This window comes from Eubalaena glacialis, chromosome 10 (genome assembly GCF_028564815.1).
Source record: "Eubalaena glacialis isolate mEubGla1 chromosome 10, mEubGla1.1.hap2.+ XY, whole genome shotgun sequence".
Taxonomy (NCBI): Eukaryota; Metazoa; Chordata; class Mammalia; order Artiodactyla; family Balaenidae; genus Eubalaena; species Eubalaena glacialis.
In genome coordinates, this window is record NC_083725.1 from 39,281,728 (window position 1) to 39,353,816 (window position 72,089).

Below are 72,089 nucleotides of genomic sequence, written 5' to 3' on the forward strand. Positions count from 1 at the left end.
AGAAAAAAATGCAGTTTGAAAAGACTTAAATTAGGCATGAGGTGTGTATTTTGAGATAAAGAGCATATTCTGACATTAGGTGTCATTTCTAAGAGGTAGGGTAGCAGTGACAGGGAATTAGAATGTCCAAGGGCTTGGTTCCATCAATCCTAGGAGCACCCTTCATTCCAAGAATTTTTTGGCTCATTGTGCAAAGCATTTTTTGAGAATGCATAAGAGGTATGTATCAGCCAGAACCTCTTTTTATTTTTAGGTACAAAAATCATTTGAAAAACCAAATGTTAAAGCCCAGATGCCCACCATTGAACGACTCTCCATGACAAGATATTTCTACCTCTTTCCTGGCAATTGAAAATAGTAAGTATCAAGAGTTTTTGTTGGCAAGCAAAATAAGTGGGACAGTGATATTAGTAGTGAGGTCCAATGACCAATGGCAGCCTGTTGCTTTAGTGGTCAAATTAGTAAATTAGTATTCCTTGTTGATGTAGTTTGTTGATTAGTTGCTAATTTTTACTTTATTTATATGCATCTGGATCCACCCCTACATCTCTACAATCATCAATCAATAAATCAATCAACCAAGAAGGTAAGCCAAACCAAGACAGAAAGTAATAAACAATGAAGGACACAGGTAACAATTATTAGCATAGACATGTACTCATCCTTCCATTATTACTTATATTCATGTCTCTCTCTCTTTCTTTCTCTCTCTCTCTCTGACACACACACATACACACATTATTAGTTACCAAATATTGCCTCAGATTAAAACAAACAAACAAACAAACAGAAAAAAGAGGTGACTGTAGAGAAAGCAGGACTGTGGTCCTCTGAGTGCAGGTGTCATATTACTGATACTGAACTACCATTTCCTTACAGTATAAAATGCACCCTGGAAAAGTTTGTGTCAATGAAGACTCTGCTTCTCTGACTGTTCTCACAGTGTAGATCACAGACCATTCAGAGTCAGTTCTCAGATTCTTAATTACTGCTCAGAAACCCCTTCAATCACCCATATTAACACTTAAACAAAAATTTTTTGGTCAAATTATTTTAGAATGGGTTTATTGAGTTTAGACCCAACAATTATTTACTCACTCATAACAGCTTTATATCACACTGTATTATAAGCATATTATTAATCTCCCTCTCAGAAACATAATTAAGATTATATTTTATAGTAAATTTTATCTCAATTCTTGAAATATTTACCCACCATCTTCTACCCCTGGTTTCTGACACCCTGGCTACATAAATGCATAGATACTTCAGCAGAATAGCTTCTACTGCCTAATTAGTCCAATAGAACCACATTTGGGGATTGAATTATTTATTTGACTAATATTTATCAAGCACTTACTATGTTCCAAGTTCTGTTCTAGATGCTTGGAATGTACCAGTGAACAAAATAAATAGAGTCCTTGCTCTCAGAAAGCTCATACTCTAGTGAGTGGAGATAGATAGACTCTAAATACACAAGCAAGTAAATATATGTTAGAGAGTGGTAAGAGCTAAGAAGAAAAAATAAAAAGGGCTAAAGAACACAAAAAGATGGATACTGTACTGTTATAAATAGATTACTCAGGAAAGGCTGCTTTGAAGTAATGAAATGATTTGAAATCAGAACAAAGAATGGATAGAGTAAGGGAGTGAACCTTATGCTTCTAGTGGGAAATGCATCCCAACACCAGAAATAGGAAGTACGGATGCCCTGAGGCAGATGTGTGCTTAAGACGTTTAAAGTACTGCAAGAAGGCAGCTGGCTAGAGAATAAGAGTGGGAAAAATGGCAGAGTAAAATTCAGAAAAATGGTGAGAAGCTTGATCACATGGGCCTTGGTGATCACATGGTAAATGTTTTAAAATATTTTATCCTAAGTGAGATAGGAAGCCCTTCAAGAGCTTTTGAAGAGAGAAATGATATAATCTAACTTAGATTTTGCAAAGATCACTCTGAGTACTTTTTGATGAATAAACTACAAAGGTCACAGATAGAAGCCAAGGGAAATGGCAAAAGCATATGGAAGAAAATCAAAGAAGAATCACAGTAAGGGTTGGATTGAAGGCTTCCAGGGATTACTATCTTAACCTTCTGTTCCTTTTCTCTTCTTCAGAAAATTACAGGAAGTTCAGCTGTTTCAACTTCAAGAAGCACTTTTACCAGTACAGAACACATGTTTAACCTTTTGTCTTTCAATGAAAATGAAAACAAATGAACTGGGTTTTTTGGGGTCTTCTAATAGAGAATAGACTTTCAGTTAAAATGGTGGATGGATGGAAATGAAGTGGAAGAAGCAAACTGGGTTTTCTAGTTTTATTGCATATAATATCTGCACTTCATTGAGTGAAGGGAACTGGTCATGACTTGCCCTCAGCAATAGGGTGAAAGGAGATGGTGCTCATCTGGAGACAAGAGCTGTAAATTGGTCAGCTCCTCCTTTATACGCTCATCAAACCCCAGGCCTAGGATTGTGCAGAAGAAGTTTTCTAATATATTATTCAACCAACATCATAGCTTGAGTACATTTTTTCTTCAGTAAGTTATGATTTTAGCAAATTACACCTATGCATCTTTCTTCCTATCTATAAGTTAATTTGCTTTCTTGTTGATTATTTTCTTTCCAGATTTCTGCATATTTCCAAGCTTCAGGAAAATTTTATTATTTAGCAAACATTTGGTTATTGTCTAAAATAAATTGGGCTTTTGATTCAAGATTGTGTAACTGAGTATGTTTGTATGGAAAGACAAATATTAGATAAAGAACAGCAAAGAGAGTGGAGAGTGTCAGCAATGGAAGAGGAGAATGTTAAAATTTCTGGAAGGGTGAATCTTGGTAGAAGAATTTTGGCAACATGGTCATCTGAGCTACTAAGTAAGGAGATGTACCACTTCTGTTACATACACACAAAATGCTGAATAAATATTTTAGTACATGATGAACTGCATTAAAAAAATAAAAGGATTCTCTAGATGTCAAATACAACCATAATAGGTGATATTTATTATTGTATGTCAGGATTATTTTAAGGATTTTGATTGTTATAAGGGATTTTGTGTATGTAAGTAGCTACTTTAACCCTCATAACAGCCCTATAAAGTAATCACTATCAATATTCCCATTTTACAGGTAAGGAAACAAAAGAAAATAGAGCTTAAATGATGTGCCCAAAGTCACACAGTTAGTAGGTGGCTGCACCAGGATTTGAAGGCAATCTGGCTCTCTCTGGAATCTGAATTATTAACCACTGTACCACCTTACATCTCCAAAGCAAGGAGAGACTGAAATTGTATGGGTTTGAATTGTAATTCAAACTTCAATTTAACTGAAGTTTGAATTGTAAGGTTAACTAACACTACAAAGATTCATGATGTTTAGGTTTCTGGACTTCACTTGTCCATGTGGAGACATGAGACACATCACAAAGTTTCAAAAATATACAGGGAGAGACTTCATTCTCTGCCTACTGCATGATAATATTAGAAACCTAATAACATAAAGACTGCCACACATTTCCACATAGTTGGAAATAAAAACACACACAGATAGTATATACATATACAAACATAAATTATGAAATATACATAAACACATATAAAAAGAAGAAAGGAAAAAAGTATAAACTAAGCATTCAACTTGAGAAGTCAGAAAAATACTGAACCATTTAGAAAATAGAAGAGAGCAAATAATAAAGATTAAAAAGAAAAAAATTAATGAGATGGTAACAAAACAAAAAATTGAACAGATCACTTAAAAAAAAACCTGGTCCTTTAAAAAAGACTGGTGAGCTAGCAGACGTTCAGCAAGATTGAGTATGAAAAAATAGAATTAGCACAAAGACAATATTAGAGATAAAAAGGTACAATAAATAGAGATAAACATAAATTAAAAAAACCATAAGAGAATATAATACATAACATAGATGGAATTCTAGAAAAAGTGAATTAACAAGATTAATATATAAAGAAATGAAAAGCCAAATGGATCAATAAACATTAAATTAATAAGTATTTTTGTCATATCTACTGCAAAAATAATTAACAGACCCAAGTGATTGTAGACAAATGTCTTACAAATCGTTTAAGAAATTGATAAACTCAATTTTACATAAATGCTTCCATAAAATGAAAAGAGAAGTAAACTCCAATTCTTTTACAGATCTAGTACAAAACTGATATGAAACCAGAGAAGTAGAAGCAAAGTTAGAAAACTACAGGCTGATTTTTCAGGAACATTGATGTAAACATTCTAAATAACATGTTAGCAAAGCAATTCCAGCCATATATGAAACATTACTAATATTTTTTAACCAGCTAGTATTTATTCTGGGAACACAGTTATAGTTTAATAATAAAAATAGTTGTGACAGCATTCCTCAAAATAAGAGATTAAAGGGAAAATTGTGATATTTTAAGAAGTTTAGAAGGCATTCAATAGTATTCAGAATTTGTTCATAATAAAAAAGAAAAACAGAGAGAAAAGCAATCCCCTAATCTAAGAGCATGTATCTAATAAAAGCTTATCAGGAAAATAGGAACAGAGGACTAACACTTAATTTGAGAAAATCTATAGCTTTCTTGTACAGAAATATTAAAATATTATCTTTAGATAAAATAATATTTTTTAAAAATTCAATTTTACACTAGAATTCCAAGACAATAAAAACAAAAGTAAAAATATTTGGAAGCCAAGAAACAAAACCATCACTATTCCAGAAAAATATGGCATTATTTATTAAAAATTTCTTAGAATTAATAATATAGTCCCCACATTTTCAAGAATTGAGTCAATATACAACATTTAATAGCATTCGTATATTCAAAAGACAACCAACTAGGAAGTACTTCTTGCTTTTTTAAAGTCTCTCTTTGCAAAAGTAACAAATATAACATACTTATAGAAAATTCTAAACAAATAGTTGTAAAGTATATGTGGAAAAATATTTTTTAAAAACATTGAGTGATATAAAAGAAGATTGACTAGAATGAGGGATAGATCACCATCGTTGATAAGACAAATAAATGTAAAATTTTCAATTTTCTACACAAATTAATCTATAAACCTAACAGAATCCCATAGAAAATCTAACAGAGTATTTTCTTGAACTTGACAGATTGTTTATACTGTTTGTTTGGAAGGTGAGATAGCAAGAATAGATAAGAGTAGAAGTGGCGGTCATGAGCAAAATTCATGTTTTGAAAGTAAAGCCTACAGATTGGATAAAGTTTTGAGAAAGAAAAAAAGAATTACGTGTTCCACTCTGAATAACTGGAACAATGATATTGGCTTGAATAACTGTAAGAATAAAATGGAAAACACTCTCAGAGGAGGTAGATGGGAGGTGGGGGTTGAAATGTCAAGATTGAGATATCTATCAGACATTCAAATAGATGCCCATTGACATTGGCTATATGAATATGGTATTCAGGGAACAGGCATAGGCTGAATGTTAAAATGTTGGGTGCCTTCCTATATATAAACAGTATTGAAAACCAAGATACTGGATGAGGCTGCTAAATAAGTGAGGAAAAACAGAGCAGAGACCAAAGATATGAATTAACTGGCAAGCGTTACTAGAAGAAGCAGCCAGCTGAAGTAGCAGGAGGATCAACACAGGGTTGTTATTTGGAAGGCAAATGAATGAAGGGTTTCAGAAAGAGGTGAAAATATCACTGTGAAATGCTTCTATAGGTCAAAAAGGCTATTGGGGATTAAATACTTAGTTTGACAATGTGGAAGTCACTTGTTACATTAACAAGAGTCATTTTGGTAGGGGGCTAGAGACAAAAGGGTGATTGGAGCTGGTTCAAGACAGAATAAAAAACATTTGGAGACAGCAAGGATAGACAATGATTTTGAGGAGTTATGGGGAAGTGGGGTCAAGAGAGGGTTTTTTAATATGGGGTATTATAATGTATTTTTATGGTTATAGTGTTGATATGAGTAAGTGGGAAAATCAATGATGTAAGAGAGCAATGTGACTATTGTTAAACAATGTCCTTGAGTAGGTGAGAGTGAATGAAGAAAGTGATGGCTTGGCCTTAGATAGAATTACAGGAGTGAAGGCCAGGTATAGGAGACCAGGTAATTGTGAGTTAGTAGATCTTGAGACTAGAAATATTCTTTGGGATAAAATTATTTGGGAAATTGGGCCCAAAGAGAAGGAAATATATTCCCAACATATCACTTTTCCAGACAGATTGCAATATGTACATAGTCAAAAATAATATAAATGTTCTTCATTGGTTCTTTAACATTTAGTTATTATAACAGACCAAGCACAGAAGGCTTGGTTGTGGATACACAAGTGAATGAAAATCTTAATAAGTTGACAATGTAAAATAAAAATATAGGTTAAAAATATTGGTATAATTGGAGGTGAGAAAAGACGGAGGAGATTGTATGAGGGCAAAAATCTTCAATTTACATAGAAGAAAAGTAAGCTACTGAGCAACACTGATGGAAGAGGAAATGAGGGTTAAATATATTATTTAATATTTAAAAATTGTGATATCAAATATTAAGTAGAATAGGATGTAAATGAGGTGGTGTAAATGAACTGCATCTCATTTTTCAAGGTAAACAATGGCATTGCTTGTATTTGATATATAAGAAAATAGAGGGATAAAATAGGCAAGTTATTGAGAATTCTGAAGATTACCACCAGAAAATAAAAATAGAAATAATTTAGGGAAGTGACATGTAGGATACGGGATCGAAGATGGGGAGAGATACTGGAGAATATGGTTTTTATTAAACACTTTGCTGTACTACTGGATTAGTTGCCTTAAATGGGCATAATTTGACAAAATATCTTAAAATTATAATCTATCAACACTTTAATACTGTATAGTCATCAAAAATGAGATAGTTCTTAATGTGTTGACTTTTTTAGAGGTTTGTCATACATTGTCAAATTTTTAAAAAGCAAATTATTGATAATATGGGAAAGAAGTTATAGGTAAATATGTGTTTGTCAGTTATCTATTGCTGAGTAACAAACTACCCCAAACTGCAGTGGCTTAAAACAATAAACATTTACTATTGTTCACAAGTTGACCAGTTCACTGAGTGGCTCTTGTATTTGGAATTATTCATGTGTCTGAGATCACCTGCATGTAGGGTAAGCATCTATACTGACATTGTTGGGACCTCCTATATTTTTGGAAAGCATCTGGCTTTGGAAAGTGTAAATACAGAGTGAAGTAAGTCAGAAAGAGAAAAACAAATATCATATATTAATGCATATATGTGGAATCTAGAAAAATGTTACAGACAAACCGGTTTGCAAGGCAGAAATAGAGACACAGATGTAGAGAACAAACGTATGGACACCAAGGGGGGAAAGTTAGGGGGGATGAATTGGGAGATTGGGATTGACATATATACACTAATATGTATAAAATAGATAACTAATAAGAACCTGCTGTATAGCACAGGGAGCTCTACTTCACTGTACAGTAAAAATTAATGCAACATTGTAAAACAATTATACCCCTATTAAAAAAAAAAAAAAGCTGGTCTAGCATGACCTTGGCTGAGACAACTGGGCTTTCCTCTACGCGATGTCTCTTATTCTCTAGTAAACTAGGCCAGGCTTATTCACATGGAGGTTCAGGTGTCCAAGAGGGTGAAGTGCACAATGCTTCTGAAGATCTGTGCTCAGAACTACACAATGTCCCTCTACTGTATCATGTTGGCCAAAACCAAGTTACAAGGCCAGTCTGTAGTCGAGCAAAGAGCATGGATACAAGTAGGCCAATGATTGTGGCCATCAATAAAATCAGTATTGTATTATGCATTTTTTATAAGCACAGAAAAAGATTCACAAAGATGCAAGCTAAACATATAATTGCATTATATATGTGTTGTACGTTTGTAATGTGAAATTAAAGAAGCTGGATGATCTTACTCTGTTTCACAAAATTTTCTATTGTTTCATTTTCATGGAAAACATCTATGTATTATTTTAAGAAATTTTTAAGAGTTCCTTGTGCATTTAACAGATAAAAATATACACATGAATCTCATGGATAAACAATACCCAGAATTGACAAAATAGCAGATGAAGAGAGAAATAAAGAGATCATTTATCTGGGTTTTAAAAACTGTTTGGCAGTTCTCAGTCAATTTCTCGCTCCCCTTCCCCCAAGGCTTCTAAGTTCACACTTCATTTCCGGGGTTGAGGAGACATCAGTCAAGTGAGGCACCCCTACTATTTAGTGGCTAAGGGGTGGCACAGAGACAAATAAGGGTCAATTTGACTTATTAACTGTGTTAAAAATAGTCTGGAAAACAACATAGAAACTTATGTTTGTGACCCTGTGTGTGTGTGTGTGAGTGTGTGTGTATGTATTTCATTCTGGTGACTTTGTTACAGTAAGGAGAAAAGTCAGTATTCACTTCCTGTGTTCTAAAAGAGAGAAGCTACATATCAGAGGAGGAGTCAAATTCTATCCTGTCAAAGAATGAGAGAATTTGAGAAGCTGCAGTTTCCCTTTTAGGTAATGCTGGTCCACTGAGAGCAAAGAAAGAAAACTGCTTTCATTTTCACCGCTTTTCCTGCCCAGGGAGCTGGAGCAGCAATGGCTGGTGAGTCGCTCCAGGTTTTCTGTTGTTTATGGCTATGTTTTGTGGGGAGAAACAGCTCAGAACGAAGGAACGGGTGAGAGGAGAAGGAGCAATGAAGGGGGCACATACGAGACACAACTATTTTACTCTGAGACTGTAAGGGATGGAAACTTGGGGCACAGTAATGAGTATGCTAACAAAGTGTTTTAGACAATACATTACAACTTCTTGGAAAAATGGAAAATTTAGAAAATCTGGACCTATGTTTTTAAAACTTTCTTGTTGATTTTAGGCCTTTCTTTGGACTTCTGGACTTGACCCAGAGTTCTCACCCAGGTGTTACCTTGTCACAGTGAAAGGCCATGCAGTAAAAATGCAGAGTAACTTGAGTTTCCTACATATTTCTGCTCTCTGTGTGAATTTTATTTTGTAACAGTGAGCAAACCAGATACAGTTTGTGCTCTCAATCTCTGCACAGAGAGTCACCCTGTCAGCCCTGCCCATGGAAACAAAAAGGCATTCTTTTACAGGTGTAATATGTTTTACTGCTATACATATTGAATATAATGTGTTTTTAAATTAGGTATTGATAAAAATGACAGGAAGTGAAGGCATCATGGGTGATACAAAGACTAAACTGAGTCAGTCAACTCTCACTGACTTACACTGAAGTTGCTTCACTTCTCTGGACCTCAGTTTCCCCATCCAAAAAAAAAAAGTTAGAGAATTGAACATCCATAAGTATTAGTCTAAGTGTGGTCCTCAGGCTAGCAGCTTTGGCACCACCTCAGAAATTGTTAGAAATGTAAATTCATGGGCTCCACCCTGATCTATCAAAAAAGAATTTCTGGGAATGGAATACAAAAAGCTCTGCTTATCAAGCTTTTTCAGGAGATTATTTAAAATTGAGAACCACTGGCCTAGAATCAGATATCTAAGCTCCTCTCCGTATCTAAAATCCTATCATTCTCACAGAGAAAAGACCACCAAAAGAAGATCTGGTCAACATGGTGAAGTTAATGGCCAGGAACGTGCTTGATGGCATTTTTGATGATTTGATGGAAAATAAAGTGTTAACTAGGGGTGAGTTACAAAGATTAGGGGAAGAAGTGGACCACATTGTGAACAGGACTGGAGACCTAGTTGATGATCTCACTGAGAAAACGCAAATGGCAGGCAAAATATTTAAGGACCGTTTCTTCAACCCCAAGAAACAACTGAGTTTAAGTGAGTATCTCAGTAAAGGGCTAGTAACTTGTTCTTTATCTACTATCCTTATGCAGTTTTTGTCTTCTTATTTCTTTTTGCAAGTGGATAATATACTATTCACATTTCTAGCACCTTCTTTGCCTGTCTATCTTATTTAATGCCACAAAATGCCCTGATCTACCCAGTCCCTGTTCCATCATCCCCAGTCTGACACAGATTAGATGTTGAGTAAATATTTGTTAAAGGAATAAATGGTGTTGGTGCTGTATTAAATTAAATGATAGTCTTTACCTAATCTGTGCTACTCTGGCCATATACTGTGGCCTTTAGAGTCATTCCCAGATATAGAATGATCAGTAGAACAAAATCCACCATCTTCTTCTTAGCTGTGGATTACCCAAGGAACAAATCTCTGAGAACCTGTATTTCTCCTTGTTAAAGGAAGACATAGGGAAATTGAAAGTTTGAGGAACATAGATGTGTCCTTCTCTCTAGAGCATGTGTCGGCACACTTTTTCTATAATGAGCCAGAGAGTAAATATTTCAAGCTTTTCGGACCATATGGTTTCTGTAATAATTACTCACGTCTGCTGTTGTAGTATAGAATCAGCGATAGAAAGTAAGTACAAAATAAGTGTGGATGTGTTCCAATAAAACTTTATTTACAAAAACAGGTGTCAGGCTGAATTTAGACAGTGGGCCATAGTTTACTGACCCCTAGTTCAGGGTAAAATTATACATGAGTATATCCCCAATTCTTGGAACACCCTCTGGGACTATTTTGTTATTGTTGAAAGACTAACTTTTGTACAACAATGTATTTTTCTTCCTCATAATGAAAAGTGCTATTTCAGAAAACCTTGATTAATGAATTTGAATATTCCTTGAATTACAGAAGAGGAAGATAATGAGTTCTTCTTTGTTTCAGAGAAAATCTGCCTCCTCTTTCACTTGGCACAAAGTTACAGTTTTCTAAAACAAACCTGGAACTTAGAGAATGGGGCAAATCTCCATGCTTCATAGAGTAGTCAGTCCCATGCTGAGCATAGTCGTTTCCTAGTCAGTGCAAGGGAAAGAGTTTGAAGTGTATAGGTTCTATAAACTTAGTTCTGCTAACAAATTTTATTTTACTATTAGTTCAGGATCTCATCTGGAAAATGAGAATGATGAATCTGAGAGCACTGAGTCATCTTCTTCTTTGACAGGTAACTACCTCCAAATCACACATCCCAAGTGAATACTCTTAGACCCCTAGTGCTGTTAGAAGGTATTTCCTTAAAAACCTAGAAATTCTATGTTCTCAGTCAGTTCTCATCTTTGGAAATGACCTTCAGAATAGAGCATTGATCCTTAAATTTTTTCATTCCACCTCAGAATCTGAAGATGAAAGTGAAAAAAGTAGAGATGAGGAAAAAGTTGAATCAGCCCAGGCATTGGCTCTCCCTCCAACAGGTAACTGCCCCCAAACCCAGTGGCTCATGGGAACCCTCATTCATTACTTGGGGTAAGGCAGCTGTACAACGTCCCTACATTATAGTGGAAAGACCACTGAACTGAGGCTCAGAAAACCTGGCTTATTTCTCTCCTCTGCACCTAACAAAGTCCCTTAAAAGTAAGGTTAGCATTTACATCCCTGATATTCAATTCTCCTAAGAATGTGGAAGTTGAAAGTGAAGATTATGAAACTGAGAAGAATGCTAGATTGTCCCAGGTATCTGTTCTAACTATGATAGGTAATATCATGGACACATAATGACATTATTAGAGCAAAGACAGATAAAGAAACTCCTTATGGTGTAGTGGAAAGAGAACTGAAGTAAAACCCAAGAAATCTGTAACACTGAGCCCATCACTGTCTCTGATTAACCATATTTGCTGGTATAACCAACATTTCTGAGACTCACATTTTTAAATGGAGTTGATAACATCTCTGAAAGGATTCATAAAACATCAAAGATATAGGCAACTACCAACTGCACAAAACAGAATAAGGATGTGATTAAGAAAAACACATTAAAAAAAACAGCATGAGTCACACATACTATGTGGTCACCAAAGAATCTGATGAATTATTGGGCCACATTAAAGAACCATAGCATCCAGAAAAAGGGTAATGATAGTATTGTCTTCTGAGTACTATATTTTCAAAAGTTACAGAAAAACTTACAAAAGGAATAAAAACTTTGTCATCTTTATTCATTGTTATATCCATTCATACATTATATATTCATATACTAATTGAAAATCTACAGTATGCTATTTTAATTACTGTGTTTATAGCAGTGAGCAAGATAAAGTTACTTCTTTTATACAGTGTAGTGAGGGCAGATATATAGTAAACTCTCAAAAAATAAACAGTATAATTTCAGGGGATGTACACAAGAAAGTGGATTAGGCCATAGAAAGTGATATTGTTGTTGAGGGGAGGGGTACACATGAGTCAGGGTGAACAGTTATGAGAACTCTTTTGAGATTATATTTCAGTATATACCTGAACAATAGGGAGGGAATTGTGCCAAAATTTAAGGCAAAAACATTCCATGGAAAGAGGAAACAAGAACAAGGGCTGTGAGTCAGGAATGGTCTTGTCATGTAAAAGGGTAATAGAGAAAGCTGGTCTGGCTGGGGAGTAGGAAATGAGGGGGATATGGGTGCAGGAGCTGTCAGACAGACTGGGACGGCCATCGCATGTGGGGCCTCTGAGAGAATGCAAAACAATTCGGATTTTATTTGCAATATAAAGCCTTTAGAAGTTTTTGAGCAGAGGAGTGATAAACATAGAATAGAAAATCTACTTGTAAGCTATTTAAGTGTTTCAGTTGAGAGATAATAGCTTTTAGGCTGGGGTTGCAGTAATAGAGATGATAACAAGTGGTTATATTTGGGATCTATTTTGGAGATAGAGTCAACAGAAACTACAGATGGATTGGATATGGGCTAACGAAAGAGATGAAGGATTTGTAGAGACATGAATAGAACTAGAGGCTGTCATACAGAGTGAAGTAAGTCAGAAAGAGAAAAGCAAATATGGTATATTAATGCATATATGTGGAATCTAGAAAAATGGTACAGATGAACCTGTTTGCAAAGCAGAAATAAGAGACAGATGTAGAGAAAAAACGTATGGACACCAAGTGGGGAAAGAGGGAGGTGGGATGAATTGGGAAATTGGGATTGACATATATACACTAATCTGTATGTATTTTATACTAATATGTATAAAATAGATAACTAATGAAAACCTGCTGTATAGCATAGGGAACGCTACTCAATGCTCTGTGGTGACCTAAATGGGAAGGAAATCCAAAAAAGAGGAGATATATATATATACATATAGCTGATTCACTTCACTGTACAGCAGAAACCAGCACAACATTGTAAAGCAACTATACCCCAATTAAAACAATAGAAAAAAAAATGATTCTAAGTTTTGGGCTCAGCAACTGGGTGAAAGATATCAATTCCTGAGAGAGAGAAAACTTGTGGTTGAGAGAAAACTTGGGAGAAACCTATCTGTAGAAGAAGACGGTATCAGAAGTCCTTCTTTGTAAGTTTAGTTTAAAACATGTTACATCCAAGAGAAAATGTTGAACAAACAGGTGATGTACAACTGAGGAATTCACAGAGAGATGTTGGTACCACCTAGAAGAGGCCACCTAGGGAGAGATGTTGATAGAGAATAACAGAGACTCTAATATAGAATAATCCCACTTTTGGAAGTTTGGCAGATGAGGAAAATTTAGCAATGAACACAGACAGATTTCGAAAGAGTAGCTGGAAAATGCAGGGTCACAGAAGCCTAGAGAGCATTTTTCAAGAAAGATGTGTTCAACCATGCTAAATGCTAAGAAAGCAACAAATAGTCAGTGGTAACCTTGATAACAGGTATTTTGCTTAAGTTGTGAGGATAATAGCCATTTTATGCATACAAGAAAAAAAATCAGAGTTGAAAACATGAAAATAGTGAAAATAGACAATGCCTTTAACGGCTGTGCTGAGAAGTGGAGCAGAGAAATGGGACAATAGATGGAGGGGAAACAGAGTCAAGGAAATGTGTTTTTAAAAGATAAATTAAGATTCTAATATGCCAACGGGGATAGCATAGAAGGGAGAGAGGTAGAAATTGATGCTATAGAAGATACGGCTGAATAAATGCTTGAGTAAACTTCCTGTGTGTGAGAGGGAAAGGGACTCATAAGGAGTGGTATCACGCTTAGATCAGAGGAAGAACATATCTTTCTTTTTAGTAGGAGGGAAAGAACAGAAGGTGGGTAGAGATATAGGTAATTTCATGAACTTGTTGATTAAAAGGATGAAATTGTTCCTTTTTTTGATGCAATAATGTTATTTATTTATTTTAAAATATATATCTATTCTTTTTCAAATTCTTTTCTTATTTATGTTGTTAAATAATACTGAGCAGAGTTCCCTGTGCTATACAGTAGGTCCTTGTTGGTTATCCATTTTAAATATAGCAGTATGTACATGTCAGTCCCAAACTCCTAACTATCCCTCTCCCCCACCCTTCCCCCAGTAACCAAAATATTGTTCTATTATTTATTTATTTATTTATTTATTTATTTATTTATTTATTTATTTATTCTTACTTTTCTTATTGGAGTATAGTTGATTTAAAATGTTGTGTTAGTTTTACTGTCAGAAACTAACAAAGTGAGTCAGTTATACATACACATATACCCACTCTTTTTTAGTTTCTATTCCCATATAAGTCATTACAGACTATTGAGTACAGTTCCCTGTGCTATACAGTAGGTTCTTATTAGTTATCTAGTCTATATATAGTAGTGTGTACATGTCAATCCCAAACTCAATTTATCACTCCCCACTCCTTTCTACCCTGGTAACCACAAGTTTGTTTTCTACATCTGTGACTCAAGTTCTGCTTTGTAAATAGGTTCATTTGTACCATTTCTTTGGATTCCACATATAAGCAATATCATATGATATTTGTCTTTCTCTGTCTGACTTATTTCACTCAGTATAACAATATCTAGGTCCATCCATGTTGCTCAAAATGGCATTAATTCATTATTTTTTATGTGTGAGTAAAACAGTGCAGCAATGAACACTGGGGTGCATGTATCCTTTCCAGTTATGGTTTTCTCCAGATATATGCCCAGGAGTGGGATTGCTGGATCATATGGTAGCTCTCTTTTCAGTTTTTTAAGGAATCTCCAGACTGTTCTCCATAGTGGCTGTACCAATTTACATTCCCGCCAAGAGTGTAGGAGGGTTCCTTTTTCTCCACAATCTCTCTAGCATTTATTGTTTGTCGATTCTTTAACGATGGCCATTCTAACTGGTGTGAGGTGATACCTCATTATAGTTTTGATTTGCATTTCTCTAATAATTAGTGATGTTGACCATCTTTTCATGTATCTCTTGGCCATCTGTATGTCTTCTTGGGAGAAATATCTATTTAGATCTTCTGCCCATTTTTTTATTGTGTTTTTTTGTTTTTTGATACTGAGCTGCATGATCTGTTTGTATATTTTGGAGATAATCCCTTGTCAGTTGCTTCGTTTGCAAATATTTTCTCCCATTCCATGGGTTTTCTTTTCCTTCTGTTGATGGTTTCCTTTGATATGCAAAAGATTTTAAATTTTATTAGATCCCATTTGTTTATTTTTGTTTTTATTTTCATTACTCTAGGAGGTGGATCAAAAAACATCTTGCTGCAATTTATGTCAGAAACTGTTCTGCCTATGTTTTCCTCTAAGAGTTTTATAGTGTCTGGTGTTACATTTAGGTCTTTAATCCATTTTGAGTGTATTTTTGTGTATGGTGTTAGAGAATGTTCTAATTTCTTTCTTTTACATGTACCTGTCCAGTTTTCCCAGCACCACTTATTGAAGAGACTGTCTTTTCTCCATTGTATATTCTTGCCTCCTTTGTCATAGATTAGGTGACCATAGATGCCTGGGTTTACCTCTGGACTTTCTATACTCCTCCATTGATCTATATTTCTGTTTTTGTGCCAGTAACATACTGTTTTGTTGACTGTAGCTTTGTAGTATTATCTGAAGTCAGGCGCCTGATTCCTCCTGCTCAGTTTTTTTTTTTCTCAAGATTGCCTTGGCTATTCGGGATCTTTCATGTTTCCCTACCAACTGTAAATTTTTTTGTTCTAATTCTGTGAAAAATGCTATTGGTAATTTGATAGGGATTGCATCGAATCAGTGGATTACTTTGGGTAGTACAGTCATTTTCACAACAGTGATTCTTTCAATCTAAGAACATGGTATATCTCTCCATCTGTTTGTGTCATCTTTGATTTCTTTCATCAGAATCTTATAGTTTTCTGAGTACAGTTCTCTTGTTTCCTTAAGTATGTTTATTCTTCGGTATTTTATTCTTTTTGATTCAATGGTAAATGGGATTGTTTCCTTAATTTCCTTTTCTGATCTTTTGTTGTTAGTGTATAGGAATGCAAGTGATTTCTGCATATTAATTTTGTATCCTGAAACTTTACCAAATTCATTGATGAGCTCTAGTAGTTTTCTGGTAGTATATTTAGGATTTTCTATGTATAGTATCATGTCATTTGCAAACAGTGACAGTTTTACTTCCTCTTTTCCAATTTGGATTCCTTTTATTCCTTTTTCTTTTCTGATTGCTGTGGCTAGGACTTCCAAAAATATGTTGAATAGTAATGGCAAGGGTGGACATCCTTGTCTTGTTCTTGATCTTAGAGGAAATGCTTTTGGTTTTTCACCATTAGGAATGATGTTTGCTGTGGGTTTCTGGTATACGGCCTTTATTATGTTGAGTTAGGTTCCCTCTATGCCCACTTTCTGGAGAGTTTTTATCATAAGTGGGTGTTGAATATTGTCAAAAGCTTTTCCTGCATCTATTGAGATGATCTTATGGTTTTTATTCTTCAGTTTGTTAATGTGGTGTATCACACTGATTGATTTACATATGTTGAAGAATCCTTGCATCCCTGCGATAAATTCCACTCGAACATGGTGTATGATTCTTTTAATGTGTTGTTGGATTCAGTTTGCTAATGTTTCGTTGGGGATTTTTGCATCTATGTTCATGAGTGATATTGGCCTATAATTTTCTTTTTTTGTGATATGTTTGGCTGGTTTTGGAATCACGATGATGATGGCCTTGGAGAATGAGCTTGAGAATGTTCCTTCCTCTGTGATTTTTTTTGGAATAGTTTAAAGAGGATAGGTATTAACTCTTCTGTAAATGTTTGATACAATTCACCTGTGAAGCCATCTAGTCCTGGACATTTGTTTGTTGGAAGTTCTTTAATCACAGTTTTAATTTCAGTACTTGTGATTGGTCTGTTCATATTTTCTATTTTTTTCTGGTTCAGTCTTGTATCTTTCTAAGAATTTGCCCATTTCTTCGAGTCTATCCATTTATTGGTATAAGGTTGCTTTGAGTAGTCTCATATGATCCTTTGTATTTCTCTGGTGTCCATTGTAACTTCTTTTTCATTTCTACTTTTATTGATTTGAGTTCTCTCCATTTTTTTCTTGATAAGTCAGGCTAAAAGTCTATCAATTTTGTTAAAAATTGAACCAGATTTTGGTTTCATTGATCTTTGCTATTGTATTATTCATCTCTATTTCATTTATTTCTGCTCTGATATTTATGATTTATTTCCTACTAACTTTAGGTTTTGTTTGTTCTTCTTTCTCTAGTTGCTTTCGGTGTAGGGTTGAGTTGTTTACTTAAGATTTTTCTTGTTTCCACAGGTAAGATTGTATTCCTATAAATTTCCCTCTTAAAACTGCTTTTCTGTGTCCAATAGGTTTCGGATCATCATTTTTTTTGTTGTTGTCATTTGCCTCTAGTTATTTTTAAATTTCCTCTTCGATTTCTTCAGTGATTCATTGGTTGTTTAGTAACATACTGTTTAGGCTCCATGTGTTTGGGTTTTTTACAGTTTTTTTTTACGTAATTGATTTCTGTTGTGTTCAGAAAAGATGCTTGATATGATTTCAATTTTCTTAAATTTACTGAGGCTTGATTTGTGGCCCAAGATGTGATCTATCGTGGGGAATGTTCCATGTGCACTTGAGACAAAAGTATATTCTGCTGCTTTCAGATGGAATTACCTATAGATATCAGTTAAGTTTATCTGGTCTAATGTGTCATTTAAGTCTGTGTTTCCTTACTAATTTTCTGTCTGGAAGATCTGTCCTTTGGTGTAATTGGGGTATTAAAGTCACCCACTATTACTGTATTACTGTCATTTTCCCCTTTCATGGCTGTTAGCATTTATCTTACATACTGAGGTGCTCCTCTGTTGGGTGCATATATATTTGCAATTGTTATAATTTCTTCATGGATTGATCCCTTGATCATTATGTAGTGTCCTCTTTGTCTTTTGTGAGAGTCTTTATTTTAAAGTCTATTTTGTCTGATATACATATTGCTACCCCAACTTTTTTTTAATTTCCATTTAAGTGGAATGCCTTTTTCCATACCCTTACTTTCAATCTGTATGTGTCACTAGGTGTGAAGTGGAGTCTCTTGTAGACAGTGTATATATATATACACTGGGTCTTATTATATGGGTCTCTTATATGGGTCTTGTTTTTATATTCATTCAGCCAGTCTATGTCTTTCAGATGGAACATTTAATCCATTTACATTTAAGGTAATTATTGATATGTATGTTCCTATTGCCATTTTCTTAATTGTTTTGGGTTTGTTTTTGTAGGTCTTTTTTTTTTTCCCTTCCTCTTATGTTCTCTTCTCTTGTGGTTTGATGACCATCTTTAGTGTTGTGTTTGTGTTGATTTTTCTTTTTTATGTGTATATCTATTGTAGTTTTGGAGTTTGTTGTTCCCTTGAGGTTTTGATTTAGTAGTCTATATATGTACAAGATTGTTTTAAGTTGCTGGTCTCTTTCTTGCCTAGAGAAGTTCCTTTAGCATCTGTTGTAAAGCTCACTTCATAGTGCTGAATTCTTTTAGCTTTTGCTTGTCTGTAAAGCTTTTGATTTCTCCAACGAATCTGAATGAGAGACCCACTGGTTAGAATATTCTTGGTTGTAGGTTTTTCCCTTTCATTGATTGAAATATATCATGTCACTCCTTTCTGGCCTGCAGAGTTTCTGCTGAAAAATCAGCTGGTAACCTTATGGGGATTCCCTTGTATATTATTTGTTGCTTTTCCCTTGTTGCTTTTAATATTTTTTGTTTCTCTTTAATTTTTATCAGTTTGATTAATATATGTCTTGCTGTGTTCCTCCTTGGATTTATCCTGTATGGGATTCTCTGCACTTCCTGGACTTCAGTGAGTGTTTCCTTTCTCATGTTAGGGACGTTTTCGTCTATAATCTCTTCAAATATTTTCTCAGACCCTTTCTCTTTTTCTTCTCCTTTGAGACCCCTATAATGCAAATGTTGGTGAATTTAATATTGTCCCAGAGGTCTCTGAGACTGTCCTCATTTCTTTTCATTCTGTTCATTTTATTCTGTTCTTGGCAGTGATTTCCACCACTCTGTCTTCCAGCTCACTTATTCATTCTTCTGCCTAAGTTATTCTGCTCTTTATTCCTTCTAGCGTATTTTTCATTTCATGTATTGTATTGTTCATCTCTGTTCTTTAAATCTACTAGTTCTTTGTTAAATATTTCTTGTATCTTCTCAATCCATGCCTCAACTCTTTTTCTGAGATTTTGGATCATCTTTACTATCATTACTCTGAATTCTTTTTCAGGTAGATTGCCTATCTTCTTTTCATTTAGTTGTTCTTGTGGGGTTTTATCTTGTTTCTTTATCTGGGACATACTTCTCTGTCATCTCATTTTGTCTAACTTTCTGTGTTTACAGTCTCCTTTCCACAAGCTGCAGGATCTTAGTTCCTCTTGTTTCTGAAGTCTGCTCCCTAGTGGGTGAGGTTGGTCCAGGGGCTTGTGTAGGCCTCCTTGTGGAAGGGACTGGTGCCTGCCCTCTCACAGATGGACCTGTGTCTTGTCCCTGTGATGGGCAGGGCCATGTCTAGGGGTGTGTTTTGAGGCAGTTGTGAGCTCAGTACAACTTTAGGCAGCATGTCTTCTGATGGGTGGGGCTGTGTTCCTACCTTGGTTGTTGTTTGGCATGAGACTTTCCAGCTCTGGGGCCTAAAGTTTGTTGGATGGGACCAGGTCTTGCTGCTGAAATGTGGACCTCTGGGAGATCGCACTCCATTCAATATTCCCTGGGGCTTCTGCTACCAGTTTCCTTGCCCTCACAGTGAAGGATAGTTGACATCTGCCTTCCCAGTAGACCCTCTAAGACCCCTAGGTAGTTGTAGCCTGCATTCCTATGGAGGTACTGTTTTCTGTGACTCTCCAAGAGTGGAGTCTCTTTTTCCCCCAGTGCTATGGAGCTCTTGCACTCAAGCCTGCTGGCTTTCAAGACTAAAATGCTCTGGGGCTCCTTCCACCCAATGCCAGACCCTCAGACTGTATTGGAGGGCTATTTTATGTGGAACTTCTCTGTGTAGCCTGCATGGGTTTAATATTTTTTGGTGCAAGGGTTGTTTTTAGTATAGATGTCTGCCACCTCTTTCCTCACTGTATGATGGCTGTTATTCCCTTTATAGGAGGTGTGACTTATGTTGTAGTGTCCAGAGCCTGCAATGGATATTGAGCAGGGTCTCCCCTTTGCCCTGTGATTGTTACTTCCTTGCTTCCTTCCTTGGAGTCTGCTCCCTAATTGTTGGAAGAGAGGCTCCCAGATCTGTTTCTTAGCTGTGTTTCTGATCTGTGGTTTGAGGTAGGCAGGACTGCAATACTCCTACTAGGAAGGAAGCCACTGAGTATTCCTCCTCTGGAGCTGTTCACCTATGGGTGTGCTCTGTTGTGTCACCTTTCACCCATTGTGAGAGCTCTCAGGTTACACTGTTGATGGCACTGCTTTCGGCCCCACCTTAACTGTGGGTATGCCAGCAACTAGCCCTGGTATCTCTCAGAATATTTTTTCACCAGACCTCCAGCATAGATCCACTGAATTCAGGTTCCAGGATTGCAAGTAGTCATGGATCTGGACTTACTGTGGGTGCTATGGGGGCAGCTCTGACTCTAGCCTGGCCCAACCCCTATGTATATGTGCCCACAAAGTCTACAGATGCTAAAGCTAGGTCCGTCTTGGCTGTGGGAGCATTTGTTGCCCATTCAGACATTCTGTAGGTGCTGAGATTACAAGGCTGGTCACGGGGATGTCAATTGAATCTTCACACAGCTGTGAGGAGAGATTTGAGTTTTTCTTCCTTAGTTGCATGTTCCCTGGGGCTCAGCTGTGGTTTCAGCCCCACCTCTGCATGTGGGCCACCCACAGAGGTCTGCTCCTGAGTCTTCCATGGAGCACACGAGTCTGCCCCGGTGGGGAGGGAGCTTGGATGCAGCACTGAGGCCAGGGTCACAAGAGCCATGGTGGTGATGGGCATGCAGTAAGCCAGTGGTCCTGGGCATGAGGGAGCTGGCCTGGGGAGGCAGCAGCCAACATGTGGGGAGAAAGGCTGCAATGGCTTCTCCACCCCTTAAGTGTCACTTAATCTTGGCGCTTTGCTTCTACGGTAGTCCAGGTTTCCTCCACAAGCATTCCTGGTTGTGGATTTCCTCACTCCTGTCCTCTCAAGCTGTCTCCTTGCAGCCAACAGCAGTCCTTTCCCCGGGTTTGCTCTCCAAACCCCATGTTCCAACACCCAGGCCCTGTGCGCACCAGTGGACACGCATCTCAGGCTGGGGCATGCAGGGCTGTGGCACAGACTGTCTGTGTAGGTCTCACTCTGTCTTGCCTGCCACAGACCAGTTGCTGCACTCTCTTCCAACAGCCTCAGAAGCTCCCTTTTGTCCCAACTGATCTTCCCACAGGTGAGTGTGCTTCCTTGGATGCAGGAACCTCTCCTCTCCTTCAGCTACCCTACCCAGGGGTGCCGTTCCCATCCTGCTTCCTCTCCTCTTCTTTTTCCCTTCTCCTTTCCTTCATCCTACCCAGTTATGCAGGGATCTTTCTTGTCCTTTTAGGTGCCTGAGGTCCTCTGCTAGTGTTCAGCCAGTGATCTGTGAGAATTTTTCCATTTGTAGATGTATTCTTGATGTATTTGTGGGGAGAGATGAGCTCCACATCCTCCTACTTCTCAGCCATCTTGATCTCCATCAATGATATTCTTATGCAAAAATATTAGAAGGAATAAAAGGTTTGTTGCCTAAGGGAAAATGTGAACCAGGGGATACTTGGTAGCTATTTTCAAGTATGAGAAGATAACTATTCATTAACAAGCAGTCATAAACTTTTAATCTGTGCCAGGTATCATTCTAGATACTGGGAATACAGAGATTAAAGATATCTTCCCTGTCTTAATTATGCTTACAGTACAGTAAACACAATTAAGATAAAAATAATTATTTATATGGGACATTTACATAAAATAATAGAAACATAGGGAAAGGTATATTGAAGTCATGGGAGAATTCATGGGCTTTACAGGAAGAGGAATTAGATGTTTTTTTCTGTATGTTCCCAATGTGGAAAATATATACCAGTGCTTGGAAAGTTCACACTTTATGATGCTCAGAACTGTTTAAAAATGCCTTAGAATGTTGTAAGTACCTTGTTAGTGGAGATATTTCAGAGAGTGGTAATAATAAAGTAGGCATATAGTCAGCAGAGTTCAAATATCTGAATAATGACCTTATTAGGCAAGATGAACATTAGGCTTCCTTCCCAATCTTAGATATCATGTTTATGTGAGTCTAGTGTGTTGGGTCTGAGAAAGCAATCAAAGTTGTGACCACTAACAAAAACAGAAATTTATGGTGGGTTCAGTAAGACGCAGAAAGTAAAATGGGGAGTATTCAAGATTTGTGTTTTAGTCATTTTAAATATGAAATGATTTTCTTATTATATTAAACTTTGTGGTGGGCTGGCAGTAAGCATTTCTGGAGAATGAAAGCCCAGTCAAAAGATCTACATAACTTCATGGCAGTGGATGTTACTGTTTAATAAACCATTTTTTCTCTTTTAGCTCCTCAGGAAACACAGGCTTCCCAACCTGGGAAGTTAAAACTTTGTCCTCCTGATCATTTCCATACACTGAAGACAACGAAGGAAGATGAGATGATATGCTTTGGAAGATTTTCCATTTAAACAAGATACTGGGACTCACTCAATTTTAGTTCTTGTTACAAATGTCCTAAGATCAGACCAAAAGCACAGGATGTTATTTAATCATGTTATCTAATTATCTGGTTCTTACATTTGATTTCCTGTCTCTTCTATCACATTCTGAACTCCTATCCACCACCCAACTGAAGCCAAGTTCCTAGAGTGTATACTCAGACCTAGTATATGTTTTCAATTTCAGGTATTGTCTCTTTCCTCAAGAGAATATATTTCCATTCCCAAGCTCTCCAGCCATCCACTGTTTAATTGTAAGGGCCTGTTTTGTATGAACTTTGGAGGCAAAATTAGGAGGTCTGGAGCAACTCATTTTGTGTCTGTTAATTGCAGATATATCCAGTGATGGAGAATGAAGGCCGGACACGCCTGGCCCTCATCATCTGCAACAAAGAATTTGACTATCTTTCTAATCGATATGGTTCTGAGGTTGACCTTTTGGGAATGCAAGATTTGCTTGAAAACCTTGGATACTCAGTGGTTGTAAAAGAGGATCTCACAGTTCTGGTAATGGACCAGGAGAGTGGGACAAGCTTCCTTCCCTCCTAAACAGTTTTGAACCTCTTCCTTAGCACCTGTAAGAATAAAATGCATGTTATAGAAATTATATTTGCTCCAGAATAGGATTCCCTTAATTTCAGCCTCCTCCCATGCACAGTCTCATAGAAAATATTTAGAGCAGCTCTATGTAGCAGTATTTCCCCCAAATGTTGGATCTTTCTAAAGTTCTCAACCTGGGAGGAATCTATTACTTGATAGCCTGGGTGAGACATAAGCTCTGGGCCCTGAAAGTTACTGATATCTACAGAAAGAGCTTATGAGACTTTTACAGTTTCAATATCATGTGTGTAAATGTAAAACCAGGTGTGTAGAAAAAAATTGCACATACACACATAAAGAAAATGTTGTGATTCTGGCCGTGCCAAAAATAATCCCAGAGGGCTTTAGACAAACCATTTTAAACCTAACTTTCTGCTCTTCCAAGATGAAGGAATTTGTTGTGTTTCTAATTTTTGTCAATAGAAAATTCTCTCTGTCTCTGCCTCTGTCTCTGTCTCTCTCTTTTTAATAAAAACTTACAGAAACTCCAACATGTAAAACAGATGAAAGCAAAGCTCTCGTATTGGAGACATATCATCTCACTTGCCCCTCATTATACTCCATCTCCCAGTATCTTCTTAAGTGTAAGGTTCTATTGAAAACCATTGGGCTAGATGCTATGTAAAATCTCTACTAACTTTAATATTTTACACATCTAATTTCCTGGTTTTATGTCAGAATATAATTTATCTTACAATTCCATTCAGTCCAAATCACCTGATTCTTTAGTGCCTGCTCCTTTTTGTGAACTCCACCTATTATTTGAGTATAAACTATATAAGGAGAATTCCTCAATAGTAATTCTAGAGTGTTTTTTCAGGAAATGGAAACAGCGCCAAGACAGTTTGCTGCCCGCCAAGAGCACCAATCCTCAGACAGCACATTCCTTGTATTTGTGTCACATGGCATCATGGATGGAATCTGTGGGACAAAACACACAGAAAAAGACCCAGATATTCTTCGTAATGATACCATCTTCCAAATTTTCAACAGCCATAACTGCCAGAGTCTAAAAGACAAACCCAAGGTCATCATTATGCAGGCCTGCTGAGGCAGTGAGTCTGAGTTCAGGAAACCCAGGGAGTGGCCATGTACTTCTTTCTATTAGTCTAGAGTCTAGCCTTCATTTTCCCAGGGATGGGGAGAGAAACAATATTTCAGTATAACTCTTAGGTCCAGTCCAGAAAGAAATTGTAATAAGGCTGTACTATTTTTCTTTTTTTTTAAGAAATGATAAATAGCCTAGAATAATGAGGAATATCCTGATTATTTGGGACTAGGTTGTCAACATGGTCATTCTAAACTTAAGTGGGCTTTATGTGGTTCCCAGTCAGTGAGGCAGTTTTTCTAGTAGCAAGACATTTGCATTTTTAATAAATGCCATATTGAAAGGAATAATTGTAAAAGAGACTTTCTGTGTGTATGTGTGTGTGTTAATATAACATCTTTTATAAGACATGGATGTCTCAGAAGGTGCTGGGGTTGTTTGGGTGACTGACATGGGAGAAGCCTCTGCATATAGGTATGACCAATTCTTGCAGTGTTCCATCTGGAATGATGCCATTACAAAGAGTCATGTGGAGAAAGGCTTCATTGCTTTCAAATCTTCGACTCCACGTAAGTGACTTCAGAGAGAATAATTTCTAGATCTCCTATTAGTTTCTTGATCACAGGCTTGGTTATGATCATATCTTATCACTAATATAAGAACATTTCTTCCCTAACTAATGAGATATTTAGGTGGGGAAGATATTTAAGTATTGAGATTTTCATGACTGGAAACCTGTATGTATTGATACTGGAGGAAATTTTCAAAATAAACAGGACTTTGGTGAAGACCCAGATTTAAAATAGTCCAAAATAGTCTATACATAAATCAAGAGGTTTTTTAGATGTAACAATGGCACAGAAATGTATCATCTTCTCAGATTTGGTCCAACTGATGATCTACTAACAACTAAATGAGCCAACCAGTGAAACTGTAAAGCTTGCTCAACACCTATCGGCCTGTTATTTGAATCTAGTCTCAGGTTATTAGTTAACATTCAAATGCCTGACTTCATGAGAGTGCAGTCAGTGACTGAAAATCCTTCTTTGGCAGGAAAGTCACAGTAGAGGTAGAAATAAAAGATATTCTTGATTGCTCATGGTCATACCTGTAGAAAATCTATTTAACAGTCATTCATGATATTGTCTTATCAATGATTTAGATAACAAGGGCAGTTTTAAAAACCTAGTTTATACAAGTTCTAAGTGCTTTAGTGTAGTAATTTCAAATTTTAATGTGCATGGGAATCATTGAGAATCTCATTAAAAAATAGATTTCTGATTCAGTATGTCTGGGGCAGGGCCTGAGATTCTTCATTTTTTAAAAGCTCCATGGTGATGCAGTGCTGTTGGTTCATGGCTGCTTGTGACTAGGAAGGGATTAGAGGACCCTCTGAGTCTACCTGGGGAAATAGGAAAAAGACCATGCAGGAAACACCCATTCCACAACTGGAATAGTTCTACTTCTCTTTGTTTTACATATTGGAGTTTTAATAATATTTTATTTGAAAGAAGAGTTCTGTGCTTTTAGCTCTTAAAGGAAGTTTAAAAAGTATATGCAGTCTGATACATACTCTAAGAGATTGTTTAATTTAATTGAGGAAATAAAGTCTAATATGTGAAATTCTTGCATTAATATTTTTATATACATAACTATGTGCAGATAATGTACTAGGTGCAGGGCATGTGATACACAGCTAAAGCAGGCATGGTCACTAAACATTACAGAGTGTATGGTCAGGCCAGGAAGACAGAAATTAATTGGGGGAAAATATCTGTTATGTTTAACAGAAATAAATAATGATTGTCAAATGTGATAAGTGTTTTAAAGAAAAAATGTGTGCTCACATTTGAAAGATGAAGGAGTTAACCATATCAAGGGCATGAAAGACAAAATCAAACAGACTCACTTATGTCACGTGGTTTTAAAATGGAGCCGAGAGGCCATTAACGAAGTGAGCTTTATGCACATCTTCACCAGCTGAAACATGAACTTTTGAGCTGGACCAAACTACAGATATGCCAAATATTCCAATAACTCTGCAAGAATACCTGCTACTTGCTCCAGTAATGGACTTTTGCTGAGTGATAGCCTTGGCAACCAATCATGTTCAGTCAAGTCTAGCTTTCTGCCTTGCAACACCAATCAAAATTCTTTGTAAGCAAATTATGTAGACATTCCCTTTTTTGTCTTAAAAACCTCTGATTTTGATCCTTAGTGGGACACTATTTGGATTGCTACCCAAATCTGTGTGCCTTGAATAGCAATTCTTTGATCCCAAATAAATGCTTTTGCTTGATTATTGCCTCTTAACATTTTTAGGCTGACAAGGGTAAGAGAGGAATATTCCAGACAGAAAAAAAAAAACAAAACAGTGTACGAGGAGGGCGTGAGAAAGAAAGAAAGGAACTTAGAAAAAAGAACCAGAGAACCAGTGTGGCTAAAACACAGAGCCAGGGGACAGTAACCAGAAGAAATTTGGAGAAATACACAAGAGCCACATAATTTGAGGCCTCATATGTTAAGGAAGGATTTGGTCTTTTGCACTAATATATTTTAATACTAGTTTTACTTTATACTACTACTAATTTTATTTTATACTATTTCATTGCTTAGGTGACTTTTAAGCAATGAAATGATAAAATTTTCTTGCTTATTTTTCTTTTTAAAAAATTTTATTGAAATATAGTTGATTTACAATGTTATGTTAGTTTCAGGTGTACAGGAAAGTGATTCTTTTTTTACATTCTCTTTCATTATAGGTTATTACAAGATATTGAGTATAGCTTCCTGTGCTATACAGTAGGTCCTTGTTGGTTATCTATTTTATATATCATAGTGTGTATATTTTAATCCCAAACTCCTAATTTATCTATCCCTCCTTTCCCCTTTGGAAGCCATAAGTTTGTTTTCTATGTCTCTGATTCTATTTCTATTTTATGAATAAGTTCATTTTTATCATTTTTTTAGAGTCCACATATAAGTGATATCATATATTTGTCTTTGTCTGGCTTACTTCACATAGTATGATAATCTCTAGGTCCATCCATGTTGCTGCAAATGACATTATTTCATTCTTTTTAATGGCTGAATAGTATTCTATTGTGAGATATATATATATATACATATATATATATATATATATATATATATGTATGTATATATATCTCACATTTTCTTTATCCATTCATCTGTTTATAGACACTTAGGTTTCTTCCATGTCTTGGCTATTGTAAATAGTGCTGCTATGAACATTGGGGTGCATGTATGTTTTTGAATTATGGTTTTCTCCAGATATATGCCCAGGAGTGGGATTGCAGGATCATATGGTAGCTCTATTTTTAGTTTCTTAAGGAAACTCCACTGTTTTCCATAGTGGTTACACCAATTTACATTCCCACCAATAATTTAGGAGGTTTCCTTTTTCTCCACACCCTCTCCAGCATTTATTATTTGTAGACTTTTTGATGTTGGCCATTCTGATCGGTGTGAAGTGATACCTCACTGTAGTTTTGATTTGCATTTCTCTAATAATTAGTTATGTTGAGCATCTTTTCATGTCCCTTTTGGCCATCTGTATGTCTCTTTTAAGATGATCACTGTGAGGATTCTGTGGAGAATGAATTACAGTACAACAATATTAGATGTAGGGAGATAGGTTAAAATGCTATTGCAGTATTACAAGCCATAGGTGATAATGATAGTCTTGGGATGAGGTAAATATTTGGATCCAGGAAATAATTAGTATATAAAATTTATATGGCCTAGTAGTTTAGCGTGTATGTCTGATGAACATGAAGACATGATTGAGGTGACTCAAGTTTTCAAGTGGAGAACTCTGGTTCATTCATTAAAATGGGAACCCTGAAAGAAAATTTGAGATGCCTTTGGCATATTTCAAGATGAAATGAAGAGTGGAGAGTTACATAGCTGTATATTCCAGAAGAGAGAGCATTTGAATTTTGGGAGATGCTTGCCTAAGAATGATATCTAATATTCTAAAAATGGATCAATTTATCTAGCAACAGAGAATAGAAGGAGAATAGATCCTAAATCTAAGGTTTGAAGAACTCTAGAGTTCAGGATCTGAGACAGAAATATTAGTCAGCAAATTATACTAAGAAAGTATGGTCAGGGAATAAGAAAACTAGGAAGATGTGTTGTCAGAGTTATGAAGAAAGAATTTGTTGGAGTTACCAATATTTTCTGATGTGAATGGGAGACCAGGTAAATGTGAGGCCTGATAAATGACCATTAGACTTAATGAATTAGAGGTCATGGATGACCTTGGGGAAAGTCATTTTGTAAAGTTGTTGTGGGAAGGAGAAGACAGACAGAAGTGAGCAAGCTAGGAGGAAATGAAGATGTTGAGTAGAGATAAATTGGAGAAATTTAACTATAAAAAGGAAGGAGAAATAGGAAGGTAGCTGCAGATAAAGTGACAATTAAGAGAATATTAGCTTTTTCTGATAAGAGAAATTTGATCACATTGCAATGGTAAAGAGAGGTAGTAAGTCAAAAGATGTTCACTCAATAAAACAGTAAGTGCAAAAAAATTATAGTATTAAAACAGTATGGATGAAGAGGAGGCCCAGAGTCAAGGACTGTCAAGACCTGGCTTCTTTTATCCTATTATGTAGTAAATGCTCAAAGGATTTATGTTCTTTTCTACTATTTGCAGTCCTAGAGGCCATAATGTTGGCCCTGCCTACTATGAAAGTCAAAGGAATTTATAATTGAGGGTCTATGATGGCTTCTCTGGGCCTGTTATGGAAACATCTCAGCATTATCCAGATTTGGCCTCCCTCCTTCCTACGAAGCACCAAAATGAAACTTTGTTCAATAGCTATGGCTCTAAGAGTCTTGTACACTTATATGGTGGCTGAATTCCCCCATTATTTTAAAACCGTTTATTTTCAGGTAATGTTTCTTGGATACTTTACACAAATGGCTCTCTCTTCATTTCCCAACTTATCTACTACTTCAACGAATAATCTTGGTGTTATCATTTGGAGGAGATTTTTCGAAAGGTAGGAATCTCCATGTCTTTTCAATTTATGTCCCAGAAAACTTTGTAGAACTGTTTGCAAAGCTTTTCTGTGAATTCTGAAGCTCTTAAGTCATCTTGATACTCCTTCCTGTACTCTAAGTTTATGTAAAGAGGAAGTTTTTGGAAGTACACTACGTAGAACCAGAGTGAGTTTTTCTGATTCTGATAGCCTTGCTTATTTAACGAGTGCTTTTGAGAGTACTATTTCATTTGCGTAGGTACTATATCCAAGGAAAAGCTAAAAAGTTCTTCTGTTTATATTGTACTATCTGACCACAACCTTAATACAAACTATATACTATATACTCACTTCTGAGAAGAAGTCCAGAATTCCCTTTTAAATTTTTTAAAAAAGATTTCTTTACTATTTTAGGTTCAACATTCATTTGAGACCCCAAATGTACTGACCCAGATGCCCACGATTGAAAGACTATCCATGATACGATATTTCTACCTCTCCCCAGGGAATTAAAATCATGCAAAGCATCCAGATAAATGTATCCAAGAAGTGGATTTGGGTGCTCCCTGCTCAGAGTCTATACAAAAAGTCTGGACAGAATGGAGAACAATGACAGAGTGCTGCAGCACCGTAGTCACTGAAGCTCGTCTTATCTGCCTTTTCTTACTGGCTGCTGGTAAAACCGTAGTTTTATTTGACTTTGGCCATTGTATAATGACTGCACATGAAATGATAAAAGTCCAAAGGTAGCTTGCTAGAAAACATTTCAGTCCTCATTTCTCTCAAGGATCTACTCAGTGAATATAAAATATTTAGTTTTGATGCATGCACAAACATGCTATGTAGAGCAGATGTTTAGCTTCCTGACTTCCGAGAAGTCAGTTTTGCTGAGTCACATCCCTTCTCTGTTTGTGATGAGGGCTGCCTGGACCACAGTGTCAACTGTTATTGCTGGATCTATGCTGAGGCCATGAGACCCTAGTGTAGATCTTCCCATTTGGGGATGACAGGTCCATAGCCCTTTTGTGAAGATATATCTCACAGGAGAGATGAGTTCTATTTATATCTTATCTCTAGGAACCCAATTACTCATGTTCTCTTCTCTTTATTTTTTCCAGGAAAATTAAGGCATTATGGTTCCTATGAATCTACTATTTTAAAAGGTCAACTTAATTAAGAACATTTTTATATAAACTTCCCAACTGCCCATCCTCCAAAAATAACAAGGTAAAATCACTCCTATACTACTGCTGCATTAATGCTTCATAAATTCTTTTAAAATTATGCTTGCTTTCTCATTTTACCATAAATATGTCATGCTCATTACAAAACAAATTTTAAGTATAGAAAAACAAAAATTTTAACGAAGAAATAATACTTGTTAACCTTTTTGGTATTTCTAGATGCAAGTCTAAATACTTCTACATTTTTTTATTGTCAAGATTTGTTATATGCACACAAGAAATAAAGCTGATAATGATTGGCAGAGAAATGAAGATAAATGCCTCTTTTTAATACTGTTACTAATTTAATAGATAAAAATAATCAATTTCATTGGAACATATTTTAAATATCTTTATTACCTAGATCTTAATATGAATTATTAATTCATATTATTTTCCTATTTTGTTTCAAGTTTTTTGTGTTTTTCTTATCAACTTGTGTAAATCTTCCCTGTATTAGAAGGAAGGATTAGATCATGTTCTTATGTTATTAGATCATGGTCATGTTAGCAAGTATTTCTTAGTTTGATATTATTTTGTGTATGCTATTATGTGACATGTAGAACATTGAAATTTTCAGTAATGACATCCATTTATATATTTCTGCATTTACTTTTACTTTTTTAAATGAAATATTGTACTACTTCATCAATAATTTTTTAGAATTGCTTTTAAGATTTTTTTATCTATCTCTAAATTATATATGTTGTTTCCTATGAATTGTGGGATACTATTATTAAGGATATTATTGATATTTTTTCAATGAATTACAAACTGTGAAAGAAATACTTGTTGATTCATGCTTCATTTTCTTACTAATTGTCTTTAATATTAATTTAGAATGTGCTCTGGGCTACTTTTTTTTGGGAATATATAATAAAGATACTAGACTTTGGTTTTTACATTAGGGAATCTTTGACTACAAGGGATTGGAATCCACTCAAGCTAGCTTCAAAAAAAATAAAAAACAAAATAACAGTCTTAAAGTAAGCATACAACAGGTAATCTAATATTCCTACAAGTGGAAAACAAAAAAATAGCCATGTCTCTGGAAATCTGGTCTAGAAAATTGAAAGTCAGGAAATCATTCTGTCTGATTAGCCCCTCCAATGTAGCATGAGTCTTTCTTTTAAATCTTGCATCTATAAAAATCCATAATTTGTAATAAATTAGCTAACTTCTCTGACACAATTTTCCAAGTATGAAGTGGGTACACTAACACTTGACTCATATAGAGCAGGTACAATATTATGTGTATGAAGTGCCTCCCTGTTACACTGCCTGTCACATAGTGGGCAATTTTGATAGTGGAAGTCATTACTGTTACATGCACTGATTTATCTTTCAGGGCTATGCCACATCACACTGTTAATTACTGTTGTTTTATAGTCTTCTTTAGTTCTCCCTGTTCACAATCTTCTTATTCTTGTATTGTACATGTTTTCAGATGAATTTTAGAAAGATGTTGTAAGTTTTCTGACAACTAAAAGGGGGTTTTAATGGAATTTAAATAAGTACATCCTTAGGACTATGTTTTATGTAATCATTAAGCCACATATTATATTTTTATCTTTAAGCAAAAGTTTAGATTTTCCTTCACATAACTTCCTCAAATTTTTGGATAAAGATATTCCTGAATAGATTGTATTTTCTTACTGTTTTGAATGAAAATACTTTCCTCCATAGTTTCCAACTGGTTATTGCTGTCAGTGTTAAGAAAAGAAAATGACAGGCACTGTTGATTCTTAATTATATATAAATTTAATTCAGCAGCCATATTGAACATTCATTGTTGTAGAGAATCTTTCACTTAGTTTTTCTTTTGAAAATTCTACATATAAAATTTTGTTATCTGCAAATCATAAACTTGTCTTTCCCTTGCCACTATTCACAGCTTTTATTTCATATTCATGAAATTTTATATTTATCACATACCTCTAGATAAAATAAACATTAAAATAGTGAAAATGGGCATTCTTAATTATTATTTTCGTGGAAATGCCTCCAGTGTTTCATCAGTAAGGATAGTTTTTCTTCTGTTGATTTAAGCAAGATTTTTTTATAATAAAGTGTATATTTACATTGTTATTTTCATATGGTTTTTCTCCCTCTAAGAGATGAATGTTATTTGGGTCCTTATGTAGACTAGAGCAAAGAGAAAGAAAATATGATCTTTCTATTTGAACTACTGATAGAGTATATTAATAGGTGTTCTGATATCAAGCAATGATTATATTACTGAGATGAAATATTTGTCAAGAAAAAAGAAGAGATGAAAAAGCACATGCCCAATCCCTTTCAGAGGAGCTTTTCTTCCAATAAACAATTAACCGTAACTTAGTCAAAAAGCAAATCATAGCTCCAATGGAAGCTGAGAAATTAAGTGTTTATTGCATGTTGCCACATGCCTAACCAAAAAAATTGGAGTTTCTACTAGGAAAGGAAAAAGAAAACATATTTGGTCTCAACAGTGTCTCTAACATACATTGTTTCCATAGTCAATGGCTACCTAATATCCCATTTAATGGATATATTAGAATGTATATTACTAATTTAGGTAATTTCCAAATTTGTTATCTTAAGCAATTTTAAAATTTAAAAAATCCTTATAAATATATCTTTAAGTTTCTCTCTGATAATATTATTAGCATAAATTCTCAAAACTTAAATGACAGGGTCAAAAGCATTAAAATTTAAAAATTCTATGTAAGGTATTATTCAAAACATTGTCCACATGTGCCCTCCCCATGAGCCAAAAGTGATATAGTCTCTTTTTCTATATTTTCATCAACATCATGCATGATCAATCTCCTTAATTTGTCAGGTTAAAAACAAAATCATTTTAATTTTTATGTATTTGATTTATAAATTGATTAAGCATCCTTTCCCACACTTACTGGTCATTGTATACTATTTAAATGTTAGCTGGTGCCTCCTCTTTCCCACAAGTTCTATATAGGATTGTCTTAAACTCATAGGAACTGGCACCTAGGCTACCTCAGTGGCTTCAAACCCTTCCACGGCTTGTCCTTCTAACTAAAAGCACATTCTTACTTCAGAATTTGCTAAAATCCCTGGCTGGAACAATAACCCCTCCCTTCCCCATATCTATAAGACTTGCTACAGCCCTTCTTTTGATGCCTGCTAAATTACCTAACTTCATCCGTGAAGCTTTCTCTCACCACTCTAAATAACACAGCATGCCCTTTTCTGCCTCTGATACTCCCTACATCCTTACCCTGCTTCATTATTTGTTCCACAATACTGATTACCTTATGACACACCACATAATTATGTTTTGATTATTTATATGTCCATCTCATTTCATGAAACTATAACCTCCATGAGGGCAGTGACTTCGTTATTGTATTCACAGAGTGTAGAATAGTGTCTGGCACAGAGAAGACACCAATTTTTGACTAGGTGAATGAATACATCTAGAAAACATTTTGCCGTGGAGCTAGAGAGATAAAATATGTAATACACTTTGCAAATAGCTTTGCAATACAAACTTTTTTTCAATGCAAAACTTAGGTTTTGTTTTATTTGAGGATTTTTATTTCTTATTTTATTAAACCTAAGCCATTTTTTCTAGATTCTTCTTAAGAACATCTACTGTTTATGCACTAGAAATTCATGATACATTCTTTTCTTCACAACCAAACATTTTTTCATTCTATAAATACTGTTTGTGTGATTGTTCTCTGCCTAATTCAATAGTGGCCATTGGAGATACAACAATGAAAAAGATAGACAGGTTTGCTACTTATATAGAGTTTATTTAACATATCTAAAACACACTCTTATCAAATGAATGTTTGTGTCCCCCCCAAAATTCATATGTTGAAATCCTAATGCTCCATGTGGTGGTATTAGAAAGTGAGGGCTTTGGGAGAGGCTTAGGTCATGAGGGTGGACCCCTCGTGAATGAGATTAGTGCCCATATAAAAGTGGCTCCAGAGAGATTCCTAGCTCCTTCCCTCTTGTGAACATATGAGGGGAAATCTGTGACCAGAAGAGAGACTTCACCTGACCTTGCTGGCACCCTGATCTCAGACTTGGAGCCTCCAGAACTGTATGCAGTACCTTTCTTCTGTTTATAGGTCACTATTCTGTGGTATTTTGTTACATCAGCCCAAATGTTAAAATGAATATCGTGTTCTGAAAACTGAACTAAGAATCTCAGTCTAATTCTGTTCTTTCCAAAATCGTTATGTTGATGGCTGGCATTTCCATCCCCACAATTGCCCTTGCCAGAATCCTAGCTTTGTAAGTTAGCTCCTTCTTTTCCCTCCTTTGACATAAAATCAATCACCAAATCTTCCAGCTTTACTTTGGTATTTCCAAGTCTGCTTTGTTCTCCCCATAATCACTCTCACCTGTTCAGGTCAAACCCCCTTTATTTCTCATCTGAAGTAGTACATAGACTCATCACTGGTCAACATAAATTCACATTTGTCTTCCTCTAGTACACTAGACTATCATTGGTGAGATTGCTCTGAAATGAATGTCATTCATCATTCACCAATTTATTAGTTCCCTATTCTTTTCAGAGTAAGATACAAACATATTCTCATAACTCACAAACTCTATTGTGTCCTTACTTCCTGCAACTTTTCCTCTTCTATTTTGAATCCCAGCTATGCTGAAATACTTGCAAGTCTCCATGTTTTATGTGCCTCTGCATGCTCTATATGCCTTTCTGTGTACTAATCTTGCTTCCCTGGAACAACCACATACTCCAATCCTAGAAACTTTTATCTGCTAATCTCTGATTATTCCTCATGATAGTAGTAACAGTAATAACAACAAAAATAGCGACAAAAACAGTGGCAACATGAGTAAACATGAGAAAAGTATTCATTTTAAATGTTTTTATTTATACTACGAGCTTCACAAAACACTTTATAAATATTTTCTTATTGAAGGTTCAGTTCCTCAGGGTAATTTTCTTTGATACTTTTCTCCTAGCTATTGGGTACTCCTCCAACATGTTTTCACATGTTCTTGAGCAGCAGTATTTATCAGGCACAGTCCACACAGGACAACAAAATATACTACTGTATATAGATAAAGAGATGAAACTTAATACACGGATTTATTAATTTGGTATTCAAACACTGAAAAAGAAAAAAGGAAATATTGAGGAAACACTAAGGTGATATCTGCAGGAAGCATTTACCAATCAATCCTAGGGTAGAGGGAATTCAAAAGAAGTAATTGGGGTTATCAAAACCTAAGTTATTGAGAGGGGAGGACCTTCAAAATTAGTACTCAGACCTCTGAGGAAGGGCACAATGGAGTAGCTTTGGTTTTTTAAAGCCTGATCATGGAAATTCCATGAAGTAGACTCTAGACCTCTGAGGAAAAGGCTCTACCCACTTTTGATGTGAGTTCTCTCAAGGGGATGGGATGAAGCTGCTTCTAGGAGTGTTGCAATTAAGCCCAGATCTGAAACTAATTACCACTTCAGGAGTCAAGGGTCATTGCTTTGCCAATGCTGACAGGAATAGATAAACAAGTAATTTCTTCTCTTATCCTTATGTTTTCTTATCTCTGTCTTTACCCCTTATTGGTAGAGCCTAACTGGACGCTAGCTGACCAAAGAAAAATTGTTTGCAGAATCCCAGCCACAACATCATGAAGGAGAATATGGAAGGGTGAATTTGAAATTAATAAAGAATAGTTTAATGACTGGTACAGTGCCGGGCATTGTGTTCTGTAGGTTGTCTAGGTCATTCTGCTCTTCTTTTCTTAGTGCTACGTTAGTATTACCACAAAATTCAGGTTGTCCATAACTGTATCATTCAGGATTCAGTCAGAGAAGCAGAACTACCTGGAAGCTGGTAAAATGGTCTGCGTAAAGATGATGCCTGTGTCTATGACTGGGGCCTAAAGTTCACTGGGAAACAAAGAGGTGCACGAAGATAGACTTGAAGTGAAGGAAGCAACTCAGCTGAAACCTATGAGGATTACATAGAAACCAAGATAAAAGTCATCAGTCTCTCACTATCTCCAAGCCTCCAACTTCAGAGATGGCTGTGTCCTTCAGGACTCACATCTGTAATTAAACATTTATCAGACCCAAGAGATGAGAAAGCTGAAGGAGGAAATCAGACTGGACCTGGAGGAGTTGTGGGCCTGGCTGTTTTTCCAAGCTAAGCATGTAGGTGGTAATGCTGCAAATTGTCTCATGTCCTTCACTGACCTTCCATATTTAAAGAAAACATGGCTGCTGCATCACTGACATTCCAAATCTCATGAAAATATCTCTTGTGGCTGAATCTAACTTTGAACTTGCAGGGAAGGAAATTCTGAGAAACCTAGTTCCAGCTTAGTAAGTTGACACAATACAAAACTAAAAAGTAACCTGTATTTGGTACCCTATAAACATGTATGTGTATATGCTCATAATATTGATTCACTGAGTCTCTCTTCCCTTCTACATTCTCTTCCTAGATGATATTTTTCAATTTCATGGTATTTAACACTATTTATCAATAAATTTTAAAATATTCTCACTGTATATAATTGATAGTTTTGTCTTCTAAATTTCACATTAGTATCTAACTAATTACAAACTAGATATCACCCTTGGAGCATAATTCCAAAATTGAATTTGTGTCAATTACTCACCTGTACAGTCCCCAACTTACTTCTTTTCCACTCTTCTCACATTTTTTTATCTAGTGATACACGTATAGATACAGAAACTTGGGAGTTTCTTTGATATCATTCTCTTCTGAAAACCCCACTTAAATTTGGTCACCTAGATATATAGATTTCCTCTCTGTTTCATCCATTTCTCAACATCCTATACTTTCAGTCCAGGCTGAGACACCATCATCTCTCACCTGAACTACTGTAAGTGTGTCTTAGTGCCATTAAAACACGCAAATTCTCCTTTTTGTTGGGGATATATTGGGGAATAGAAAGAATATGTTTTGTGATTATGATACTCATCAAATTAAATGGCTCAGCCAATGGCATTCTGTAATGAGCATTTTCTGTACTGCTGAGAATATTCAACTCTACTCTGGAAAACAAGAAAACAACAAGGTGGATGGAATTCATAAGAAATGTTAAGCATAAATAGTAATATGCTACAAAGTAAGTATATGAGATATAAGCAAAACTCATAGGATAGGTTTATATATAATGAATAAAAAGTAACTCTTGGAATGTAGGCAGAATTCATATGATTTAGTAAGTATAGATAGTAAGTTAGTAAGACTGACAAAGAAAGAATAAATATAAAATGTAATGAAACAAAAATATGCTGCTTAAAGATACAAAGGGATGAAAGACCAACTTTGTGATCATGCAACCTCTAGACTAGGACTTGATCATATATGAATTTCACACCATTTGTTGACAATCCAATAGAGTCCCATTCTGGTCATACAAGTGCTCTACCCAAGGAATGCAAATAAGACCAAAGGCTGCGAAACAGGCTAATTGGCAGCTACTCTTGCATCAAGTACAATTCCCCTGCAGCTCTGACAGAGCAGGTATGTGTCATTGGCTCAAGATATCTCCCTCTGTTACTCTTCCTTGATCCAACCTCAACTCTGGTCCTCATCACCAAAACTTCAGCTGCGAAGGTTGATATAGCAAGAGAGAAGCAGGATTTATGAACATTGGGAACATCGAGACTCAGGGAGAGTGGTCCTTTTACCCTGTTTGCACCTATCTAAATGTGTTAGTTTAACCTATTTCATTCTCTTTCCTTCTTGCTCAGTGTTTTAATTGACTTGATAAGCCACGTTTTCATTTTTATTTAGTCTGAAACACTTTCTGTTTCAAATTCTGGGATAGCTTCTCCGTTAGTATATTGAAGACTACTACTTCATTAACATAATTTCCTACATAATACTTCTCAGCTAATGCTGTGGGCTTTTGTGTTGAAAGAAGACTTGAGAAGGAGGCAAATGCTTCTGAGAACAATAATGCCAAGGCTATTACTTTTCATATCAGATCAAAATCAAGTTAATAGGATAAATTTACATTCTTTAGTGAGACTAAACCATGTACTCTTTAGAGGATATTTAATATGCTTAAAATTCATGTGTTTTTCCTTGAGTAATTTGGGAAAAATTTATCTTTAACATTTACTGGTGGAGAGAATGAAGAAGATTATCTATCTCAAGGGAATGGAGCCCTTGCCTTTTATCAGAGTTAGCCAACCTTAGGCTGAAGAAGCCGCCATTAGCATCAGTCCAATATATGAGGCGCCAGACTTTGAAAGATCCAAAAAGGAAAAGGGAGTCTAAGATCCTTTGAGAGTTTAAGGAAGGCAAATAGGAGAAATGTTCTCATTAAAGTTGGCTTTTAAAAGAAGATATGGATTTTGAAGATAAGGAGAAATTATATAAGTGAAACTTACATAGAATACACATAGTTTCCCTAAACTAGTGTGCACATACATACACACACACACACACACACACACACACACACACTCTGAGATATGAGAGAAGGAAGACACACCTCTCTCACCTCCCACTCTGTCTTGCTTTGGCATGCTTCCATAGCCCTTCAGTCTCAGAAATGTTCAATCCTCTACTGGATCTGAGTGTATCTTTGTTCTGACATGACAATTCTCAGGAAGAATCACTCACATTTTCTAAAAACTTTAGAAATGGAAAAGGAGAGTGTTGACTTTCTTCTTTATCTAAAGAAAACTATATAGAGAGAAGATGGTGAGGTGATACCTTATTGTAGTTTTGATCTGCATTTCTCTAATAATTAGTGATGTTGAGCATCTTTACATATGCTTTTTGGCCATCTGTATGTCTTCTCTGGAGAAACATCTATTTAGGTCTTCCACCCATTTTTTGATTGGGTTGTTTGTTTTTTTGATATTGAGCTGTATGAGCTGTTTGCATATTTTGGAGATTAATCCCTTGTTGGTTGCTTCATTTGCAAATATTTTCTCCCATTATGTGGGTTGTCTTTTTGTTTTGTTTATGGTTTCCTTCACTGTGCAAACACTTTTAAGTTTAATTAGATCCCATTTGTTTATTTTTGTTTTTATTTTCAGTACTCTAAGAGGTAGGTCAAAAAATATCTTGCTGCGATTTATGTCAAAGAGTGTTCTGCCTATGTTTTCCTCTAAGAGTTTTTATAGTATTCCACCTTACATTTAGGTCTTTAATCCATTTTTAGTTTATTTTTGTGTGTGGTGTTAAGGAGTGTTCTAATTTTATTCTTTTACATGTAGCTGTCCAGTTTTCCCAGCATCACTTATTGAAGAGACTGTCTTTTCTCCATTCTCTGAACCACACTTAACCAAGAAATTTCTCACCTTAGTTACTCCACAAACTCTGTTTACTGGCATAAAAATTATTGTTTTTTCTCCTTCAGTGCATTTATCACAATTTGTAATTATATATTTTCCAGTGTGTGTGTGTGTGTTTTATTTTTTTTTTAATGTTTCTCTTCCCTTAGTACTAAAAGCTCCATTAGGATTAGGAACATGCCTATTTTATTCCTGTATACACAGCACCTACCAGAGCATATGAAACAGAATTGGTCCTCAGAAATATTTATGATATGGGAAAAATTCCCAACTAAGATATATGTTCCCCAAAAGTATGTGAATTCACCAATGCTGGATATACTGGAGGTTAAGCTAGATGGAAAGGAAATAAAATCACTTATAGATAAGAATTTAAATACCATTTATGACTCAAATTCAAAGTGTTTTATCTTCATGCCAAGATGCTAGAAGTCCATTGATCCATGGGCTTCTAGCATCTTGGCATGAAGATAAAACATGATCCATGGCCTCCATGATTCTTTTAAGAGTGTTAGATATTGATAAGGACTCATAGAATAATAAAAAAGGTTGCAATTTGATAGATTTATTCCTCTTTACTTCAATTCTATTTGACCACAAGAAAATATCCTTCACAATGATATTTGCACCCTCCAGAATGGATTTCCAAAAACAAAACTTGAAACCTTCACTTCCATTCAAATCACTCTATCAACCTTGTTTCATGTTCTTTAGATTCCACATGTAAGTGATATCATATGATATTTGTCTTTCTCTGCCTGACTTACTTCACTTAGTATGATAATCTCCGAGTCCATCCATGTTGCCCCAAATGGCATTATTTGATTCTTTTTAATGGCTGAGTAATATTCCATTGAATAAATGTACCACATCTTCTTTATCTTTTCATCTGTTGATGGACATTTAGATTTCTTCTCTGTCTTGGTTATTGTAAACAGTGCTGCAATGGACATGAACTTATTTACAAAACAGAAACAAACTCACAGTCTTAGAGAATGAACTTATGGTTACCAGGGGGGAAGGGTGGGAGAGAGGGATAGACTGGGAGTATGGGATTGACATGTACCGCTGCCATATTTAAAATAGATAACCAACAAGGACCTACAGTATAGCACAGGGGACTCTGCTCAATATTCTGTAATAACCTAAATGGGAAAATAATTTGAAAAAGAATAGATACATGTATATGTATAAGTGAATCACTTTGCTGTACACCTGACACAAACACAACATTGTTAATCAACTATACTCCAATATAAAATAAACTATATTGGAGTAAAAGTTGATGTAGTGATTTTATTGGAAGTTAGAGATACAAAGAGAGATGAAATATGGTCCTTGACTTTAAGGCACAGACAGTTTGATGGGGAGTCTTCTCACAAACAGCTATTTAATGTTCAAGGTAAGCATCTGGGACAAAGAGTACACAGAGAACAGAAAGGAGGAGCAAATAACCTAGAGATACACTGAAAGAAAGGGTCTAATATATGAGTCTTAAACATTGGGTAAATGATAGATAAGAAAGGGCAGAGAAGATAATTTCAGACAAAAAATCCCAACATAAGTATAATATAAGCATAGATGAATGATGACAAGTTTCATTAATAGGATTATATCTCTTTTGAGGTACTGGTTCTTAAAATGCAAGCTGTAAACATTTGTTTGTCTGGGACTGACTCAGTAAATTCCCTGGAAAGGAAGGATAGTTTTTATGGCTAGGGTCCTATGCCATATGCCATATACAGACTCTTTCTGAGACTTGCTCTTTTATTTAAACATACTATATGCTTGGATCTTTTGCTCTTTGCCTCCCTCTACCACTCTCACACCCACTCTCAATCTATTAACTGGTGCTTGTGCTGCTAAAATTCCTCACTCTGTCGATGTCTTTTCTGCAGGGCAGGGTCCACTCCTCCTCTACTTTGATTTACCTTGTCTCGAGGTACTCAAGTCCCTTCCTGAGTTGTCATATTGTTTCTATCTGACAATTCTACCTTTATTAATCTCCATTAACTTAAACACTAACATGTTTACATGCCAATCTTCTGGTCCATACCCTTCCTTCACTCTCAACTTTTGACTATCCACACTACTAAGAATGAAAGTGTTAAGCAACTTTAAGAAACGCTGGATTGCAATTTAAATGTATAACCTAATCAGAATATTGTTTCAGGAAATGTAAAAGAAAATTTTCACCAGACCAGTAAAATAGGCAAAAAACAATTTATTGCAATAGGGGAGAAAGTTTGAAGTCAACTCCATTGAGAAAAATAGAGGAAGAATTTTTAAGCACTGGAGTGAGCTAGTGGAGAAGTACTGAGAGACATTAGTGGAGAGATTGGTCAATGCATTAGGCCATATGTGTTTGCTGATTGGTGTTTATGGAATTTAGGCTCCTGCCTTCTCACCGAGACTGGAAGATAGGGGCACTATATTTCTTGAGAAAGACATTCTTGGGTAGTAATACTGGCAAGAGACTAGAAGAAGATTTACATCTCAAGGAACAGAGAGAAAATCTACAATTGTAAGTTTTCTAAAGTAAATGCTCTAAGAAAAGGGAGGTCAGAGTCCTATAGTGAGGTAACAGCTTGTCTAAAATTTAGTAATGCCAAGGAAAATGTTAGGCTGTCTTGGTCAGAAAGCAAGGCCATTAAATGCAGTCCCTAGCCCACAGTTCTAAGCATTATAAGCCTATTTCTTTTTTTTACATCAAAAAGTTCATGGTAGGATCAGAATCATATTCACTATTGCCTCTACAGTTTGGAAAATAAGACAAGCTTTTAAAACAGAGCTCCCCAATAGACTAATTAACGACTGTTGAATCTTAAAGTCTTACCATGTAATCTATCTTCAAACAGGTTTACTGATCCAATTCCATCTCCTTACATCATGATTACACTCATCCAGGAGGGTAAGAAGGCTCTTTTAAAAGTTGCCATCTTCCCCAACTCAGACTTTTTTTTTCACTATGTTCCTATTTTACGGACAATCTATGTAGACTTTAGGCTTTGGAGCACAGACTATCCCAAACAAGAGCCTTGTTAATAACTTCCATGGATGACAGTTTATTGATAACTTCCATAGATGACAATATATTGTTTCTGTATCATGATCTTTGAAGTCACAACACTATCTAATTGAAGAAACATTTAAGGAATTCCTCTAATCAAAAAAAGTACAATATCCCAGTAATTGTTAGATTACCCACCCTTTACCCTAGAGAGTTGCACTAATTGCCCACTCTTCAATTAGATTTTGATTTTCAGGAAACTTTGGCAATGCTTGTCCTACATATATCTTTAACCTTGATGTGGTAGGATCTAATAGTTACTACATTTTCTGTGAAATATTAGCCACCTATATATCAATGGCCACCATGCAAACTTTTCAAATTTTAAGTTTAACTTAATTTGTTGGTGATAATGGCAGAGAAGGCAGGGCTTTGTAATCACTGACCTAGTAAATTCTCCCAGAAAATATACAGAAAAACAAAAATAACATCTAATATTCAAAGTTGGCTCATTTCACTTCAGTTTTCAGTAAAAATTTTACCTCTTCTCAGAATCTTGCACTGACTACTCTATCTAAAGTAGATTCCTGCCCTACTCACCCTCCATTGCATCCCAGCTTATTTCTTTCACAGCATTTATCATGATCTGCATTACTTTTAAAATTTATTTATTTACTTTATTGCCTGTCTTCCTACTAAAATACTTTTCTTTTTCATTCAACTAAACTTTTTCTTTAATATTCTGTTAGTTTTCAAATGCATAGAATAATGTCTATCAAAAACTGGACCTTCTTGGACATTTTTCCCAGAGAAATGAATATTTATGTTTACACAAAAACTTGTTTATGAGTGTTTATAGTAACTTTATTCATAATAGCCCCAAACGGGAAATAATGCAAGTATTCTTCGATGAACAAATGATTAAATAAAAAGTAGTACCTCTACACAATGGAATACTATGCAGCAGTATAAAGGGATGGATCATTAATGCAGCAACTTGGGTGGATCTCAAGAAAATTGTTCTGAGTAAAAAAGTCAATCTCAAAGATTATGTACTGTTTGATTCCATAGTTAAAACATCCCTGAAATAAGAAAATATAGAGATGAAGAGCAGACCAGTTTTGTCAGAGGGTAGAGATGGGGAAATGGGAGTTTGATGTGGCTACAAAAGTATATCAGTTCATCAACATAACAGTGGTGGTGGTTACAGAAATCACATATATTAAAACTGTGTGTATTTTGGAGATTAATCCTTTGTCAGTTGCTTCGTTTGCAAATATTTTCTCCTATCCTGAGGGCTGTTTTATTATCTTGTTTATGGTTTCCTTTGCTGTGCAAAAGCTTTTAAGTTTCATTAGGTCCCACTTGTTTATTTTGTTTTTATCTTCTTTACTCTAGGAGGTGAGTCAAAAAAGATCCTGCTGCACTTTATGCCAAGGTGTGTTCTGCCTATGTTTTCCTCTAAGAGATTTATTGTGTCTGGCCTTACATTCAGCTCTTTAATCTGTTTTGAGTTTATTTTTGTGTATGGTGTTAGGGAGTGTTCTAATGTCATTATTTTACATGTAGCTGTCCAGTTTTCGCAGCATCACTTATTGAGGAAGCTGTCTTTTCTCCATTGTATATTCTTGCCTTCTTTGCCATAGATAATGTGACCATATGTGCATAGGTTTATCTTTGGACTTTCTATCCTGTTCCATTGGTCTATATTTCTGTTTTTGTGCCAGCACCATACTGTCTTGATTACTGCAGGTTTGTATTATAGTCTGAAGTCAGGGAGCCTGATTCCTCCAGCTCCGTTTTTCCTTCTCAAGATTTCTTTGGCTATTCAGGGTCATTTGTGTTTCCATACAAAGGAAATTTTTTTGTTCTCATTCTGTGAAAAATGCCACTGGTAATTTCATAGGGATTTCACTGAATCTGTAGATTGCTTTGGGTAGTATAGTCATTTTCACAATATTGATTCTTCCAATCCAAGAACATGGTATATCTCCTCATTTGTCTGTGTCGTCTTTGATTTCTTTCATCAGCATCTTATAGTTTTCTGCATAGAGGTCTTTTGCCTCTTTAGGTAGGTTTATTCCTAGGTATTTTATTGTTTTTGTTGCAATGGTAAATGACGTTGTTTTCTTAATTTCTCTTTCTGATCTTTCGTTGCTAGTGTATAGGAATGCAAGAGATTTCTGTGCATTAATTTTGTATCCTACAACTTTACTAAATTCTTTGATTAGCTCTAGTAGTTTTCTGGTGGCATCTTTAGGATATTCTATGTAGAGCATCATGTCATCTGAAAACAGTGACAGTTTTACTTCTTCTTTTCCAATTTGGTTTCCTTTTACTTATTTTTTTTCTCTGACTGCTATGTCTAGGACTTCCAAGACAATGTTGAATAATAGTGGTGAGAGTGGACACCCTGGTCTTGTTCCTGATCTTAGAGGAAATGTTTTCGTTTTTTCACCATTGAGAATAATTTTTGTTGTGGCTTTGTCATATATGGCAGCTCAATATCAAAAAAACAAACAACCTGATCAAACAAGGGGCAGAAAACCTAAATAGACATTTCTCCAAAGATGATATACAAATAGCTAACAAACACACGAAAAGGTGTTTAACATCACTAATTATTAGAGAAATGCAGAAAAAAACTACAATGAGGTATCACCTCACACCGGTCAGAGTGGCCATCATCAAGAAATCTGCAAATAATAAATTCTGGAGAGGGTGTGAAGAAAAGAGAACCCTTTTGCACTGTTGGTGGGAATGTAAATTGATATAGCCACTATGGAGAATAGTATGGAGATTCCTTAAAAAATTAAAAATAGAACTATCATATGACCCAGCAATCCCACTACTGGACATAGAAAACCATAATTCAAAAAGACATATGCATGCAATATTCATTGCAGCACTATTTACAAGAGCCAGGACATGGAAGCAACCTAAATGTCCATCAACGGAAGAATGGATAAAGATGTGGTACATATATACAATAGTATATTACTCAGCCATAAAAAGGAATGAAATTGGGTCATTTGTAGAGATGTGGATGGACCTAGAGACTGCCATACAGAGTGAAGTAAGTCAGAAAGAGAAAAACAAATTTCATATATCAATGCATATATGTGGAATCTAGAAAAATGGTATAAGTGCTCTTATTTGCAAAACAGAAATAGAGACACAGACATAGAGAACAAACATATGGACACCAAGGGGGGAAGAGGGTATGTGAGATGAATTGGAGACTGGGATTGACATATATACCCTATTGATACTATGTATAAAATAAATAACTAATGAGAACCTACTGTATAGCTCAGGGAACTTTACTCAGCTCTCTGTGGTGACTTAAGTGGGAAGGAAATCCAAAAAAGAGGGCATATATGTATATGTATAGCTGAGTCACTTTGCTGTACAGTAGAAATTGACACAACATTGTAAAATTGACACATTTTATTGGAATATTGTAAACTATACTCCAATAAAAATTAAGAAAAATAAATAAATAAAATTGTGTAGAACTATAGACATAAAATGAGTGCATGTAAGGTTAGTGAAATCTGAATAAGATCAATGGATTTTATCCATGTTAATTTTCTCATTTTGATATTGTACTACAGTTACACAAGATCTTACCACTGGGGGAAACAGGATAAAGTGTACACAGGATCTCTTTGTACATTTTCCCCTCCTATTTTATGTTCCTTTATTCAGTGACTATTTGTTCAGATATTGATGTGAGAACTCAGTGTCAAATAGCTTGGATGAGATTCTGTATGGTGGATAAAAACAGAAATGAAATAACCACATTTATCAATGCTGAACTGCACACTGTAATAAAAGCAAAAAGGACAATTTATGGGGAAGGGGCTTTGCATACTGACACAAATTTAGGGGAAGATCTATGGTATTGGTATCCCAGTGTCCCTACCACCCTGGAATACAGCAGGGAAGTCAGAGCTGAACAGCCCAGAGCCACTTTTGGGTGTATGGGTGAACATGTGTATGAGATAAAATTCACATTAAAAAACCTATTCTTTTAACCATTTTAAAGTGTACAATTCAGTGGCTTTTAGTATATTCACAGAATTGGGCAACCATAACCACTATCTAAATTCAGAATATTTTTATCACCCTAAAAGGAAATTCCTTGCCCATTAAGCAGTTACTCCCCATTTCCCCTTCCTCAGCCTATGGCAACTAATCTTTCTATCTCTAAAGAGTTGCCAATTGCATACACTTCATATAAGTGGAATCATACCATATGTGGACTATCATGTCTGGATTCTTTCACTCAGGAAAAGGTTTTCAAGGTTCATCCGTGTTATGGCATGCATCATTCTTTTTCTATGACCAAATAATATTTCATTGTATGGATATATCACTTTTTTAATGTATTTGTCATATGATGGATAGGTTGTTGCCACTTTTCTGGTTATTATTAATAATGCTACTATAAATATTCTTGTACAAGTGTTTGTTTCATTTAACATATGTTTTCAAATATTTTGGAAATACCTAGGAGTGGAAATGTTGGGTAATTCTTTGTTCAAATTTTTGATTAGTCGATTACCTTTTCCAACTGTTATCCCTTGCTCCAAGCAGCAGCAACTATTACATTTGCCTTTAAATACTTTTGACAAATGCTACTGGGTAGCCTTCTCAGACCTAAAAGAGTTCTGAGTTAGGCAAAATAGAGACAAGCCATTTGGGCTATGCCTTCAGGGAGCCATCAGACAGGTCAAAATGAGCAACCACAATTCTTGATAGTAAGGTCCGCTCTACTCTCTCTAGTATTAGACACTTGTACTGGGAATGCGAGCCAGTATTTTCAAGACCACTGCAAAGTTGGGGATCAGGGGATGGGGTCTTGGTAACCTAAAATGTTACCAAGCTCTCCTGAGATTCAGCTGTTTTTTTTCTTATTTAAACATTCCTCAGTTTACTGTAAGCTTTTGAGTAGTATCCAAAATTCCAAAAAAGTTGATTCTGACAGTTTTTGCCAGTTGTATAATATCCATTGCTTTTATTGGTGAGATGGAATTTTGGAGTTCCCTAATACGCCATTTTCACTGATGTCTACAATGTGTTCATATTTTTATTACTTCCTATGAATCTATAATTATTTTAAAATAAAGAGAAAAAAACCAAAAAGCTGTATCTTCCATATATATTTGATGAATTCTTGAATGAACAAAGTGTAATAAGAAATAAAATACTGGGCTTCCCTGGTGGCGCAGTGGTTGACAATCTGCCTGCCAATGCAGGGGACACGGGTTCAAGCCCTGGTCTGGGAAGATCCCACATGCCGCGGAGCAACTGGGCCCGTGTGCCACAATTACTGAGCCTGCACGTCTGGAGCCTGTGCTCCTCAACAAGAGAGACCGCGATAGTGAGAGGCCTGCGCACCGCGATGAAGAGTGGCCCCCGCTTGCCGCAACTGGAGAAAGCCTTCACACAGAAACGAAGACCCAACACAGCCATAAATAAATAAATAAATAAATAAACAAATAAAAAAAAAAAGAGAAAAAAAAGAAATAAAATACTAATAGCTGAGAAATAAAATACTATTTAAAATGTATCTGTTTTTGCATCCTTACAACAGACAAAATGTTAAACTACAAATATTTTGTCTTTTTTCCTAAAAATTTTGGTAGAGAATATGGTAGCACAAATACATTAATTATGTTACAAGCTATTGTTAATGTGGATTTATTCTACTCTTTCCCAATATGAGACTTTAAGTATACATTACTATCGTCAAGGTATGTGATCATGGCTTCAATCTAAAATGCAATATGTATATATATATACACACACACACACACACACACACATATATATATATATATTCCATATCTGGAGCTGGGAATAAGAAAGTAGGTCATATGTTTTTTAATGAAAAAATGGACAAGATAACTTGAACACAGCAATTACTTCAGCTGTCTATCATTATGTTTTTATTTTATTTTCTATTGAGACAGTGTTGTTTTCTATATTTTTATGAGAAATATTAAATTGCAGTTTCCTTAAAGAGGCATTTATTTGAAGTGTATAGTAAGTTCTATACTTGCTATACAGAATCTGCAATCATTGTTAATTGGCGAATTTCCAACTTGCTTGCTGTGTTGAGAGCCTCATTATTTTGTATTATTCCTTTTTCCTTTGTACTTCAAATTTGTGTAACAAAAATATACTAAACTAAAATTACACTTTCAAATACATAATACTATAACTAAACTACCTTCTATGCTTTACAGATGGTGCAAACTCGACAGTGACAGATTTTGCATATCAATGACTCCTTTATGCCAGTTAGTCAGAATCATGTAAAAGTTATTTGTGGTGCTGGATTTCACTATACTAAAATAATTTTAAAAATTACTTTTCATTTTATGTATGAACTTACAACATAGGTTTGAAAATAAAATCACAATACATTTTTATTCATTTTTTATTTTTAAAAAATTGTATTTATTTAAGGTATACAACATGATATTTTAATATACATATAAAGAGTGAAATAATTACTACATTCAAACCAATTAACATATCCATCTTGTCACATATTTACAATTTTTTGCGTGTGTGGTGAGAGCACTTGAAATCTACTCTTAGCAATTTTCAATATGTGATACAGTATTGTTAACTACAGTCATCATGCTGTGCATTAGATCTCTAGACTTCTACATAACTGCAATTTGTACTCTTTAACCAACATTTCCCCATTTCCCCACCCTTGGTAACTACTGTTCTACACTCTGCTTCTACACATTCAACATTTTTAGGATTCCACGTATAAATGAAATCATGCAGTATTTCTCTTTGTGTGTTGCTTATTTCACTCAGCATAAAGTCCTCCAGTTTCATCCATGTTGCTGCAAATGTAAAGATCTTCTATTTTAAGGTTGAATTTATTCAATAATTTATTTATTTATCCATCTGTGGACAATTAGATTGTTGTTTCCATGTCCTGGCTATTGTGAATAAGGCTGAAATGAACATGAGAGTGCAGATACCTCTTCCAGGTACTGATTTCATTTCCTTTGGGTATATACCCAGAAGAGGAATTGTTATATCACATAACAGTTCTATTTAATTTTTTGAAGAACCTCTACACTATGTTCCATAATGGCTGTACTAATTTTCATTCCCACCAACACTGTACAAGCATTCTTTTTTCTCCACACCCTCAAAAACATGTTATCTTTAATCTTTTTTGATAATAGTTATCCTGATATGTATGAGATGATATGTCCTTATTGTTGTGATTTGCATTTCCCTGAAGATGAGTAATATTGAATACCTTTTAAAACATCTGTTGGCCATTTGTATCTTCTTTGGAAAAACATCTATTCAAGTCATCTGCCCATTTTTTTATTAGATTGTCTTTGCTATTGAGTTACATGAGAACAACACATTTTTATTAGTGAGAAGATATTTACTTTAGGTAGTACTTTCACTTTTATTTTCGGAGATCCAATTACCTTTACATTGTTGTTTTCTGTTAAAGTAACTTTGAAAGGAAATGGTAATAATTATTATTATCTTTTCTCTAATTTGATGGAGAATTAAATGAGAAATGAAACAGATGAAGGTCAACTTATAAGCTGACATGATAAAGAGTTCACTTTGACATTTCCAAGAATAGTCTAAATACTTTTAAGTCCAAAATAGTTGAAGCGAACTGGTTAAAGTTAGGGCATTGATAAAGATTACTGTGCTCTCCCTTAGAAAATTTCTGGGTTTCTCCCTTTATTATATCAAGTTGGGCCAACCTCATGTATGTAACACACAGCCAGGCAATATGGCTACCTCAAATTCAAGAGCAATTCAATATCTCATACTAGTAAATATCTTTAATCATTTAGTCATCAATATTTTTGCAGAAGAAAATTTTGTAGTAATTAAATGGGTGATTTTAATATTAATTTCATTTATTCAGAGAACTATTAGATAATGTATTAGACATGGAGGGAAGAGGGAAAGAACAAGAAATGATATACCTCATCACTTACCTTGGAATTTAACAGAATTTATCTATAAAATACATTTGAAACTACATTAACTTTAATATAAAAATGAATTATAAGTAAGGGCTCTAAGTAATATCAGGCAGGTTTTTGTTTTTGTTTTTGTTATATTATTTATTTTATTTTTAATTTCAGGTTTATTGAAGTACAATTGACAAATAAAATTATCAGATATTTAAAATGTACATCATGATAATTTGATATACATATGCATTGTGAAATGGTTCCCCCATCCAGTTAATTAACACATCCTTCACCTCAAATGTTTATCTTCTTTTTTATATTTAAGTTCTACTCTCTTAGCCAATTTCAATTATACAATACAGTGTTATCAACTATAGTCACCATATTTTACATTAGTTCCTCAGACCTTCTTATAGCTAAAGTTTGTACACTTTTACCATTTTCTCCTTGTTTCTCCCACACCCCAGCCTCTAGCAACTACTTTTCAAAATTCTGTTTATATGAGTTTTATTTTTTTTTTAGGATTCCACATATAAAAAATAGAAAACTAAAGCTCTACATTTTTACTCTCCTCCCCCCATTTTATGTTTTTTATGTCACAATTTACATATTTTTACCTTCTGAATCCATTAACAAATTATTATAGTTATAGTTATTTTTAATACTTTTATCTTTTTAATTATTTATGGCCATTTCTTTAAAAATCTGTTTCTGGAGTTTTATCATGTTCTTTTGTTTGAAACATATTTCTCTGTTTCTTCAATTTCCTAAACTCTCTATGTTGGTTCTATACATTGGATATAAAATCACCTCTCCCAGTCTTGAAAGTGTGGTCTCATGGAGGAGATGAACCTTATCGTTCAGCCCAGCCCAAGCTCTTGATTCTCTCTCAATCCTTTGTGATTGTCCAAGCTACCATCTTTGTTTAGCAGCTCCTAGTAGTTGAGGTTGTGTCAAGACCAGTCAATGCTCCAAGGGTGATGATCTCAGTCAGTACCTAGAATGGAAGACAGATGCTCAGGAAGTGGATTTTATAGTATGCAAATAGGCCTATTTCAGGGAAAGACTATCTGCACTGAACTCTGAAGGATAACTGGTAAAGAACTATTTTTTTCCTTGCTACAGTTCTGCAGGTCCAGGGAATGGAAGCCCATCTGGTTAATGGAGCCAGTCAATCAAGGGGTGCATCCCCTGGGTGGCTGCTACAAAAGCTGGAGAACAAGATCTGTGAACAAGCTCCTTCCAGGGAGACTCTAGGTACTTGGAGTGGGTCAGAGGGAGAACACAGAGATTGCACCCATAGGACTCCTGGGTCTAAGGAAAGGATGACAGTCATACTCTAGATGCACACTAAATTAAAAGCTTGACTCTCAGGCTGCAGCTTTTAAAGTATGCAAATAGGCCTCTTTCAGAGAAAGACTGAGAGATTAGTGTTTCTGTCAGCTCTCCCTGTGTTGAGCCCTAGGGAGATAGCTTGTTAAGAATTGCTTCTTTGTTCTCAACAGTAAAAAATGGAAAGCATTTCCTCTGAGATCAGGAACAAGAAGAAGGTGTCCACCCTTGCCACTTTCATTCAACATAGTTTTAGAAGTCCTATACATGGCAATCAGAGAAGAAAAAGAAATAAAAAGAATCCAAATTGGAAAAGAAGTAAAACTATCACTGTTTGCAGATAATATGATACTGTACAGAGAAAATTCTAAAGATGTTACCAGAAAACTACTAGAGCTCATCAATAATTTTGGTAATGTTGCAGGATACAAAATTAATACACAGAAATCTCTTGCATTCCTATACATTAACAACAAAAGATGAGAAAAAGAAATCAAGGAAACAATCCCATTTACCATAGCATTAAAAAGAATAAAATACCTAAGAATAAACATACCGAAGGGGGCAAAAGAACTGTACTCAGAAAATTATAAGATACTGATGAAAGAAATAAAAGATGATGCAAACAGATAGAGAGATATATCATGCTCTTGGATTGGAAGAATCAATATTTTCAAAGTGACTATACCACCCAAAGTAATCTACACATTCAATTCAATCCCTATCAAATTACCAATAGCACTTTTTACAGAATTAGAACAAAAACATTAACAATGTTTATGGAAACACAAAAGACCCCAAATAGCCAAAGTAATCTTGAGACAGAAAAACGGAGCTGGAGGAATCAGGTTCCCTGACTTCAGACTATACTACAAACCTGCAATAATCAAAACAGTAAGGTACTGGAACAAAATTAGAAGTATAGATCAATGGAATAGGATAGAAAGTCCAGAGATAAGCCCATGCACCTATGGTCACATTATCTATGACAAAGGAGACAAGAATATACAATTGAGAAAAGACAGTCTCTTCAATAAATGGTGCTGGGAAAACTGGACAGCTACATGTAAAAGAATGAAATTAGAACACTCCCTAACACCATACACAAAAATAAACTCAAAATGGATTAAAGAACTGAATGTAAGGCCAGACAAAATCTCTTAGAGGAAAACATTGGCAGAACACTCTGACATAAATCACAGCAGGATCTTTTTGAACCATCTACTAGAGTAATGAAAATAAAAGCAAAAAATTAACAAATGGGACCTAATTAAACTTAAAAGATTTTGCACATAAACAAAACAAAAAGACAACACACTGAATGGGAGAAAATATTTGCAAATGATGCAACCAACAAGGGATTAATTTCCAAAATATACAAACAGTTCATGCAGCTAAATATCAAAAAAACAAAAACAAAAAAACAAGCAACCCATTAAAAAATGGGCAGAAGACCTAAACAGACATTTCTCCAAAGAAGACATACAGATGGCTAAAAAGCACATGAAAGGTGCCCAACATCACTAATTGTCAGAGAAATGCAAATCAAAATACAATGAGGTATCACTTCACACCAATCAGATTGATCATCATCAGAAAAATCGACAAAGAATAAACGCTGGAGAGCATGTGGAGAAAAGGTTATCCTCCTACACTGTTGATGGGAATGTAAATAGGTGCAGCCACTATGGAAAACAGTGTGGAGGTACATTAAAAAACTAAAAACAGAGCTACCATATGATCTCACATTCCCATTCCTGTGCATATATCAGGAGAAAACCATAATTCAAAAAGATACACATACCCCAATGTTCATTGCAACACTGTTTACAATAGCCAGGACATGGGCGCAACCTAAATGTTCATCAGCAGATGAATGGATAAAGAAAATGTGTACATATATGCAATGGAATATTACTCAGCCATAAAAAAGAACTAAATAATGCCATTTGCAGCAACATGGATGGACCTATAGATTGTCATACTGAGTGAAGTATGTAGACAGAGAAAAACAAATATCATATGATATTGCTTATATGTGGAATCTAAAATAGGGTACAAATGAATTTATTTACAAAACGAAATAGAGTCACAGCTGTAGAAAACAAACTTATGGTTACCAAAGGGGAAAGAAGGGGGAGTAATAAATTGGGAGATTGGGATTGACATGTACACACTACTATTAATATATATAAAATAGATAACTAATAAGAACCTACTGTATAACACAGGGAACTCTACTCAATACTCTATAATGACCTATATGGGAATAGAAACTAAAAAAGACTGGAGATATATATATATATGTATCACTGATTCACTTTACTGTAGAGCAGAAACTTACACAACATTATACATCAACAATGCTCCAGTAAAAATTATTTAAAAGAAAAAGAATTGCTTCTTTGTCTGCTACAGTCTTGTGCGTCTCATGGATGCAAGCCCCGCTGACTTTCAGAAATAGGTGTTCTGTGGGCTGTGCCTCAGGTGGACGTCTTATAAGTTGGGGTGCTATATATTAGATCCAAACCCTTTGAACCTCAGGGAGAAGCTGGAAACTGTGAGTTCCCTCCAGATTGTATTTCACTGTGCCAGGGGTGGTGTTTATGGCAAGAGTGTGTCTCAGCCTGTCCTACCCATTTTGATGTGGGTACTGTGGGTTTTTTGGTTAGTTTCTGGACTTCTTTCAGAAAGAGTTGGTCTGTGTGTAGCTGTGAATTCAGTGTTTAGGAGGAAGTGAGTTCCTGACCCTCCTATATCACCCTCTTGGACTGGAACCTCTTTTTTTGTTTTTAAAAATATTACATTCCTTTCTATATCTCCAGTGTTTCACACTTAGTGGACACTCAGTTCATGTTTGTTTAATGAATGAAATGCCATTGTGGGAACAGTTAATTGTATTTTTATTCTTAAAAGACTGTTAGATAAGTGTGTAATTTCTTCATTGTTTTATATGACAAGATTTTATTTCTCTCCAAAATGTGATGGCTGGTCAATAATAAGGGAATAATAAGAATAATACTCCTACAGTCATAAATAAAGACATAAAGAATGAGAGAGGATGAATGATGTGACTTGTTTTGGAGATGATGGAAAGTAATAGAAGTTTTTGAACATAGAATGCTAGCCTTCAACTTATCCTTATCTTCTACTTAGAGCCACATAGCCCCTGTATAACTCTTGTGTAGATATCATGTGTAACCACAGCTTCTTTTCTGCTGATATCTTCTGACTCTGGTCATATTTCTTCCAGCTTAAACATCTCAAACTCCTTTATAATAGCATCATTCAATGGCTTGTTTCAATTTATATTCTTAATTTTCTAATGTCCCCTCATTTGTAAAGCTACTGAAATCTGACTCCTGTCACAACTACCTCACAGAAAATGCATTTGCCAGGGTCACTAATTACTCTTAAATCCAAAGGAAAAATTTAATTACTTGACTTCTCTTCAACAAAAGTCATGGTTGATTTTTAACCTCCTATATTCTTTGGATTCAGTGGTACTTCTCTCATTAATTTTCCCAAAGACAGGCTCCACTTTTACAACTCACTTTATATTTGGTATTCGTGATTCCTTATTTATAGACTTACTTGTCCTGTTTTATATGTAGAATATCTTATTTGTTCCTATGGATTCAGTGACCATGTATACAGACATGGCTCTAAAATCTGTATTTCCTGAGGTCTAGACCCATAAATCCAACCCTTTATTCAAACTTTCCAGTGGATGTATTGCAAGTTCAAATGTGATGTCATCTTATCTCTGATTACCCAGTATATGGTCAGGCCACCCAAAATAGCTGTCCTCTTGCTCTCTGTACATCCCCTGCTCGACCAGTGCCTGCTTCACCTACACAGGATTCACATGACTGACCTTCTTACATATTTGCCACCACCTCAGCTAGTGATTGTCCTAATCTTTAGATCAGAACATCTCTACCATGATAGCTTATCAGAGGGGTAGTGAGGGCCATGTCCCTCTGCTAGTTTCCCTAGTAACTGATGAGCCAAACTGACATCAGTTCCCCCTATAACTGGTAACCTGCCCCTCCCTCTCTGTGCAAAGACTGCCACCATGTCCTGCCCACACAGTGGTGTGTCGCTCCAGGACATTGCTTCAGACATGTAAGATCCTCCTATCCATTAAACTATTGATGTCTCTGCTGCGGATATGGGCTCTTTCTTCAGTCTTGAAGCTGAGTAAGTACAGGGCTTTCAGGCCTGCAGGGTGCAGTTCAAAACCCAACCTGCTATACATCTAAATTTCTCTGTTGAAGTTAATGGTACCAGCAGCAAAGCCAGAAACAAAGAGCCCTCCTTGCCTTCTCCCTTTTTTTCTACATCCACACCAAATCGACCTCTAAATCCTATGTCTCTCAAAGCTACCCATTATCTCCATTTCTATTGCCAAAATTTTCGTTAAGTCCAATATTGCCTTTCACAAGAATAATTTTTCAAATCTCCTTACTGGACTCCTCACCCTATGAAATTTTTCCTGCTTTAAATTCTGCAATATTTTCCCACTGTCCTTAGGATAAAATCTACCAGACCTGATCTATCATAGTCAAGCCTTGCTTTTCATAATCTCTAGGTACTCTATCTTGTACTCTAAAATACAGTAACAACCAATCCCATTATCCCTTCATTGTACTTGTTTTCCCTTAGACATGCACCATACCTCTTCATGAGACCACTTGGTGTATATCTCTGCTTCCTCTTTTCTTTGATAGAAAACTTTTAATCATCATTTTGGTCTTAATATCAATCTATTACTTATTTTTTGATTTTCCTAATTTACCTATTAGGAATGTTGGGTACAAACATCTGTTTATCTCCTTTCGTAGCATTTATCATTCTTTATTTTAATTGTTGCTAATGGTATAGCTCTCTGTTAGATAAAATACAAGGAAAACATTGTCTGCCCCTGGTTACTAGTATAATGCTTAAAACATAATATAGATAAAATATATATTTGTTGAACAGATAAATGCATTAGTAACAACTAAATGAAGTATATTTTATTTTCTCTAACTCATACACAATGAAATAAAATATTCATATGTATATATATGTGCAACTAGACAGTGTAAAAAGTACAAATATATTGATTTATTCATTAAAATTTAAGTGGAAACCTTACATATTTGAGGTATTCTGGTATGTACTGCAGATGAAATAACCAAGAGGAAGAAGTTGTACCTCCTTTTTCAGCATATAAAGTTCAGTTATTAAATACTGCTCAACAATGTGCTTATGAGATAGTGTCTTTCACTGTTTTATATATAAGTATAGGAGAGAGGAGAAGGTGGCAGAAGAGTAAGACGCAGAGATCACCTTCCTCCCCACAGATACATCAGAAATACATCTACACGTGGAACTGCTCCCATAGAACATCCACTGAACGCTGGCAGAAGACGTCGGACCTCCCAAAAGGCAAGAAACTCCCCATATACCTGGATAGGGCAAAAGAAAAAAGAAACAACAGAGACAAAAGAATAGGGACGGGACCTGCACCAGTGAGAGGGAGCTGTGAAAGAGGAAAGGTTTCCACACACTAGGAAGCCCCTTCGCGGGTGGAGACTGCGAGTGGCAGAGGGGGGAAGCTTCGGAACCACGGAGGAGAGCGCAGCCACAGGGGTGCGGAGGGCAAAGCGGAGGGATTTCCGCACAGAGGACCCGTGCAGACCAGCACTCACCAGCCCGAGAGGCTTGTCTGCTCACACGCCGGGGCGGGCAGGGGCTGGGAGCTGAGGCTCGGGCTTCAGTCGGATCCCAGGGAGAGGACTAGGGTTGGCGTCATGAACACAGCCTGAAGGGGTTAGTGCACCAAAGCTAGCCGGGAGGGAGTCCGGGAAAAGGTCTGGAGCTGCCGAACAGGCAAGAGACTTTTTCTTGCCTCTTTGTCTCCTGGTGCGCGAGGAGAGGGGATTCAGAGCACTGCCTAAACGAGCTCCAGAGACGGGCGCAAGCCGCGGCTATCAGCACGGACCACAGAGGCGGGCAGGAGACACTAAAGCTGTTGCTGCTGCCACCAAGAAGCCTGTGTGCAAGCACAGGTCACTATCCACACCGCCCCTCCCGGAAGCCTGTACAGCCCGCCACTGCCAGGGTCCCGTGATCCAAGGACAACTGCCCCGGGAGAACGCAAGGCGTGCCTCAGGCTGCTGCAACGTCTCGCCGGCCTCTGCCGCCGCAGGCTCGCCCCACATCCGTACCCTTCCCTCCCCTCGGCCTGAGTGAGCCAGAGCCCTAGAAGCAGCTGCTCCTTTAACCCCGTCCTGTCTGAGCAAAGAATAGACGCCCTCAGGCGACCTACATGCAGAGGCGGGTCCAAATCCAAAGCTGAACCCCTGGAGCTGTGCGAACAAAGAAGAGAAAGGGAAATTTCTCCCAGCAGCCTCAGAAGCAGTGGATTAAGTCTCCACAAACAACTTGATGTACCTGCATCTGTGGAATACCTGAATAGACAACGACTCATCCCAAATTGAGGAGGTAGACTTTGGGAGCTAGATATATTATTTTTTTCCCCTTTTCCTCTTTTTGTGAGTGTGTATGTGTATGCTTCTGTGTGAGATTTTGTCTGTATAGCTTTGATTTCACCATTTGTCCTAGGGTTCTGTGCGTCCTTTTTTTTTTTTTTTTTTACTTTAAAAAAGTTTTTCTTCTCTTTTTCTTAATTATTTTTTATTTTAATAACTTTATTTTATTTTATCTTACTTTATTTTATTTGATTTTAATTTTATCCTCTTTCTTTTTTCTTTCTATATTTTCTCCCTTTTATTCTGAGCCTTGTGGATGAAAGGCTCTTGGTGCTCCAGCCAAGCATCAGGGCTGTGCCTCTGAGGTGGGAGAGCCAACTTCAGGACACTGGTCCACAAGAGACCTCCCAGCTCCACGTAATACCAAATGGCGAAAATCTCCCAGAGATCTCCATCTCAACACCAGGACCCAGCTTCACTCAACGACCAGCAAGCTACAGTGCTGGACACCCTATGCCAAACAACTAGCAAGACAGGAACACAGCCCCATCCATTAGCACAGAGGCTGCCTAAAATCATAATAAGGCCACAGACACCCCAAAACACACCACCAGATGTGGACCTGCCCACCAGAAAGACAAGATCCAGCCTCATCCACCAAAACACAGGCACTAGTCCCCTCCACCAGGAAGCCTACACAACCCACTGAACCAACCTTAGCCATTCGGGACAGATACCAAAAACAATAGGAGCTACAAACTTGCAGCCTGCAAAAAGGAGACACCAAAAACAGTAAGATAAGCAAGATGAGAAGACAGAAAAACACACAGCAGATGAAGGAGCAAGGTAAAAACACACCAGACCTAACAAATGAAGAGGAAATACGCAGTCTACCTGAAAAAGAATTCAGAATAATGATAGTAAAGATGATCCAAAATCTTGGAAATAGAATAGACAAAATGCAAGAAACATTTAACAAGGACGTAGAAGAACTAAAGAGGAACCAAGCAACGATGAAAAACACAATAAATGAAATTAAAAATACTCTAGAAGGGATCAATAGCAGAATAACTGAGGCAGAAAACGGATAAGTGACCTGGAAGATAAAATAGTGGAAATAACTACTGCAGAGCAGAATAAAGAAAAAGAAAGAAAAGAACTGAGGAGAGTCTCAGAGACCTCTGGGACAACATTAAATGCACCAACATTCGAATTATAGGGGTCCCAGAACAAGAAGAGAAAAAGAAAGGGACTGAGAAAATATTTGAAGAGATTATAGTTGAAAACTTCCCTAATATGGGAAAGTAAATAGTTAATCAAGTCCTGGAAGCACAGAGAGTCCCATACAGGATAAATCCAAGGACAAACACGCCAAGACACATATTAATCAAACTATCAAAAATTAAATATAAAGAAAACATATTAGAAGCAGCAAGGGAAAAACAACAAACAACACACAAGGGAATCCCCATAAGGTTAACAGCTGATCTTCCAGCAGAAACTCTGCAAGCCAGAAAGGAGAGGCAGGACATATTTAATGTGATGAAGGAGAAAAACCTACAACCAAGATTACTCTACCCAGCAAGGATCTCATTCAGATTTGATGGAGAAATTAAAACCTTTACAGACAAGCAAAAGCTGAGAGAGTTCAGCACCACCAAACCAGCTTTACAACAAATGCTAAAGGAACTTCTCTAGGCAAGAAACACAAGAGAAGGAAAACACCTACAATAATAAACCCAAAACATTTAAGAAAATGGGAATAGGAACATACATATCGATAATTACCTTAAATGTAAATGGATTAAATGCTCCCACCAAAAGACACAGACTAGCTGAATGGATACAAAAACAAGACCCATATATAGGCTGTCTACAGAAGACCCACTTCAGACCTAGGGACACACACAGACTGAAAGTGAGGGGATGGAAAAAGATATTCCATGCAAATGGAAATCAAAAGAAAGCTGGAGTAGCAATTCTCATATCAGACAAAATAGACTTTAAAATAAAGACTATTACAAGAGACAAAGAAAGACACTATATAATGATCAAGGGATCGATCCAAGAAGAAGATATAACAATTGTAAATATTTATGCACCCAACATAGGAGCACCTCAATACATAAGGCAAATACTAACAACCATAAAAGGGGAAATTGACAGTAACATAATCATAGTAGGGGACTTTAACACCCCACTTTCACCAATGGACAGATCATCCAAAATGAAAATAAATAAGGAAACACAAGCTTTAAATGATACATTAAACAAGATGGACTTAATTGATATTTATAGGACATTCCACCCAAAAACAACAGAATACACATTTTTCTCAAGTGCTCATGGAACATTCTCCAGGATAGATCATAACTTGGGTCACAAATCAAGCCTTGGTAAATTTAAAAAAATTGAAATCGTATCAAGTATCTTTTCCGACCACATCGCTATGAGACTAGATATCAATTACAGGAAAAGATCTGTAAAAAATACAAACACATGGAGGCTAAACAATACACTACTTAATAACCAAGAGATCACTGGAGAAATCAAAGGGGGAATCAATAAATACCTAGAAACAAATGACAATGGAGACACGATGACCCAAAACCTATGGGATGCAGCAAAAGCAGTTCTAAGAGGGAAGTTTATAGCAATACAAGCCTACCTCAAGAAACAGGAAACATCTAGAATAAACAACCTAACCTTGCACCTGAAGCAATTAGAGAAAGAAGAACAAAAAACCCCCAAAGTTAGCAGAAGGAAAGAAATCATAAAGATCAGATCAGAAATAAATGAAAAAGAAATGAAGGAAACAATATCAAAGATCAATAAAACTAAAAGCTGGTTCTCTGAGAAGATAAACAAAATTGATAAACCATTAGCCAGATTCATCAAGAAAAAAAGGGAGAAGACTCCAATCCATAGAATTAGAAATGAAAAAGGAGAAGTAACAGCTGACACTGCAGAAATACAAAGGATCATGAGAGATTGCTACAAGCAACTCTATGCCAATAAAATGGACAACCTGGAAAAAATGGACAAATTCTTAGAAATGCACAACCTGCTGAGACTGAACCAGGAAGAAATAGAAAATATGAACAGACCAATCACAAGCACTGAAATTGAAACTGTGATTAAAAATCTTCCAACACACAAAAGCCCAGGACCAGATGGCTTCACAGGAGAATTCTATCAAACATTTAGAGAAGAGCTAACACCTAACCTTCTCAAACTCTTCCAAAATATTGCAGAGGGAGGAACACACCCCAACTCATTCTACGAGGCCACCATCACCCTGATACCCAAACCAGACAAAGAAAGAAAACTACAGGCCGATATCACTGATGAACATAGATGCAAAAATCCTCAACAGAATATTAGCAAACAGAATCCAACAGCACATTAAAGGATCATACACCATGATCAAGTGGGGTTTATTCCAGGAATGCCAGGATTCTTCAATATACGCAAATCAATCAACGTGATACACCATATTAACAAATTGAAGGAGAAAAACCATATGATCATCTCAATAGATGCAGAGAAAACTTTTGAAAAAATTCAACACCAATTTATGATAAAAGCTCTGCAGAGGGTAAGCATAGAGGGAACTTTCCTCAACATAATAAAGGCCATATATGACAAACCCACAGCCAATATCATTCTCAATGGTGAAAAACTGAAACCATTTCCACTAAGATCAGGAAAAAGACAAGGTTGCCCACTCTGCACTATTATTCAACATAGTTTTGGAAGTTTTAGCCACAGCAATCAGAGAAGAAAAAGAAATAAAAGGAATCCAAATCAGAAAAGGAGAAGTAAAGCTGTCACTGTTTGCAGATGACATGATACTACACATAGAGAATCCTAAAGATGCTACCAGAAAACTACTAGAGCTAATCAATGAATTTGGTAAAGTAGCAGGATACAAAATTAATGCACAGAAATCTCTTGCATTTTTATACACTAATGATGAAAAATCTGAAAGTGAAATTAAGAAAACATTCCCATTTACCATTACAACAAAAAGAATAAAATATCTAAGAATAAACCTACCTAAGGAGACAAAAGACCTGTATGCAGAAAATTATAAGACACTGATGAAAGAAATTAAAGATGATGCAAATAGATGGAGAGATATACTATGTTCTTGGATTGAAAGAATCAACATTGTGAAAATGACTCTACTACCCAAAGCAATCTACAGATTCAATGCAATCCCTATCAAACTACCACTGGCATTTTTCACAGAACTAGAACAAAAAATTTCACAATTTGTATGGAAACACAAAAGACTCCGAATAGCCAAAGCAATCTTGAGAACGAAAAATGGAGCTGTAGGAATCAGGCTCCCTGAATTCAGACTATACCACAGAGCTACAGTAATCAAGACAGTATGGTACTGGCACAAAAACAGAAACAGATCAATGGAACAGGATAGAAAGCCCAGAGGTAAACTCACGCACATATGGTCACCTTATCTTTGATAAAGGAGACAAGCATATACAGTGGAGAAAAGACAGCCTCTTCAATAAGTGGTGCTGGGAAAACTGGACAGGTACATGTAAAAGTATGAGATTAGAACACTCCCTAACACCATACACAAAAATAAACTCAAAATGGATTAAAGACCTAAATGTAAGGCCAGACACTATCAAATTCTTAGAGGAAAACATAGGCAGAACACTCTATGACATAAATCACAGCAAGATCCTTTTTGACCCACCTCCTAGAGAAATGGAAATAAAAACAAAAATAAACAAATGGGACCTAATGAAACTTAAAAGCTTTTGCACAACAAAGGAAACCAAAAACAAGACCAAAAGACAACCGTCAGAATGGGAGAAAATATTTGCAAATGAAGCAACTGACAAAGGATTAATCTCCAAAATTTACAAGCAGCTCATGCAGCTCAATATCAAGAAAACAAACAACCCAATCCAAAAATGGGCAGAAGACCTAAATAGACATTTCTCTGAAGAAGATATACAGATTACCAACAAACACATGAAAGAATGCTCAACATCATTAATCATTAGAGAAATGCAAATCAAAACTACAATGAGATATCATCTCACACCGGTCAGAATGGCCATCATCAAAAAATCTAGAAACAATAAATGCTGGAGAGGGTGTGGAGAAAAGGGAACACTCTTGCACTGTTGGTGGGAATGTAAATTGATACAGCCACTATGGAGAACAGTATGGAGGTTCCTTAAAAAACTAAAAATAGAACTACCATACAACCCAGCAATCCCACTACTGGGCGTATACCCTGAGAAAACCATAATTCAAAAAGAGTCATGTACCAAAATGTTCATTGCAGTTCTATTTACAATAGCCAGGACATGGAATCAACCTAAGTGTCCATCATTGGATGAATGGATAAAGAAGATGTGGCACATATATACAATGGAATATTACTCAGCCATAAAAAGAAACGAAATGGAGTTATTTGTAGTGAGGTGGATGGAGTTAGAGTCTGTCATACAGAGTGAAGTAAGTCAGAAAGAGAAAAACAAATGCTGTATGCTAACACATATATGTGGAATCTAAGGGAAAAAAAAAGGTCATGTAGTACCTAGTGGCATGACGGGAATAAAGACACAGACCTACTAGAGAATGGACTTTAGGATATGGGGAGGGGGAAGTGTAAGTTGTGACAAAGTGAGAGAGTGGCATGGACATATATACACTACCAAACGTAAAATAGATAGCTAGTGGGAAGCAACCACATAGCACAGGGAGATCAGCTCTGTGATTTGTGACCACCTAGAGGGGTGGGATAGGGAGGGTGGGAGGGAGGGTGATGCAAGCGGGAAGACATACGGGAACATATGTATATGTATAACTGATTCACTTTGTTATGAAGCAGAAACTAATACACCATTGTAAAGCAATTATACTCCAATAAAGATGTTTAAAAAAATAATCTTATTAAAAAAAATAGGTATTTTTAAAAATAAATAAATAAATAAATAAATAAATAAATAAATAAATAATAAAATCTGTGGGCTATGTTAATGTATAGTCTACAGTATATAAGTTTAAGACTTTAAAAGGAGAACATAAATGCAATAGGGCTAATGAAAAAGATAATACCTATATTTAATTTTAAAAATGAAATATTTCTCTCTCATGAAAAAAAAATATATATGAAAACAATTCTTTCAAATAACCATAGAAATTACTTAGGGACTTCAGCCTAACCTAGATATACTAGACTATGTTATAATTAATTGACGATACTAGAAATGAATTATTATGTAAATGATGCAATACATTGATAGTCTTTTGTTAAGGATTAGTATTTTATTATTTTAAGGAATAAAATTAAAAAAATTTTTTTTGGAAAACTTGTCATTTAAGGCTCAAGGCTTCACTAAGCAATATGGAAGAATTGACATCATTTTAAAAGCACTAACAATCTTTAATTTTCAGAATTCTTTAGTTCAGCTCTAAAGAAAATATCTATGTATTGTAAACTCAACTATGGGGAAATGAAAAAATAAAAGCAAAATACTAAATATCATCCTCCCTGACATATGTTATTCTAAGTAAGCTGATTATAAATAAAGCATTATTGTCAACTTAAGTGGGAAAAAAGGTGGGACTTTTAAAATTTACAATCGCTGTATTTTTTCTACTTTTTTCTTCCAATGGGTACTTATTTATTCATTTATTTATAATTAAAATACAGTTGATTTACAATATGTATGTTTTGTGCACACACACATACATATTTTGTTTTGTTTTTCAGCAACATACAAATACACTCTATTCAATATTTAAAACAATAATAACATTCCCTATTCCCATTTCCTAGGCATATAGTGCCACAATGTCTATCTCTTTTCTAAGATAGTGGAGTCAGAAGGTGATATCTTCCTTCTGAGCAGCCATGGAAGCCTAAAAGTGCAAGAGCATAGTTTTGAAAACTCTCACAGCCCTGGATAGCCTCTTGTTCTGTCATCTAAAATATGACAGTGTGCTGCCTGTTTACCTCAGGCCAAAATTGCCATTTGCACTATCTGGGCCACCACATTTCCTCTGGCTAGCTGTCTGCCTTATGTGTACTAAGGGCTTCTGTGAATGCTGGAATGTGCAGTTACTCTATGCTAAATTGGATTTGTGTCATCTATTAGGAAATTAAATGCATTATGTCAGGTTACTTTTATATTTGTCATCATGTAATTCTAAATCTGAACTGAAAAACCTCAGTATTGTCACGTGTGAGGTCCAATTATTCAGAACCCACTGCAAGTACATATATATATATATATATATATATATGTATATATATATATATATTAATGTGAACATTATAAAGTTGAGGAAACTTTAATTCCAGGTCACAAATTAATAAATTCAAGAGAATTAAAGGTCAGTAAGAGATTTACATCTACATTAATCGTGTTGTTCTTTGGAACCAAAGAAGCTTCACATTTGTGTTGATAAAATTATACCTATGGGCTTGATGATTATACAATAGCTGGAGGGACCTGGATGAAGCACTATGCATTTGGCAAAACATAGACATCAAGACCCTTATCCTGAATTGCCTTCAGCAGTCTCATTCTCAGAGCAAGTACATGGGAGCCTGTACGGCAGGCAGTAATGGTTAAGGAACAAAATTCCCATTCCCGACTCTCCTTTCAAAGTGGTAAGGAAGGGTTTAATTAAGGAGTCCAAATGAAGACACATTTTTTCAAGTGTTAAGTGTGAATTTTGAACTCAATGATCATAAATCCCTGTTCAGCTTTGTGAGTCTATATTTTTATGATTGTCTCAAGGATTATTAAAAGTAAACTGTGGTGACTTACAGTTAATCTATTGTTGTTTACAGTTGCCATCTGCAACACTAAATCCTCTTCTTCAATAGGGTTGGGTGAGTTGCATGGAGACATTTGTTCTAGGGGAAAATGTAGATGTGGAAGAAATTGAAAACTCATCTATCTCCCTCTTCAGGCATAATTTCTCAAACTTAACTTGCAAACTGAGATACAGGACCAGATTTTGCTTCGTGCTAAATTAAGCCCTTGGTACAACATTGGCTAACTAGTATTCCTGAGGTTTGAATAAAGCAAGAGACATAGCTAATGTCTGACTTGTTGATATTTAGTAACCAAATGACTAGGAAGTGATTTTTCCTTGGGAGAGTAAAAGCAAATTCTTGGCTATTACTTGATGAGTGCTGACACAGAACTGTCACTGTTCTAATTGTTTTACAGGCATTAACCCATCTTCAAAAGAACATAGTGATATACATATTTTATTATTTCCATTTTACATATGAGAAAATTTTAGCCCCCAAAGAAAACTTCCCCAAGATACACAAATAGAAGTGGGGGAGTCAGGTATTAGCTACAGGTTCACTGCTTGAGTTTTAATCGCCAGCTTCTGACAGATAATGATGTGTTTTCTATGGCCCAGCATCTGGTGGAAAGTGCAGATCATTTCAGTGAATGCACAATTTTTTGCCTAGTTATTGCCTGTAGCAGTGAGCAGAAGACAAACTTGCCTAGAGGCTTTCTTGCAGAAACAGTAGCAATTTTCCATTCACAAAGAATAGGCACTTATTTACTCCTGGCCATGGAGATGAGAAAATATGCAACTTAACTTCTGCCACTGACAGTTAAAGTTAACCCAATGGCCAAAGGTGTGAAAAAAATAGGCTTGAACATCTTCAATAATTGACATTTTACTGCCTTTAATTTAGAACTCTTCAAGCTGTTTATGTATTGTCTTCACCCTTCCAACTCTACTTCCCTCACACTCCAACTGTCTATGATCCTGGGGAAAAACAAACAAACAAACAAACCTTAACAAGAGATGAAATAGCAGACCCTGGACTGGACTTACCATCAACTTCCCAGAGACGTGCTAGAGCCATCATTATTGGCTCACTCCCAGACACACATCTTGGGGACAACTTCATTTGTTCCACTCTTGAATCAATCAATTTTCTCCTCTTCCTAAGTCATTTAAAATGCCTACCATTTGCATTATATTTTAGGTTTAACAGTAAAGTTTTATTCTGTTAAAAACAACAATTATTGAGAATGTACAGCATGTGTGAAACACTACCTTTTAGGGATACATGAATGAATAACTAAATAGAAGCTCTTGGTAAATTTATTGTACAAGATCTTATCTTCAGTCCCACTGTTAACATGTACCCATTGGGAGGGTCCATTCAAGATGGTGGAAGAGTAAGACATGGAGATCACCTTCCTCCCCACAAATACATCAGAAATAAATCTACATGTGGAACAACTCCTACAGAACACCTACTGAACCCTGGCAGAAGACCTCAGACTTCCCAAAAGGCAAGAAACTCCCCACATACCTGGGTAGGGCAAAAGAAAAAAGAGAAAACAGGGATAAAAAATAGGGACGGGACCTGCACCACTGGGAGGGAGCTGTAAAGGAAGAAAAATTTCCACACACTAGGAAGCCCCTTCACTGGTGAAGACTGGGGGTGGTGGGGGGGAAGCTTTGGAGCCATGGAGGAGAGCACAGCAACAGGGGTGCAGAGGGCAAAGCCGGGAGATTCCTACACAGAGGATTGGTGCCGACCTGCACTCACCAGCCTGAGAGACTTGTCGGCTCACCTGCTGGCCAGGATGGGTGGGGGCTGGGAGCTGAGGCTCAGGCTTCAGAGGTCAGATCCCAGGGAGAGGACTGGGGTTGGCTGCGTGAACAAAGCCTGAAGGAAGCTAGTGTATCACAGCTAGCCGGGAGGGTGTCCGGGAAAAACTCTGGACCTGCCTAAGAGGCAAGAGACCATTGTTTCAGGTTGTGCAAAGAGAGGGGATTCAGAGCACCGCCTAAACAAGCTCCAGAGACGGGCACAAGCCACGGCTATCAGCACAGACACCAGAGACGGGCACGAAATGCTAAGGCTGCTGCTGCAGTCACCAAGAAGCCTGTGTGGAAGCACAGGTCACTATCCACACCTCCCCTCCAGGGACCCTGTGCAGCCCGCCACTGCTAGGGTCCTGTGATCCATGGACAACTTCCTAGGGAGAATACACGGCATGCCTCAGGCTGTTGCAACATCAAGCCAGCGTCTGCTGCTTCAGGGTGCCCCGCATTCTGTACCCCTCCCTCTGCCCGACCTGAGTGAGCCAGAGCACCCTAATCAGCTGCTACTTTAACCCCGTTCTGTCTGAGCAAAGAACAGACACCCTCAGGCAACCTACATACAGAGGTGGTGCCAAATCTAAAACTGAACCCAAGTAGCTGTGTGAACAAAGTAGAAAAAGAGAAATCTCTCCCAGCAGCCTCAGGAGCAGCAGATTAAATCTCCACAATCAACTTGATGTACCCTGCATCTGTGGAATACCTGAAGAGAAAATGAATCATCCCAAAATGGAGGTGGTGGACTTTGGGAAGAATAATATATATATATATTTTTCCTTTGTCTCTTTTTGTGAGTGTGTATGTCTATGCTTCTTTGTGTGATTGTGTCTGTATAGCTTTGCTTTTACCATCTGTCCTAGGGTTCTCTCTGTCCGTTTATTTGGGCTTTTTATTTTGTATAGTTTTTGGCACTTGTTTTCATTGGTGGATGTGTGTTTTGGTTTGGTTACTCTCTTCTTTCTTTATTTTTTTATTACTTTTTAATTGTTTTCTTCTTTTCAATTATTATTTTTTATTTTAATAACTATTTTTTTCTTTTCCTTCTTTCTTTCTTTCTTTCCTTCTTTCTTTCTTTCTTTCTTTCTTTCTTTCTTTCTTTCTTTCTTTCTTTCTTTCTTTCTTTCTTCCTTCCTTCCTTCCTTCCTTCCTTCCTTCCTTTCCTCTTTATTTCTGATCCGTGTGGCGGACAGGGTCTTGGTGCTCCAGCCGGGTGTCAGGGCTGTGCTTCTGAGGCAGGAGAGCTGAGTTCAGGACATTGGTCCACCAGAGACCTCCCAGCTCCATGTAATATCAAATGATGAAAGCTCTCCCAGAGACCTCCATCTCAACGCTAAGACCAGGCTCCACTCAATGATCAGCAAGCTACAGTGCTGGACATGTTATGCCAAACAACTAGGAAGACAGGAACACAACTCCACCCATTAGCAGAGAGGGTGCCTAAGATCAAAATAAGGTCACAGACACCTCAAAACACACCACCAGACACGGACCTGCCCAGAAGAAAGACAAGATCCAGCCTCATCCACCAGAACACTGGCACTACTCTCCTCCACGAGGAGGCCTACACACCCGTTGAACAAACCTTAGCCACTGGGGCAGACATCAAAAACAACAGGAACTATGAACCTGCACCCTGTGAAAAGGAGACCCCAAACACAATAAGTTAAGCAAAATGAGAAGACAGAGAAACACACAACAAATGAAAGAGCAACTTAAAAACCCTCCAGACCAAACAAATGAAGAGGAAATAGGCAGTCTACCTGGAAAAGAATTCAGAGTAATGATAGTAAAGATGATGCAAAATCTTGGAAATAGAATGGAGAAAATATAAGAAACGTTTAACAAGGACCTAGAAGAACAAAAGTGCAAACAAACAATGATGAACAACACAATAAATGAAATTAAAACTTCTCTAGAAGGAATCAGTAGCAGAATAACTGAGGAAGAAGAATGGATAAATGACCTGGAAGATAGAAGAGTGGAAATAACAACTGTAGAGCACAATAAAGAAATAAGAAAGAAAAGAATTGAAGACAGTCTCAGAGACCTCTGGGACAACATTAAATGCACCAATATTCGATTTATAGGGGTCCCAGAGAAGAAGAGAAAAAAAAGAGACTGAGAAAATATTGGAAGAGATTATAGTTGAAAACTTCCCAAATAAGAGGAAGGACATAGTTAATCAAGTCCAAGAAGCACAGACAGTCCCATACAAGATAAATCCAAGGAGAAATACGGCAAGACACATATTAATCAAAATATCAAAAATTAAATACAAAGAAAAAAAATTAAAAGCAGCAAGGGAAAAACAACAAATACCATATACGGGAATCCCCATAAGGTTATAAGCTGATCTTTCAACAGAAACTCTGCAAGCCAGAAGGTAGTGGCAGGACATAATTAAAGTGATGAAAGGGAAAATCCTAAAACCATGATTACTCTACCCAGCAAGGATCTCATTCAGATTCAATGAAGAAATTAAAAACTTTACAGACAAGTAAAAACTAAGAGAATTCAGCACCACCAAACCAGCTTTACAACAAATGCTACAGGAACTCCTCTAGGCAGGAAACACAAGAGAAGGAAAAGACCAAAAATAACAAACCCAAAACAATTAAGAAAATGGTAATAGGAACATGCATATCGATAACTACTTTAAATGTAAATGGATTAAATGCTCCAACCAAAAGACACAGACTGGCTGAATGGATACAAATACAAGACCCATATATATGTTGTCTACAAGAGACCCACTTCAGACCTAGGGACACATACAGACTGAAAGTGAGGGGTTGGAAAAAGATATTCCATGCAAATGGAAATCAAAAGAAAGCTGGAGTAGCAATTCTTATATCAGAAAAAATAGATTTTAAAATAAAGACTGTTACAAGAGACAAAGAAGGACACTACATAAAGATCAAGAGATCAATCCAAGAAGAAGATATAACCATTGTAAATATTTTTGCACCCAACATAGGAACACCTCAATACATAAGGCAAATGCTAACCACCATAAAAGGGGAAATTCACAGTAACACAATCATAGTGGGGGATTCTAACAACCCACTTTCACCAATGGACAGATCATGCAAAATGAAAATAAATAAGGAAACACAAGCTTTAAAAGACACAATAGACCAGATAGACTTAATTGATATTTTTAGGACATTCCAACCAAAAACAACAGAATACACTTTCTTCTCAGGTGCTCTTGGAATATTCTCCAGGATAGATCATATCTTGGCTCACAATAGAAGCCTTGGTAAATTTAAGAAAATTGAAATTGTATCAAGTATCTTTTCCAACCACAATGCTATGAGACTAGATATCAATTACAGGAAAAATCTGTAAAGAATACAGACAAATGGAGGCTAAACAATGCACTACTTAATAACCACGAGATCACTGAAGAAATCAAAGAGGAAATCAAAAAATACCTAGAAAACAATGAAAATGAAAACATGATGACCCAAAACCAATGGGATGCAGCAAAAGCAGTTCTAAGAGGGC

The 72,089-nt window shown here is 36.1% G+C and overlaps 1 protein-coding gene and 1 pseudogene across 3 annotated transcripts in view; both read left to right on the forward strand.

The window, feature by feature from the left end:
- The window catches only part of LOC133099141 (caspase-13), a 24,338-nt gene extending 21,671 nt beyond the window's left edge, over positions 1-2,667 (forward strand). For all 3 annotated transcript variants that reach the window (XM_061202616.1, XM_061202617.1, XM_061202618.1), the window contains 2 exons: positions 254-357; positions 2,114-2,667. In XM_061202616.1, the coding sequence (XP_061058599.1) occupies positions 254-352 (99 nt within the window). In that variant the 3' untranslated portion in view covers positions 353-357; positions 2,114-2,667. The remainder of the gene's footprint in view (positions 1-253; positions 358-2,113) is intronic.
- Positions 2,668-8,471: 5,804 nt separating this feature from the next.
- LOC133099144 (inactive caspase-12-like) lies at positions 8,472-30,229 on the forward strand (annotated as a pseudogene).
- Positions 30,230-72,089: the final 41,860 nt, after the last annotated feature.